Source organism: Simochromis diagramma, unplaced genomic scaffold (genome assembly GCF_900408965.1).
Source record: "Simochromis diagramma unplaced genomic scaffold, fSimDia1.1 OVJJ01000603.1, whole genome shotgun sequence".
Taxonomy (NCBI): Eukaryota; Metazoa; Chordata; class Actinopteri; order Cichliformes; family Cichlidae; genus Simochromis; species Simochromis diagramma.
In genome coordinates, this window is record NW_024387414.1 from 2,122,915 (window position 1) to 2,177,906 (window position 54,992).

The 54,992-nt window shown below is 43.7% G+C and overlaps 5 protein-coding genes across 11 annotated transcripts; 4 read left to right on the forward strand and 1 right to left on the reverse strand.

Annotated features, from left to right (window-relative positions):
* The first annotated feature begins 13,197 nt into the window (after positions 1-13,197).
* On the forward strand, positions 13,198-18,581 carry LOC120721416 (interleukin-17B-like). 2 transcript variants are annotated; one of them, XR_005693162.1, is made up of 3 exons: positions 13,198-13,894; positions 15,406-16,131; positions 16,435-18,581. XR_005693162.1 is itself a non-coding variant. In XM_040011731.1 (3 exons), the coding sequence occupies exons 1-3, from the start codon at positions 13,473-13,475 to the stop codon at positions 17,215-17,217; spliced, it is 651 nt and encodes a 216-aa protein (XP_039867665.1). In that variant the 5' UTR covers positions 13,198-13,472; the 3' UTR covers positions 17,218-18,581. The 2 variants fall into 2 exon arrangements, 1 of the variants encoding a protein (XP_039867665.1); XM_040011731.1 differs by having other exon boundaries at positions 15,406-15,616; positions 17,200-18,581.
* A 2,186-nt stretch (positions 18,582-20,767) lies between these two features.
* On the forward strand, positions 20,768-25,982 carry LOC120721415. Of its 4 annotated transcripts, none has more exons than XM_040011727.1 (4): positions 20,768-21,149; positions 21,694-21,753; positions 21,831-22,029; positions 22,286-25,982. In XM_040011727.1, the coding sequence occupies exon 4, from the start codon at positions 22,338-22,340 to the stop codon at positions 23,550-23,552; it is 1,215 nt and encodes a 404-aa protein (XP_039867661.1). In that variant the 5' UTR covers positions 20,768-21,149; positions 21,694-21,753; positions 21,831-22,029; positions 22,286-22,337; the 3' UTR covers positions 23,553-25,982. The 4 variants fall into 4 exon arrangements, with proteins under 4 accessions (XP_039867661.1, XP_039867664.1, XP_039867660.1 ...); XM_040011726.1 differs by having other exon boundaries at positions 20,778-21,149; positions 21,831-21,924; XM_040011730.1 differs by lacking the exon at positions 21,831-22,029.
* Positions 25,983-26,669: 687 nt separating this feature from the next.
* On the forward strand, positions 26,670-33,200 carry gpn1 (GPN-loop GTPase 1). 2 transcript variants are annotated; one of them, XM_040011585.1, is made up of 13 exons: positions 26,670-26,872; positions 27,308-27,401; positions 27,628-27,734; positions 27,822-27,859; positions 28,811-28,889; positions 28,967-29,061; positions 29,486-29,531; positions 29,624-29,770; positions 29,995-30,077; positions 32,339-32,378; positions 32,455-32,545; positions 32,625-32,726; positions 32,823-33,200. In XM_040011585.1, the coding sequence occupies exons 1-13, from the start codon at positions 26,705-26,707 to the stop codon at positions 32,927-32,929; spliced, it is 1,197 nt and encodes a 398-aa protein (XP_039867519.1). In that variant the 5' UTR covers positions 26,670-26,704; the 3' UTR covers positions 32,930-33,200. The 2 variants fall into 2 exon arrangements, with proteins under 2 accessions (XP_039867519.1, XP_039867520.1); XM_040011586.1 differs by having other exon boundaries at positions 26,671-26,872; positions 32,628-32,726.
* Positions 33,201-39,863: 6,663 nt separating this feature from the next.
* Positions 39,864-48,110, forward strand: LOC120721333 (stathmin-4-like). Of its 2 annotated transcripts, XM_040011588.1 has the most exons (7): positions 39,870-40,312; positions 41,784-41,854; positions 41,936-42,031; positions 42,591-42,796; positions 43,344-43,508; positions 43,625-43,642; positions 46,513-48,110. In XM_040011588.1, exons 2-7 carry the CDS (start codon positions 41,842-41,844, stop codon positions 46,519-46,521), a joined length of 507 nt encoding a protein of 168 aa, XP_039867522.1. In that variant the 5' UTR covers positions 39,870-40,312; positions 41,784-41,841; the 3' UTR covers positions 46,522-48,110. The 2 variants fall into 2 exon arrangements, with proteins under 2 accessions (XP_039867521.1, XP_039867522.1); XM_040011587.1 differs by lacking the exon at positions 46,513-48,110 and having other exon boundaries at positions 39,864-40,312; positions 43,625-43,830.
* Positions 48,111-48,232: 122 nt separating this feature from the next.
* Positions 48,233-50,332, reverse strand: LOC120721334 (interleukin-17F-like). Its single transcript, XM_040011589.1, has 3 exons — positions 49,781-50,332; positions 49,013-49,203; positions 48,233-48,921 (listed from the first exon to the last, which is right to left on the reverse strand). The coding sequence occupies exons 1-3, from the start codon at positions 49,805-49,807 to the stop codon at positions 48,678-48,680; spliced, it is 462 nt and encodes a 153-aa protein (XP_039867523.1). The 5' UTR covers positions 49,808-50,332; the 3' UTR covers positions 48,233-48,677.
* Between the last annotated feature and the right edge of the window lie 4,660 nt (positions 50,333-54,992).

The following is a 54,992-nucleotide window of genomic DNA, read 5'->3' on the forward strand; positions in this document are numbered from 1 at the left end:
TTTATTCCCTGCTCAGCTGTTTTTGAGCCAGTTTCAATTACCGTTCTCACTGAGGTGTTTAGGCAAATGAAACCCTCTGGCTTTCCCGTGGATGTGATCCCTGCATGGCTTTTTAAAGAGGATTTTCCCTCGACTGGAACCTCAGTCCTTGCTATTACAATTAGCAGTATTACTTCCAGTGTGGCTCCTGATGGTTTTAAACATGCAATCGTATTATAAAAAACAACCTGGGCCTAACCCCTCAGTTTGCACATCCTTTCCAAAGTTGCTTTTGTGGGTGGCTGTAGCTCAGGCAGAGCAGGTCATCTAGAAGGTGATCGGAAGGTTAGTGCCCTGGCTTCTCTAGTCTGCATGCCGAGTATGATTGGGCAAGATATTAACCCCAAGTTGCTCTATGAGTATGAATGTTAGTTGGGAAGCACTAAGAAGCTTAGAAGAAAGTGCTTGGGTGAATATGGCATGTTGGATGAAGTGCTTTGAGTACTCTGGGAGAGTAGAAACGTGCTATATAAGAATCAGTCCATTTACCTTTCAAAGTTATTCACATTTTTTTTACCCACTTGAATACATTTTTGGATGCTAATGGTTTTATGGAGGTTTCTCAGTCTGGTTCCAGACACTGAAGCAGCACTTTTATTGGTTTTTAATGACATCCTTACAGCAAATGATTCTGGAAGCTCTGTGATTCTGGTGCTTTTGGATCTTACTGCAGTGCTTGATACTGCGGACCACAGTATTCTTATCTCTCGTTTGGAACACTTGGCTGGCGTTAAAGGTGCAGCACTCACACCTCAGCCACCTTTTTTGTGTTTTTTTATTTTATTTAGTACAGTGCATGTTAATGAACATACATGTAAAAACATTACATGAATGTAAACATACCAGATTATAGCCAGGGGCTAATGTCCATCTGCCGTCCATAAAACATAAAAAATAGACATAATTCATTAAAAAAATCATAATTCATTCATAATAAAAACTCCATCACCAAACTCTCACATACACACCATTCTGTTCCCAAATAAAACATTAAAACTATACAACTTCTACATGATCACACACTTGATCTTAGGAAACATGAGACATCCTTTCACTGCTACGCAGACGACTGCCAAATTTATCTGCCACCTAATAATCACAAGCATGAACATATCTCACCTGTCCTGTCGTCTCTTCAGTGACGTCCTGTTTATCACAGAATTCATTTCAAAGTCCCAATGTCAGCTTATAAATGCCTGGCCTTGTACCGCCGCACCTTCCTGAGGTACTTCAGCCTTATATTCCCTCGGGGGTCCTTAGATCAGCCAACCAGGTGCTTGTGGTTGTCCAGAAAAATCGAGGCTAAAACTTAGAGGAGAACCAACTTCTTTCAACTGTAGCTCAGAAACTTTGGAACAGGTTTCCTTTAAATATCACGCAGGCATCTTCGCTTCCTGTTTCTTAAGTCTCTTTTGAAAACTTGAAAACACACATTTTTTGTCAACAGCGTTTGGACCGCTGGGATTTGTTATGCCTTTTATGCTTTTATGTGAGTGTTTTGATGTGAACGGCTTTATTTCTTATTTCGTGTTTGTACAGCACTTTGGGCTGTTTTTTTGTGGTTTTTTGTTTTTTAAACGTGCTACATAAATAAACTGGATTTGGAGTTAAATTCACAACAAACTTAAAATGTCACAAATGCAACAAAAAATGCAGCACAAAACAGCATGCCACCTTAGCATTTTCTCTGAGGCCTTGTGTTTAGGATCTTTCTGCAAAGTTTCCCGCAGACAGAGTACAGTAAGTAAATGCAGGTCAAAGTCAAACGAACACTGCGGCATCACTATGTATGAAAACAGACCCATTCATCAACAGTGCGCCAAAAATACGGTAGTCTTTTGTTGATGACCTCGTGGTTTCCCTGGAGATGGATTTTCATTCCTATTTTTAATCAGGTGGCTACCCCCGTCTCCATGGAGATTTTCTGGCAGGGCATTAGAAGACAAAAAGAGGGCAGATAAGCAGCAGGATTCCAGCTAGGAAGGAAAAGAAAGGAGGGAGGACGGAAAGGTCCCTTGAAATAACATTTTAATTTCCCTTTAATGTTTTTCAGTTATTGTTTCAGCTGGTTTTGCAAAGTTCGGTTTTGCCCGATTATTAGTGCATTCCAAGGAAGAGGGAGGAAGTTATCAGCATCTGTAAAGGTCTTGGTCTTCTCCCAATGCTGAGGCTGAAATTAATTATTATTAATTATTAAAGTGTCACAACTAAGCATATGCATAAACCCTTAAATACTTTAAATGAGAATAATAGAAATGTTCTTTTACATTATCCACCTGCACTGTGAAGCTCTGTCTCATCAGTTTTGCAGCATTAGCGAGAGTACAGCCCTGAGCACCTCATAGTTCATCCTCCTGCTTCTACCAGCAGTCACGTAATCGATAAACACCAAAGACCCGGTTTCTCTCTTAACCACAAAGGACCAGTAAAGTGCCCGCATCACTGCACCTGCACCACCAATCCCAGAGAACCAAGATGGTGAAGCTCTCGATTTACCGGTCGAGCTACTTCTCTCTTTCCATCAGTTTGGTTTCGTCTGTCCACAAGTCGTTTTTACCGAACTGTCGCGGCTCTTTAAGATGGTGTAACCAGAGGATTGCACCTTGCTGTAAACTCTCTGCATTAGCATCCATCGAGGCGTCTCTTGATTGTAGACCTTCATACTGATCCTCCTGCCTCTTCAACGGTGTTCCTGACTTGGTTTGAAGTTGGTTTTCTAAACCATGGAAATAATTATATCATCATGCACTTGAGTTGTCTTCTGTGTTCTTTCAGGCCTGTTGGTGTTGCCGAATTGCTGAGTGTATTCATTTTCTCATCTCTCTGATTGGTTTATTTGGGGTTTTCAGCCTGATAATGGTAATGATGTCTGCTTAAAACATTCTGGGAAAAAACAGCTGTGATATTGCATCAGTCCACTGGGACTCATAGTAGCAGCCTGTTTTGTATCGGGGCGTGAATGTTTGACTGTTATTTCCTGAACGACCTAACAACTGTTCAGCTGAGTCACTCAGCATTTTCGTCATCTTTAGAAATATCGCGCTTCTGCAGTCAGAGATTTGTAACTCAATAATAACCCTTTTTACAGTTGTGCATGTTTTTACTATTTTTAATCTTCCCTGTAAATGTGATCATAGACGGTGTCATGGAAGTTTTTAAGTAAACTGTAAACACTTGATGAGATTCTTTCTCAGCCGGAAAAGGGTGGAGTGCCCACTCCGGGTCGGGGATGAGTTCCTGCCCCAAGTGGAGGAGTTCAAGTATCTCGGGGTCTTGTTTCGCGAGTGATGGGAGAAGGGAGCCGGAGATCGACAGACGGATTGGGGCTGCGGCTGCAGTAATGCGGACGCTGCACCGGTCAGTCGTGGTGAAGAGGGAGCTGAGTGTAAAAGCGAAGCTCTCAATTTACCGGTCGATCTACGTCCCTACCCTCACCTATGGCCACGAGCTGTGGGTAGTGACCGAAAGAACGAGATCGCGGATACAAGCGGCGGAAATGAGCTTCCTCCGAAGGGTGGCTGGCCTCTCCCTTAGAGATAGGGTGAGAAGTTCGGCCATCCGGGAGGGGCTCAGAGTAGAGCAGCTGCTGCTCCACATCGAAAGGAGCCAGCTGAGGTGGTTCGGGCATCTGGCAAGGATGCCCCCTGGGCGCCTCCTGGGCGAGGTGTTCCAGGCATGTCCCACCGGGAGGAGGCCCCGGGGCAGACCCAGGACACGCTGGAGAGATTATATCTCTCGGCTGGCCTGGGAACGCCTTGGTATTCCCCCGGACAAGCTGGAGGAGGTGGCTGGGGAGAGGGAGGTCTGGACCTCTTTGCTTAGGCTGCTACCCCCGCTTATCGCATGCTGCAGCACGGTGAGAGCGCGCCAGTCAAACGTCATCTCTAAAGATGGGCCGCCACCCTCGTGTCGTATATACGAACTGACAAAACACACAGAGCCAAAGGGAATTCCACAGCACATACAGCAGGTCTGCGCCGTCAGCTCATCCTTAACTCCTCTGGGAAAGGGAATCACGACTATGTTCTTCACTTAGCCGTCACCTAAATGTGGCAGCACGAGGTGGGGAAGAATGGAGAGTCTTCACAATTTGACAAAAACCCGACAACGCCACCCTGGGAATTTCACCCTGGGAATTTCACCCTGGGAATTTCACCCTGGGAATTTTCCGCCCACCCACAAACAGAGCCACTTGAGGCTCTGTTTGTGGGTGGGTGGAGAAAAGGCTTCCTCTGCATCACTCTCACATGCAGCATCTCCTTGTGTAAAGTGCGCAGAATGGTTGAACGATGCACAGCGACTCCATCTGCTGCAACATGATGTTGCAGGTCTTTGGTGCTGGTCTGTGGGTCGACTCTGACTGTTCTCATCGTCGCTTCTGTCTATCCGAGATTTTTCTCGGTCTGCCACTTCGAGCCTTAACTTGAACTGAGCCTGTGGTCTTCCTTTTTCTCAATATGTTCCTAACTGTGGAAACAGACGGCTTAAATCTCTGAGACAGCTTTCTGTGCCCTTCCCCTAAACCATGATGGTGAACAATCTTTGTCTCCAGGTCATTTGAGAGTTGTTTTGAGACCCCCATGTTGCCAGTCTCGGTCGTTGTGTCCTTGGGCAAGACACTTCACCCGTTGCCTACTGGTGGTGGTCAGAGGGCCCGGTGGCGCCAGTATCCGGCAGCCTCGCCTCTGTCAGTGCGCCCCAGGGTGGCTGTGGCTACAATGTAGCTGCCATCACCAGTGTGTGAATGTGTGTGTGAATGTGTGGATGACTGGATGTGTAAAGCGCTTTGGGGTCCTTAGGGACTAGTAAAGCGCTATATAAATACAGGCCATTTACCATTTACTCTTCAGAGAAAATTAAAAGAGGAGGGAAACTTACAATTGACCCCCTTAAATACTCTTTCTCATTATTGGATTCACCTGTGTATGTAGGTCAGGGGTCACTGAGCTTACCGAGCCAATTTGAGTTCCAACAATTAGTTCCGAAGGTTTTGAATCAATAAAATGACAACAGATTTATGCACCTGCCTGATTTTGTTTAAACAATTATTGCACACTTTCTATAAATCCAATAAACTTCATTTCACTTCTGTGTGTCTCCTCTATGATATATTTAACTGACATTTTTTATTGTAACAACCAACGAGTTATACAGGAAAATACTGACTATTAATAAGGTTGCCCAAACTTTTGCATCCCACTGTGCGTATATAACTAAGTGATAAAGTGATCATTACTATTACTAAAGTGATCAATACACAAAATAAAGAAAAATAGTATGGAACATGACATTTGGTTCAGGAAGAGGGGAAAGTTTTGAGAGCGATGTGGGGAGAGAGGGATATCGATAGTGAGATGGTGAGTGGTCTGCTTTTGTTTTATGTTTTAGAACAATGAGCGCTCTGCTAAATGTCACAGTTGAAAAGGCCAGAAACATTCCAGTGAGTGTGTGCAAACGCTGTTTCCTGTTAGAAAACAGGACGAGTGTTGAACCTTTGGCCGACAGGCCTGTAACATGCTTCTCTGTTTTATAGCAGACAAACTATTTTTTGGAGTGGCGCAGATCATTTCTGTGGCACCGGATTGTTCTGTTCATTGTTGATCCTTTACCCCGAGTCCTAAAGTGTATATTTATTTTCTTACTCTTCTGATATTTATTGTTTGTTTACTTGCACTGCTGTAACTGGAGCCTCGTCGTCTCGTCTCTCTATATACTGGACTGTATGTAGCGGAGATGACAATAAAGTTTACTTTGACTTCAGCAGCGAGCAGGCGCACCGAGGACTCTCGCGCTCACTTTTCCCTATAGAAAAAACATCGGTGCAAATTATAAGTCTGTATCATGATGTCTGGTGTTTTCGTGGTTGTTGGTTTGTTTTTATTTTGTTTTATTTTGCGAGTTGGTTATTAGATGCTGCTCCAGCCGGTCAGAGAAGGTCCCCCGCCCCCGGCGCCCTTACTCCCAGCAAATGGGCGATAGCAAACCGCCACTGCTTCAAACAGTACTGACAAATACACATTCAGCAAGGTAAATAACAACCAGTGAATGGGAGCCTCCAGCAGGAAAACTGCTGTTAAAAGTCAAAATCACACGTGTAAAATAAGTAACTCAGTCTGTTTCTGACTGAAGTGTGGAAACGGTTCAGATGTAAAGTCAAGGCATAGCTGGTTGTGTTTAAAGGTTCCAGATCCTAATTCTGTGCAGCTTTTGATGAGCAGCAGTTCAAAGTGAATCATCCCCAGCAGCCCCTCATTTCATCAGCATTTGGAATATCCACCCTCTCTGACATCATGAAGTCTGGATGCTCAGCTCATTCGGCCACTTCAGGTGCTTTAAGCTGCATCTTACTGTACTGTTCTAGCTAAGTTAACAAGCTGCATTCATATAGCCTACTTCAAGACGTGGAAGGAGAGGACCTCAGTTTTGTCACTGTTTAACCTCCTAGGACCTGCGTCCACATATGTGGACATCACATTTTGGGTTATTTAGACCAAAATACTCAATTTTGCTCTACAAGGGCCTGATATCCACTTACGAGGACATTATGCTGCCACTGTTCTATCGAAATTCTAAACAAATATCATATATGGGTCTCATTTTCCTCAGAAAAAAAATCAGGTAAAAAAAACAACAATCTGGTAATTCTTTGTTTTTACATTCATCAGGTCCCAATATGCCCAAACATCAAAGAGAAATTAAAAATGCTGCTGTGGAAGAGTTCGGACCTTAACTAGAGGACGTTATTAGTGGACAGCCTGGTAGAGGTTGTAATGAACCCTGAGGTTTAAAGCTGTAAATCATTAGCATAGAAATGAAAGCAGATGTTTAATCTCCTAATAGTATCACCAAATGGAAGCAGACACGATTACAAGACGACTGGTCCCAGGATGGATCCCAGTGTTCCCCGTAAAGTGAGAACTGAACCAGTGATGAGCTGCAGCCTCAATGCCAACCCAGTGTCTGAGGCGAAGAAGGCAGCAGCTCTGAGGTCCATCAGATTCAGGGCTGCATTATCATCTGAATCTACTGTGAGTGACAGATTATCACTCACCTTCAACGGCACTGTTTCAGCATCGGCTCAGAAGCTTTCAGGCCAAAACATGATGTAACCTTTTCCTTTTTACCAATCAGTCATTTCTCACAGATAATCATTGGATGCTTCTTCAACTGGATGTATGTGAGGAATGGATAGCGCTGAATGACATCTTAGGTCTGTGAGAACATTTCGCCCTGATATCAGAGAGGCACGCATTCCCAACAGTGTTACTCTGAGCTCAGGCACATTTCCCCTCTTCCCAATGGGGGTTTCCTGACAGGGCAGACGGGTGGGGGCTGCAGTGGGAACCCTGTGTGTTTCCCTGTTTCCTGTGCGTAATCAATCTTCCTGCTTTCCAATTCTCACATCTATTTCAGCACCTGGAGCACACTCCCATTGGACGTGGTACTATTATCTTTGGCACAAATGTTTTTCTGATGAGATTCTGACCACGTTGATCAGCCTAAAACCTCAGGATGTAAAATCAGACATGTGCACACCCACAGCGGGTGACTCATTTTTACCATAAATGCTAAAGGTTTGTTTACTTCCTTGGTGACATTTACTGCAGTGCAGTATAAAAACAAGGAGTGCTATTCAAATATGTGGGAGGAGTCCACATTCCTAAAGGTGAACTCAGCAGGATGACTCTGGGATCTAAAATTAGCTGCAGGGGATGGGTCTACCCAGGAACTGATGTCACCTGTGTCTCAAGGTCTAACAGCTATGAGTAAATGAGCCAATAAAAAACAGTTTCACTCTCTTAAATGACCCAGCCTGAAGGAGTCATGCAAATGATGCAATGTACCACAATGGCAGTGCCAAGTTGAATTAAATGTGTGAGCAACAGCGATAGCGCCCTACCTGAAACACAGCGGTGGGGCTAAGCTTCTGCCGTTTTATAAGCGGTGCGATGAGGCCATTGTGCTCCACCCACTTGCAAGGCCCACGAAATATGTAAGTTTTGTGCAAAATTTCTTTTGGTTTAAGCATGTCTAGTTTTTCAAATAAGTGATTAATTTTTGCAAAGAATAACTGTAATAAATGAAAGTGCACACATCTGGCTGCAAATGACAACATCTGCATTTCTGACTGGGGTGGGCACATGTTCATGTGTTCATATTCAAAAAGTCACTTTGTGTTGGACCTGAACCAAAACACCTGTAAGAAAAACTGGAAAAAACATTTATTTTTATTCCTTTCTTCTGCATCTCCGTCTGCAGCTGGTCCAAAATCCTGCTGCACGACTTCTAACCAGAACCTGTAAGAGAGAGCATATAACGCCTATCCTGGCTTCACTCCATTGGCTGCATGAGTTCATTTTCAAATTTTAATGCTTGTTTTTAAATGTTTAAAAGGTCTTGCTCCACCTTATCTCTCTGAGCTTCTTCGTGCTCCATCATTGTCCACTTCTAAAGCCCGTCTCAGAAATCACTTTTACTCCCTGGCTTATGACACAGTCTGACCCGGACCTTTTATGGTTTTTGTCTGATTGAATTTGCTTTTCTTTTTTTTTTTTACATATACTATTTCATTTTGTTATTTGTTATGTCATGTGTACAGCACTTTGTTTTCAGCTGAGATCTGTTTTGAAAGTGCTATATTAATAAATTGCTTGCTTGCTATCTTGTAAAATTACAGCAGCGTGTTCACTGACAGTTCATGACGACCTGGGGGGGCCCTGACGTCAGAACCGGTCCCCCCACAAAGAGAATCCAGTGTGCAGATAGTAAAAACTGCAGCAGCCATTTTTCAGCTGCTGTTCCTGACGCTGATATTGCAGGAGACGTTTCCAGATGTTTAAACCTTCAAGAGGATTTTTTTTCCATGTGAAGAGTCAGGAACGACCTCACGTTTTATTTTTTAATTCCTCATGTGTTTTATCTTTTATTTCACATGTATATTTTACAGGAGAATACGGGTGTTTCATGGCACAGTGCGGACTTGAACCTTGGACCGTTTAATTAGGGTGACCATATTTTGATTTCCAAAAAAGAGGACACTTGGCCCAGTCATGAAGAACTTTAATAATACTGTTTGCTTAAAGAAAACTTTAACATATTTACACGGTACCGTCTCTGTGCAGTTAATGAATGGTGAAATAAAAAATGTTATAAAGGTTTTTACAAATCACCAAGTGCAGAAAAAAGAGGACGGTTGGTCACCCTAGTTTAATACATTTTGCAAACGTTTAACCCTTGAGCATCCCTCAAACTTTACATCCATTGTTTAACCTCTGGACCCAAACGGGTCCCCATCCAACAGGTGATATAGCATTATCATATATGAATACATTTTTGGTAAATGGCCTGTATTTATATAGCGCTTTATTTTTTTCACATCAGATCTTTTAAACAACTTCAGACCTAACCATAGGTATAAAGTTTTTCATTATTTTTTAAGTTTTTATGGCTTTATTGTCATAAGGACCCCTGTTTTTTGGGGGGGAGACCCATAATATGCAATATTTTCCAAAAATTAATTGCAAAGTAAAATATTTGGCATGAAGTTATTACAGCCTTGAATAGGTCAATAATTGATAACAAAATTGATTTGGATGCATTATTATTTTTGGAGCAATAAGAGTTTTTAAAATTTACATCCGCTGTTTACCCTCGGGACCCAAACGGGTCCCCATCCAACAGGTGATATAGCATTATCATATATGAATTCATTTTTCATTTTTTTCCACAACAGATCTTTTAAACAACTTCAGACCTAACCATAGGTATAAAGTTTTTCATTATTTTTTAAATATTTTTTAGGTTTCTGTGGCTTTATTGTCATAAAGACCCCTGTTTTTTTTGGGGGGGGGGACCCATAATATGCAATATTTTCCAAATATTAATTGCAAAATAGATTATTTGCCATGAGGTTATTACAGCCTTGAATAGGTCAATAATTTATAAGAACATTAATTTGGATGCATTATTATTTTTGGAACAACAACTCTTTATTGCAAAAAACAAACTGAACTGACCTGAACAAACTCAACAACAAACCAAACAAAGATGTAATTTACATTTTACAGCATGAACCTCTAGATGGATGGATTTTGCAGACAGGACATATCCTACCATTTGCAGCAGTTACGATAATAATGCGCTGTTTGCACGATGAGCACTGCTTCCAAGCCTCCCCTAAATTGACTGTGCGCTTCGTGTTGTGCGTGCGCGCGTCTGTGCATTTCGTGGCGTCTGTGCAGAAATGACTAGTAAAACCAGGCTGCAAACTATTCTCACAGACTTCAAATGTGCACTTGAATTAGTGATGTGTCAGTCGCGAACGAAATGGCTCTTAGAGCCGGATCTTTGAAGTGAACGACACGAGCCGTGTTTTTTTTCACTCGGCACGCAAGCCTCCTGCTTTGCGCTGGGCAGAGGGGGGGAGGGGCGGTAGTTGCACTTGCAGTAGCACAGGAACAGAGCGGGAGGGAGAGAGAGAGAGCCAGGGACAACATCGTCACATTAGAAAGGTATAGTAATCATACACAACTATTTTCAGTTGCAGATGATAAAGGATTCAGAAAGTTTATTCATGCAGGTCCATATGACAGAGAATGTGCATCTTCTTTTTGTTTTCATATTATAAGTTATATTTAATTGTGTTGTTCTTTGCAGTGTTTTGTGTTGTTTCACTTTAAATTTGTTCAAAAGGAAAAAGCTGAAAATTTAAATAGTTAAAAGTTGAAATGTGAATAGTTGATTTTTGTATTATATGATGTATTTATTACATTTTATGTGGAGTGACTAAATAAAAGTATATTTACGGTGGCGCCTAGAGACAAAGCACGTACAAACTCCAAAACACAACAGAAGTGCTCCAGGATGCTGGGCACAGCGTTGAGCTTTTGTTACCTAGAGGCTACACAAGCCAGCAAGTACCAACGACCGGATTTGGTGTGTGGTAGTAACAGGTAAATGAACTTTTTTTTTTTTATTATTTGAATATATATGAGTGCTTGTGTAGAAATACACAAACAATACACATATGCTTTCAATTGTGTAATTTAGGTGATCTAGGTAGCTCTGGTTTGAAGTTCAGTTAAAGCTAGAAATGTGTTTTGGAGTTTGTAGGTGCTTTGTCTCTAGGGGCCACCGCATATATTTATATATAAACATTAGGGGTGCAACGATACACAAAATTCACGGTTCGATATTTTTTCGATACAAAAAAAAGTTCATGCTTTTTTAATTTGTCATTTATTAAAATTATAAATATATATTTTAACTCAAAAGTACAGTTTTTAAATTTAATGTTGCTGAAACAACAAAGGGATAAAAAAATAAATCTATCTGATGGAGAAATCCCTCATCTTTGGAAAAGAGAGTTTATTACAGAGAAATGGCTCTTTCCAAAATAAAAGCTCTACTATACGCTTCTTCTGGGCTATATTCTCAGCAGCATATTAAACATATCAGGTCCCCATAAGGAGAATCATGTGCTAACGGCTGTCTAAATGACTCGGGTAAAGTTTGTAGCATGCGTGCTTGTTGTTTTTGTCTGCTTCCACTTGTCTTTGCACGAGGATGATGTCGGCGTAAATGTGCAGTCATATTCGTTGTGTTCCCACTAGTGCTGTCAGCGTTAATCTGAAATGACGTTAACGCCACAACACGGCAAATCTACGTTAACAAGCTACCGCGGATCGCCCCATGCGTGGGGCAGGACGGCCAACACGTTAACGAGCTAACTGCGCTAAGGCAGTAGTTCCCACCAATGTAATTGAGCATTGCGTGGCACATCCGACATACTGTTTTACTTTTGTCCATGACGCGCTTACCTTCAGGGTCATACCTCACATGAAAACCAAAATAGTTCCAAACGCCAGATCTGAATGAGGGTGGGGGAGGTTCAATTTGCCATGTTGCAACGAGCTTAGCTTCTGTCTTGCTAGCTTGCGCTGCGCTCAGTGGATCTGCGCTCGACAGTGCAGCCTAGGCGGAGTAGTCGAATGCAGATCCACTGCGCGCTCAACACAGACAGCATCGTCAGAAGAAAAGTTAAATTAAATAAATTAAATAAATTAAAAATTTTGTATTGTTCGATACATATGCGTACCGAACCGAAAGCACTGTATCGAACGGTTCAACATCGATACGAGTATCGTTGCACCCCTAATAAACATATATAAATAAAACCACTTTTTTTTTTACATTAGTAATTCCTTTTGTGCATAATGTAATATTATTGTTAATAATGAATTAATTAAAGCAACAAAACAACCTGAAGAGCCGGTTCGGAGCCGAAAGAGCCGGCTCTCTAAAAAGATCCGGAAATCCCATCACTAACTTGAATCCAATAAGATAGAGAAGGATCTCTCTCTCTCTCTCTCCCTCCGGCTCTGTTCCTGTGCCACTGGGAGTGTAACCGCCCCTTGCTCTTCTGCTCAGCAAACAGGTGGCTGTTTTGCACCCGTCCCCTCGCTGCTCAGAGCAAACACAAGGCTCATGTGCAAAGTGAAGCAGAAAAACAGCGAGAGGGAGAAAGAAAGGGAAAAAACACGGAGCAGGCTCCTGTTGTTCACTTCAAGGAGGCGGCTCTACGGGCCGTTTTGTTTGCGACACACACACACACACATACACACACACACACACACACAGTATATATATATATTCTCAATCACATTCACACCACTCTCTCATATCAGTTCCACTACATCAAGACTATTTTATGGTGGTCAGCTGTTTTATTGCCATGTATTTTGCATAGGAAGATAACCATGTCCTGCATTCAAAACCACTGAAAATGTCTATGGTGGTGCTGTGCCTAATATTGTGCTCATTTGATCCAAAACCTATTTTTCCTTTATTTTGAAGGCAGAGGCTTAGATCCATTAGGTATTCACGAGAAAAGCATTATCACATGCCAGGATTACAGTATATCGAAAATATGTGATTATAATGGGAGTCAATGGGGCCCAAAATGGTACAAGGGTAACCAAAGGTAGTACATATGTTAATCTCCTTTACTATACACCACACCATAGAGGGGATCATTGAACTTTAAAAATAATCCTAAAACACACATCCTGGCCAAGTTTCATGCAACTAGTCTTTAAAATGACTGATATATTGAGATTCAAAAATCCAAAGGGACCCAAACGGTGTAAACATCTGTCGTGTAAACACTGAGATGTACTGTTGAGGATCAGAACGACAGCAGTTGCAGAAAACCTGACAATATTCACGTTTCAGGCGATAAAACCTTTTTCTGTAAAACATAAACATCTGTCTCTACCTTTAAAAAAACAAACCAACAATGAAACGTGTGAAATGTTTAAAAAGAGCTCACGGCGGAGTTTATTAGAGGTACGAGGCTGTCCGCTCGCGGTCACAAACACAGCACACAGCCAGCAGAGGGGCGGGGCCGCACGCGGACTGTTTGTCGTGAGGAAATGTTGAGGAGATCCCCATGGCAACCAGGCAGCCGTAGGAGCTCCGCTACCGTATTTAAAGCAGCTTCAATGGAGCGGCGCCAGTCTCAGCCGTCCGAAGTCAAGATGGCCAATCACGCCAAGCTCTCTCTGACTGTTTCTGCCACTTTGCATTTCTCTCTGCTGATCCTCTACGAGCTCCGCGCCGAGATGGTGGACGCCTGCGAGCACCAGAACCTGACCACCAGCGAGCTCCGCCCGGCCGCCTCCAGGTGTCTCAGCGCCGAGAAGGTGGAGGCCCGCGAGCGAAAGTTTGACGTGAACCTGAAGAAGCTCGGCCTTCAGCGCGACGCCCGCGAGCACCAGGAGCTCACCACCTGCGAACAGGCTGCCCAGCAAATGCACGAGCTCAACGGCCGCGCGCTGTCTCCGTGGCGTTACTAGTAAGTATGGAACCCGCAGAGGGACAAAAACGCTCATTCTCTCACTCATTACTGTTTGAATGAAAGTTTGAATGTTGGGTATTGTCGCAAATTTCTATCATCGATTCGACTGAATTTTGACTGACAGTCAGAAATATTCTAATTCTATATTTTTTTTCAATCTCTGTATAAAAACAAGGCTGACCCTTCATCAGAGCTGTGAGCATCACAACAGATGCGTTTGTCTCAAAGTAACTGAGGCTAAAACAGAAACACATAAAGGAGATTTTCCTGGTCTGGCTTTTTCTAACAGATAACCTTAAAAATATTCTGCAGCCAATCAAAAATGGAAGAAAACCATGAATCAGCTTCTGAACTTGATGCTGCTGAAGTTACAGAGGTTTGATTAGAGACTCAGCTAAGAGTTTTGGCATCATTTTAAAAAGTTTACATTTCTGCACTGAACAGGCTTTCTTGTCAGAGGCTGACAGCACTGAACACACAGGTAGACTGGTGCGTAATAAGCAGCAAATAATGCAGAAAACAGAGATTTGAGATGGGAAACTGTTCTTGAAGGACACTTAGAGAGACAGAGCTGTGCAGGAAGTGAGATCGTATCGTGGTGGAAGCAAAACAGTCAAAGTAAGAGAGAAACAGTGACGATGTTTTACAAATGTGAAGTGTAGCTTGGAACTTTTTTTGCTGCTGGTTCAGTGAATTTTGGTCAGAGACTGACAAAAATAGATTCAGGATTTAATGAATCGATAACGCGTTATTCTGGCTAAAATCGATTTGAATTGGAACATATTTAATAATTCTTTATTTATTTACCAACATGGTATACATCATGCTTTGGTTCAGCAGCAGGTATGGTGGATGTTTTTGACAGTAAGTAAGATTTTATCAGAGTGGCGGCCTGTGGAGGAAGCTGCACAGATGTCTGTTGGCGTGCAGTGCTCTGTAGCACCTACTGGAGGGCAGGAGTGGGAACGGGTTGGGTCCAGGCTGTGATGGTCTGCAGTGGCGTTGCCTGCCTGTTTCCTGATTCTAGATTTGTACAAGCCCTGAATGGAGGACACGTCAGCAGCAGCAGTGACTTTCTGTGCAGTCCTGACTTTCCAGTGTATTCTGTTCTCGTCCTGTGTGGTGGGCAGTGTTGGTCAAGTTACTTGAAAAAAGTAATCAGTAACTAATTACTGATTACTTTTTGCAATAGTAATCCCTTACTTTACTCGTTACTTGAAAAAAGTAATCAGATTACAGTAACGCGTTACTGCCCATCTCTGGTGGTGGCTGATCCAAAGTTTGGATGTGCAGAGAGCAGGCTGGATTATTGTGGAGTAGAAATGGATGGACGGCTGCTGAGCTGGTTCAGGAAGTTCAACCTGGAACCAGCGAGCAGATGAAAGCTACCAGCTTTAATATTAAACGAGCTTTGATTTGAGAAGCCGCGTATTGTCCTGACTGAATCTGCTGTGTGTTCACTGTCTCCTGCACGTGTTGAGGTCTTTTCTGTCTGTCTGTGTCTCCAGCATAGACCGAAACGACAGCAGGTATCCACGTGACATCATCTTTGCCGAGTGCCTTTGTAAGGGATGCATCATCGACGGGCGCGAGGTGAACAGCTACAACTCTGTGGAGGTTCGGGCTCCGATGGTGGTCCTGATGAAGACCAAGTGTAAGGACGCAGACACATATCGAGTCCAGAAGACGCGTATCGAAGTCCCGTTGGGCTGCACTTGTGTAAGGCCCAAAATTACTAAGTGATCTGAGAAACTAAGCTTTACTCACACTGAAGGCCATTTATAGCTGTGCAGCACCTTCACTTACACTATAAGAATATTTATCACAGCTTTCTGCCTGCATGTGAAAATGTTTTCTGTAAGTAGGACCTTCTGTCAGCCAGAGGGAAGATTTTCTGTCCTGAAGCTGCCAGTCCACACCACAATATCTCAGCAACTATCCAGGCCCGTTTTGGCCTGATAGTTGAGAGAAACTAACCGTGATCGGTCATTCTGGAGTCTTAATCATAAACAGCACCAACACTAAAGCACAGACAGACTCAGAGGCTTCACGTCCTCAAAGAGCCTCAGACCTTTGCTGTCGTTTGCTAACAGAAAACTATTACAGCTGCTGCGCTGCTTTGTGGAAATACATATCAAGCTTATTTAATATAGCACTTTATCTCCAACTACCTGTAGCTTTCCTTCGTCATTCGGACGTTACTTGCAAGTGAAAACTGGTGGTGATTTCTTTTTGTTTAACCTCCTAGGACCTGGCGTCCACATATGTGGACATCGCATTTTGGGTCGTCTTGACCAAAATACTCAATTTTGCTCTACAAGGGCCTGATATCCACTAACAAGGACATTATACTGCCACTGTTCTATCGAAATTTAAAATGAATGTCCTCATATGTGGATCTAATTTTTCTCAGAAACAAAAATCAGGTAAAAAAAAACAAAACAAAAACAAAACAGGTAATTCTTTGTTTTTACATCCATCAGGTCCCAATCAGCCCAAATAGCAAAGAGAAATTAAAAATGCATGCCATGACAGAGTTTGGGTCTTAGGAGGGTAAAACTGAGTTGTGATGAAGACGGATCCATCATCCGTCTGAGCATCAGTCTGCTCTGTAGAGTTTAATGAGTGACTTAAATCAGGCAGGACTGCAGTCAGTCAGGTTTTTTGATTATTTCTTGGAATAACTCGTCTGAAAGCAGCTTGTTTCCACCTTTCAGTAAACGTCCAACCAACAGACCAGAAACTCCAAAGAAAGTGAGATTTCTTCCCATGGGTTTTTTTTTTAAATTAAAAAGTCTCTTTTTCCTCACACGGTTAAAACTGTGAGACCTGCAGGTTTAACCTCTGAAGCACAGAGACTTCACCAAAGACACGAGGATGTGCTTTCACACTTTAGTATTTATTTTGTTGTATTTTATTGTATTTTTTGAGTAGTTTGCACATGCAGATTAATGTGAAATACCACTAAAGCAGAGCGCCGCTGTAGCTTCACTTTATGCCAGAGCGGCTGGAAGCTTGCGTGAACAGAAGATGAATAGTTCAACATTTGGGCAAATTTGAGGCCAGGAGACGTTAGCTTAGCTGAGCACGAAGCCTCGAGTTTTAATGCAACGATGAGTCCAAGGAAACATTTTAGTATGTTTCATTTACCAAAGAAGAAGCAGAGAGACAGTCAGCTGATCAACTGTTTCACGGTCAGTAACAGCATCATGTAAATGCACTGAGTTTACTAAGGAAGAGTCCATAATTACTGTCGGGACTTCAAATAAATATGTTTTTAATGTGACTAATGTTGTTGTCAGATGGATGCAGAGCAGTAAAAAGCTGGTGAGGTCTCTGACCTGCAGCAGAGTAAAAGTCAGGATGCTCGAGCTCGGAACAAGTGGCTGAAAATCCTCTAAAGCTGACTTGGTTTGGATCCTGGCAGAAACGCTGTGAGCCTTTACAGAGACGCACCTTTTTCTGCTCAGCTAAGCAAACAGCTTCATGGCTCCACATTTAGCAGAGCGATGTGAGAGCGGTCCGACCCCCTCAAACTGTGAAGGAATCAAATGTTAAACTATGCAAAACAGGACAGTATTGGGCACATGCACAATATGAAGAAGCTGCACATGAATTAGCTTTAAAGAGACTAAAAAGTAATGAACATGTGAAGAGAGGAGAATGAATGTGAAGAAATCTTTTAGTTTCACTATATTTCTTTGAGATGTTGTTCATGTTTTTATTTATTTGTATTTTCATGTGAGGTAATGATGCAGATTTGATCCCTTTGAAGAGATTTTTAAAGCTGTTTTTGTCAAACTGTCAGTTTCTGCTGGATAAAGGCGTAAAGCAGGGGTGTCAGACTCAGTTTGCATTGTGGCCACATACAGCCCACCCTGTGTTAAAAGGCCCGGACCAGTGAAAGTGGCCTTTCTGTCAGCGTAAAGAAGCTTAAGTACATATTTAATCCCTGACATGTGTTCATATGAGACCAAGAAGGGCAGTCTGCACAGTACAGCTCAGTTTTTCTACGTGATAAATAAAAGCAGCTGCAGGAAAGAAAGAAACCTGCCAGCGTGACTCTTTGGGCTTAAATGTTCAGAGAGCTCATTCCTCACACTGTACTTATAAAACACCAAGTTTTTGTTAATTCACAGAAAACTTTTACTGTAGTCTCATTATTGAAAAAAGAACTTTTCTGCCCTCAAACTGATTTTCTGTTATTTTATTTCTGTGTTATAGTATGAATGTGGATGGTGGACGTCTTTATCAGTAAGAAAAGCTGCAAACTTATGGAAATACAGTTCAAAGGGCAAAATTTATGCCTTCCTTCACTTGTTCCACCGGCCGAATTAGAGTCTTTGCTGGGCTACTTTTGGCCCCCCGAGCCTCCTGTTTGACACCCCTGATATAAAGACACCTGTGAACTTTAAAATGTGACTGTATGACTTAATGTGGTCTAGATGTACCGTCAGAGCTTTGTTTTTATTTCTGTAGAGAGTTCAGTGATAATGTGAAAGAGTTTTGTGCTGATGTGAAGTCATGTCTCCCTTCAGTCTGACAGATTCATTTAATTTAAAATTGTGAAAGCCTCCCTGACTCCTGTGCGGCTGCTCGTCTCACCTCAAAACAGTTCAACATATCCTTAAAAGAAAACTTTATTTTACTATTTAACTATCAATAAATGAGTTTCTTTCTATGATTTGTCCAGTCATGTCTTTTCTGTAACTAATCACAAGCATCTACATACAGCAGTTTCTTTTCTCTGTCATGTGGGGGCGCTGTGGTAACAGCATGACCAGCTTTGGACTCTTTAGCTTGAGACACCAGAAGATCTAGCTTCTTAGCCTGTTTAGAAATCCAACACAGAGCGTCACTGAGCTGCCAACGTGACAACGTGTGGCGGCTCGAACGCCTCCTGCTGGAGAACTTACCATCATCGGTCAACTAAACATGCTGCTGCACACCTGACACTCTGGTCCACCTGATGAAAACTGTCAATCAGACTGTGACTAACATTCCCACACCTGATATTACAAAGTTCATATCAAGCTCTTTCCTGTTACCATGGTAATCACATACAGTCAAAGATCCCTAGCTGGTATAAAACTTCCAACTAGCAGAGCTACCATCAGTGGCGACCCGTGAAAGTAGCCTTATTACCATGGCGATTACATGGCATTGCATTGTTATTAGCTGTGTCCAAATTCATAGGCTGCATCCTCCTGAGGACCCGGCCTTCGCGGTCTACGTGGGCGGGTCCTTTGAAGACTGAAAAAGCTGGACAGATTTGCGTCACCGCTGTCTCTGTAGAGTTTAAGAAACTCGGCCGTCTGCTGCTCGCTTCCTCAATATAACAGGACACTGGAGTAAACTCTCCACCGTCTCACACTTCGATTTAATCAGTTTTCTGTTTGACGTTTATTCAGCTGTGTGAAAACTAGAACTTTAATCTCAGCCAAACCGATTTACTCAGGAACAAATCAAACACTGAAAAAATAACATTTTTAAGTTATCTGAGTGACTTTTATATCATGTTTAACTCAGGTGGGTTGAAAACGATGTGCCGGGAGTTCGCCGTTATCGCCCCGGTCAGCTATCGAGCTGGTGGGTAACAGACGTCTCCGAAAATGTCGGAGCACTTTTAGAAATATGTGATGTCTTGATAAATCGAGCAGATATTTGAAGTTTACACAGCTACATTCTCTACGTACAGCAGTTTCTTTTCTCTCTCCAGAAAGAGTAACAAGAGTAATATTAAAATGAAGTAGCTGCCGCCATTGTTGGAAACTGGAATCGGCTGGGCAGCGCTATGAATTATGGGATAGGTTGGGCCACGAAGGATACACCTGACACATCCTTCAAATCTGGGGAAAAGGAGGACGCACTTGTCGGCTGCATTTGGAAGAGTCTTCGAATTTGGACAGCCTTCATCACGTCTCTGTGACGTAATCGGTCTAAAAATGGGGTCTCTGAATTTCCACACCCCACGGAGTCTTTATTTTCACATTATTATCCAACTATTGCTGTTTTATTACTGAACTATAATCTAAAGTGCTACTGAACTAGTTTAGATGAAAGGCACCTGGTAAAATACAGGCAGATGGCCCCGCCCCTCCCTGAGCCTGGTTCTGCTGGAGGTTTCTTCCTGTTAAAAGGGAGTTTTTCCTTCCCACTGTCGCCAAAGTGCTGCTCATAGGGGGTCATATGGTTGTTGGGTTTTTCTCTGTATGTATTATTGTACAGTCTAGCTTACAGTATAAAGCGCTCTGAGGTGACTGTTGTTGTGTATAAATAAAACTGAATTGAATTAAAATACTTTAGAATTTGCAGAAGGAAGTCACAAAAAGTCACTTTAAAAATAACAGGGTGACATATTTGAGTCAGTTAACAGTTCTTCCTGCTTTCATCTCAGCAGCTGCAGCGCAGGACTCGCCCCTCGCTTTAAACTTGGTGGAAGGTGGAAACTTTTTTTTCTACACCCGTCACTAAACAAAGATCACAGACATCACTTGTACTGAAATCCAGTCCCCTATGCAGGTCAAACACAGTTCATATGTTGAGAGGCGCTGGGCAAAGAGGGGAAACGGGACTCTGTGTTTTTTGTGGAGGTCCTGCATGTCTGCACATGTATTCCACGCAGGGGTCAAAGGGTTAAGGATATAAAACAGGACGTAGGCGAACGAAAGCTGAATCTTGGTATGAAACAAAATAATGCACAGAATCCATCTGTAAAGGCAGACACTGCAAACTAGTTTAGACTGGGAATGTTTTGGAGCCTGTGAAAACAGAGAAAAGGCGTTCACTGCCCTTCAGCTGCGCCTGCAGCACAGGGACCATATACCAGTTTGTCACCTCATGGTTTGCAGTTTTTATTTAAAAAATAAAAAACAGATTTCCCATGCGTGAAAGGAACTGCAGATATCCAAAAGTCTGTTCAGCCCATTTCTATATCTGTACTTTCATAGTTTCATGATTCAGCCTCTCAGTTCGAGCTCCGCCCCTGTAACTTTCCAGCAGGCGTCTTCATCAGAGGCTCCGTGCTGCAAACAGACAAATTTCAGGCCAAACCGAACCCACTTTTTAATTCACGCTTGTCCACATCTGCTCCGCTCTGAGGACAAACTTTCTGTTACTGTGTTTTAGAAGAGGAAACGACAGCAGTCGTGTGGATCTACCAGCCTCACGCTGAGATGAGATCAGCCTTTGTCTTCTCTGAACTTCCTCGCTCACTTTACTCGTCAGGACCTCAGAAAGGATAAATGTACAGGTAGGAAGGCAATTTCTATACATTTTTTTGTTTCCAACCAAAGACTTGCATTTATTTGTAGTACAGTTATTAATATTAATTGACCTTTAAGTATTTGTAGGTAAACATAATTACAGATCATATAAACTGAAGCTAATTACTGGGGAACTCTGCCCTGAGTCGTGGGTGGTACGATAAAATATGACCAGTTTCTCTCTGAAACACCTTCCAAAAGAAATGAATGGTGGCTTCAGACTTTTTCACTTACTCGACTAAGAGTACTGGGGTAGTATTTCTTACAGCAGGTTGTAAGTGCCTTTATTTCAGTAAATCTGCATCCTTTACTTCCTCTTTCTCTTCTCTGAATCGCAAACCGCGTCGAATGTTCTGAATTAGTTTCATGCTGCTGTCATCAGACTACTTGTCACTGCCTGAGTTTGTAGTGGACAAGTTTAAGGCTTCAGTTGAGCGTGCTCACAGAAAGCTGTCTGCGTGGGATAAGATATGCTTTGCATGCTTGTGTTCAACAACAGAGCGATAACTTCTCTCTGTCCTGCCTTCACAGCTCCTCGTTGTTAGCCACATGACGTTGGACCCTGCACTGTTATTTCGCCCTTTTCCAAAGGTATTAAAACACTCAAAGACACAATAATCGAAAGTTCCAATAATTTTGTCACTTTGTTCATAATCTGGTCTTTGCAGAGATCTGCTTCTTGGAAAGAAAAGCCACTGGACTTCTTTAAGTTTCATCCGAGAAGCTTCTGCAGCTGTAAAACCAAACGGTGGAGAGTCCCTGGTATTTAAACTCCACTGTTCTCCATAAGAACGTCAGACAGTCGGTGTCATAAGCTCCGCCCTCCGTCTAAAGAGGGTCGTTCACTCCGTCTTCTCTGTCCAAAATGTGAATATTGGCATCCTTGAAAGAGTGACCTTTGACTTTAGATGCAGCACACACATATTAGTCATGATGATGTCATAATATATCAGGCATGATGAAAGTTTTCTGGATGTTAATTGGTCATTTTACACGATGGGGGTTACAGGTTATGATGATGATGATGATGAGACGGCCTTTATTTATCCGTTAACTGTGCCAATCTGAACATCACGAGTGTGTTTCCAAAACTGATCAACATTTATTCTGTTTCTGTGATCAGATAAACACCTGGAGTGTTAATCAGCCTTCACTGCACACCGAGAGCGAGCATCATGGGGTCCAACAGCTCAAAGCGTCTGAGGCAGAAAACATTTGAAGGTCCCAAAAGACCAGAGCAGCGAAAGGAATTTCCTTCTGCTGTGACACTGGTACAACCTCACCCGAGTGAGGAGAAGTTATTCAAGGAGCTGCAACAAGTGGGGCTAAACTATGACTGGCTCCTTCAGGGGCACCAAGGTCCCGAAGCTGAAAAAGTACTACAACCGCCGCCAAATATTCCACAAGTTAAAACGCAAGTGGAAAAAGGCACGCAAACGGACGAGGGAAGTCATCTGAAAGAGTCGCCTGAGGAAAAAGGCACGCAAACGGACAAGGGAAGTCTTCCGAAAGAGTCGCCTGAGGAAAAAGGCACGCAAACGGATGAGGGAAGTCTTCCGAAAGAGTCGCCTGTCGCGACCTGGTCTACGGCAGAAAAGCAGAGCAGCGGCAGAGAATTTGTGGATGGCATAAAGGCCGTATGGACCCCAGGCGAGCTCTACGGTCTGTTAAGAGATGCTCCTGACGCCATCAAAACACCGAGCGACTTCCACAGGTGGCTGCGTTTCACCTGCATGGTGTATCAGCCGTCTCCTGCTGAGCTCAAAAAGTTGCTGAAGTTAGTTTATAACTACAAGTGGGAAAATGTGAAGGAACATTTTGACTTGCCAGGAGTGGATGGCGAGGCCAGGTGGCGACGTACTCGTGATATGACGGCCTGGCTCGACACACAGTGCGCCACCTCGATTAAAAATGCAGCCTGGAATGACCCTGAATTTGTGCCCCCTTGGTTGATTCTTCAGAAACCCGGAGAGTCGGTGACAGATTTCACTGAACGTTTCCACCGACTGTGGAATTCCACTATGAGTGAAGCAAATGCTTTTCTGTTTAATCTTCACCTTGTAGATAAGTTGCAGCCTCACGTGGCGAAGCTTTTGAAGGATCATGTTGAGTGGGAAACTTTTACTTTTTCCAAGATCAAATTTATTTTAGAAAACATGGAGTTAAAGGGCACGTTTACCTCAAAACATCAGCCATCTGTAACTCATCCGGGAGAGTGGAGATCAGATCTGCTGGCACTGCCAGAGCCACCTCGAAGCAGCCAGACTCGCAGGAATAAGAGAAAAGGTCGCTGCTTTTACTGCAGCAAGTTTGGACACTGGGCCAGAGAGTGCAGAGCCCGACGTCAGTACTCATTCGAGTACAGCTCACAATGGATTGTTTTTGAGTGAGTAACTGAGCTTTGTGCTGTTGGAGACTTGTGGAGCATTTTTAATGACATCATGTGACCAATAATATGGCTGCTGTGAGGTCACTGTACTAACAGAGCGTCCAAGGAGGCGGAGCTCCAGTTTGAAACTTTAGTAAACGGATGCAATTTGGCAATCAAACAAGGAGTGCTGGATGATACCTCAGCACACTCCTGATACAAACAAACGACGACTGTGAAAAGAATAATGATGAAGCTTGAAGCTTGTTACAGTTTCAGATATCGAGGAGGGATACAAAACAACGCTGGTCACCAAACACGGCACACACGCTCCCTTCTCCGCCAACAACATGTCAAGGGCCATCTTGTTTTGCACTGCCATCAACGAGGTCGGACCCAATTGTTCCGCGAGCCCCTCCCTGGCGTCCCTGGTCAGGTTAGAGAGCCTCAGCACATTATAATGGACATAGTTTATGCGGTCAACATTTTTATTCGGTGTTATCCATGTGAACATACTTTCAAATCCTGAAGCTATTTGGTCTGCTAATTTATATTCATTGGGAACTCCTATGGAATCAATCCAGGTGGGTGAATTCATCCTAGGGTCGTAGGCATGTGCTCCCTCGGTCCCTCTCTTTGCCAAAATGTGTCTCTTGCGCCTGGCTGCCAATGTGCGTATGTTTCTTTCTGGTATAACCTTTACTCTGCCCCCAATTAGCACAAGTGGAGCTCCTAATCTCACCATTGCGCACGTTCCTACACTTCCCATAGGAACACGAACCAAAAGAGTGTTATGCCCACAGTAATAATACAGCCCACTTCGTGCCCACGTTCCCATCGATGTGTTTGTGTCACTGACATTATTGCTCCTCCGCTGTCACACAATCAGCATCGATCTCCTCCTAACAATACACAAGCAGTTGTTTTATAGCATCGGGGTATTATTACGCACCCTGTTGCGTCAAGCAGATACATGACATGCATAAGTTTCAAAACCACAAATGTTCTGTTAACGACTTCTGACACATTTGAAAAGAACATTTTCTCCGTCTCCAAAATGCAGTTACAAGCTTGCAAACTCTTACCTAGAAATGAGTCTACCTACTATGTGTGTGTGTCTCGACCTCAAATGCCCTCTGTCTCACCTCGCCAACTAAACTCATGACCTCTTACCAGACAGAAGCCACTCTCATATGTGTAACAACCTAACTGAAACTATATACGGAATATATTGAATAAATGCTTTAATCAAATGCCACTACTCAAAGCTTAATAAAAAGGATATAAACGAATAAAAGATAATAATGAATAACATGGCATGTATGTTTTGTAAGCGTGTCCTTCCGTAGCTCTAAGTCACTTACACAATAGATCGTCTGGACCTAGCGCCGGACGAAGCTTCTGACCTTCAATTAACTGACTGAGCTTCAACTCTTTAAGAAGCACAAACTGCAGGGTGTGTATAAAAATAGTTATAACTGCACCTGGAATAAAGGTTAATATGGCGCCTGTATGTTTGAACATCTTAATGCCGTCTTAAAGCTCTCTGTTATACTGTTAATGCAATGTTAATGCTGTAGATTATATTGTAACAGTAAAATAATTTGTTCAATTCCACAAGCTGAAAACAAAGGGTGACATCACAGTGGCTACATCCAGGTTCAGCAGAAGGTAAAGAAGGATTATTTTTAACAGTGACTCATGCAAAGCTGCTCTAGACTGAAATAATAAAAATATGAAATGATCTAAATGGGTCGATCTCAAGTTCCCTTAAGGAAGCACAGGATCATTTCAGGCAGTGTTTTTAGTTTTATTTCAGTCGAGTAAAATATATTTGAAGACCTAGTTTCAGTTTACTGTGATTGTGAGAGCTCACTGCTGTATTTCACGTCCGACTGCGACCTGCAGTGAAACGCTGCAGAACAGATTTTGGAGAGAGTTTCTCATTTAGAAAACAAAAAGTCAAGGACAGAACGCTGGATAGAAGACAGCTGCAGATCACAATGTTCTACAGATAAGAAAAGCAGTGACGGCTCGGTGAGTCTGGATCCTGCTCAGCTGCAGCTCCTGAACGTGCTCGTCGTCAGATTTCTAAATCTTTCATTGTTGTAGTTTTGGTTTAAACTGGAAACTGAATTTCTGCTTTGCACCATAATCAGAAATCTTTTACACTTTTTGATGTTTTAAATTCTTTTGATAGCTGACTCTGACTTTTGATGTTTTCTTTTTTGTCGTATCCTATTATTTCATATTTTTGGTCTCATTATTTCTCCTTCTTAACTTTGATTATTATATTGAATGACTGGTGCCCTTGTCTGAGTTAGACTGTGTTATCGTCTGATTATTATGAGGCTTTTGCTTATGGATGGTGTATTGTACTTTTAATCTGCACTGAAGATTTAATTACATGTATGCTCACATTTTTCATTTGCAATAAAATGACTGAAAAGGCTGGCTGTTTTACCTCGTTCACATTCATTCATGTGGCAAAATTTAAAATCCACACATTTAAAATCTGTTTTTATGCAAATGTTTATTATGTTGAAGTTTTATCCACTGCTGGAGGAGACACGACAGAGGTCTTATTGTGAAAATCATCCACCACACTTCTAGCAATTTTCATTTCACGAAGAATCTACTTCTTTTAGAGTTTTATTCAAGGAAAGTAAAATTTCAGAATATTTCTAGACTATAATGAGAAAAATAAGTATTTATTGGTTTGTAATTTTTTTTTTAAAAAAAAGGAAGTGTTAGTGAGACATGTGAAAATTCCAGTTACGTATATTAAAATTAATTATTTAAAATATTTGCAAAACATAAAACTAGTAAAGCCAATATTCTTTTAAAATACAGAAATATATATAATATAGAAATGATTAATTATTTATATACTGCGTTACTAATAAATTATAAACTACTAAAATTTACTAAAAGTAATATTTCTAATTTTTTAAGACCCGTGAACAGTAGAAATATTTTACTCTCTGCAGTCATGTGTTTTTTATTTATATTAATTTATCTGTAAAATATTCTAATAAAGTTTCCTTGTGTTTTCGTCATGGTTTATTAAACACGCTGCTGCCTTCTGGCTTTCGTTTTGAACACCGCGTTTCCATTTTACGACAGCGGCTGCGTGTGGACGGCAGCCGGTTACTATAATATCCCTCCAGCATCATGGCAGCGGCGGCGGATTGTCCCGGCACTGATGCGGCTTTCCCGGAGACCCGGGGCAGTTCGGCGACGGCAGGTGGCAGCGGGGACCCGGGAGCTGCTGCCGGGGACAAACCCGTGTGTCTCATCGTGCTCGGCATGGCGGGCTCCGGGAAAACCACCTTCGTCCAGGTGAGTCCCGGTCCCTTAGCGGCTAACGCAGCTAGCCGCATGAGTTAGCTTCTTCAGAGAGAGCGAAAGGTAAATAAACGAGCAGCGACAGGTACCGGTGTGTGAGCAGGTTTACATCAGAGGAGGAGGAAGAGCTTTTTTTATTATTTAATTTCAGCTAAAACTCAGGTACCAACCAGCTTTCTGTGGCACACCGAGGAAGCCCCCAAACCGCGCACAAACCCATTAGCATCAAACAAAATCAGTTTGATTTCAGTCAGGTAGGAGAGGCAGCAGGTTAGTTATCCTACAACAGCCTTTAATAAAATAACTTAGAGAAAGCTTCCCTCCTCTTCCTCAGAACATTTCCTCCATATGAACAGTGTTTCCTGTTTGTCTGCCTGTTGTGAAGTGAGCCGCAGTCACGAGTAATCTGAGTACTTTTGTTTCCTGCAGAGGCTGACGGCTCACCTGCATTCCCTCAAAGCTCCTCCATATGTCATCAACCTGGACCCCGCCGTCCACGAGGTCCCTTTCCCTGCAAACATTGGTAAGGATCCATCTGTTTGCTGGACGCTACTCATTCAAACCAAACTGAACTTAAAACTTGTGCGATGCTGGATTTGCAGAAGTGCATTTAATATTTGATTACACATCACAGCGAAAGCAAATAAACCTTCTCGTGTTTTTGTGACTCAAACGGAGCCGGAAAGACTTTTAGCTCCACGTCATCTTCAGCGTCTGTTAGTTTTCTCTGTCTGTCCTCCTGCTTTCAGACATCAGGGACACGGTGAACTACAAGGAGGTGATGAAGCAGTACGGCCTCGGACCCAACGGCGGCATCGTGACGTCACTCAACCTGTTCGCCACCCGTTTTGATCAGGTGACTCACAAATCTCAACATCTCGCGGTACGAATGTCCACACCAGACAAACAGTTCGGATGCTGACTTTGTGTTTGTTTTCTTCAGGTGATGCAGTTCATCGAGAAGAAGCGACAGAATCACCGGTCAGTGTGTAGCTGCTTATTTGCAGCTAAATGCAGCTAAATGTTTTAAGGATTGTGAGGGACGCCAGCAGCATCCTGTGTGTGGTTGTGATGCACAACACTCCAAAATATTAAAGGAACACCTTAAAGCACAGCAGATCTCACTGAGGGTAATAGGTTAGCGGTAATGGAAATTGAAATGATGCGCCTACACAGGGCTAAATTCAAAGACGCCCCAAAATCAAAGTAAAAAAATCGATGCAGGCCCGTTTTGTTCAGATTTCGTTGCAGGAGTTCAGAAATGATTCTCGGGAGTTTGAATCCCCCCACGTGTTTGCATGAATGCCTGACGGCGCCGGGGTGATGTCCTGATGAGAAACGTAACATCGCAGAGGAGTTCTAGTGATTTAGGTCGGGCGATGCGGGGCAGTGCATGGATCAGTTCCTTCATCCTCTAGGGACGGCCTGCATAGTCTCGAGATAAGAGGCTGCACCAGCATAGGCTCCGACAACGCCCCCCGTCTGTGTCTGATTGGTTGGACATTTGCAGTGGTGTCTCAGTGGAGGCCTCTTTGTAGTTCTGGTCGTGCTCATCCTGTTCCTCCTGTTACTAGGAGTGCTGCCCTCCTAGAGTAACAGCCTGTCTCCTGGAATCTCCTCCATGCTCTTGAGACTTTGCTGGGAGACACGGCAAACCTTCAATAGCACTTATGGATGTGCCATCCTGCAGGAGTCGGACTATCTGTGTAAAGATGTGCAGGTCGGGCCTGATGCTGACCGTAGCCAAATGCAAAAATCCTGAAAAACAGTAAAAGGGGAAAAATGTCCTCCAGTAAAACCAGTCCTGTTCAGGGTTGTCTCAGTGTTGTTTCACCTGTTGTTCATTTCATTCACAGCGAAGCAGCTGATCCTGATTAAAGTTTCCTTTAATGTTTTTGAGCAGCGTATGAATGAGCAGGTGTCTCTCTCCAGGTACGTCCTGATTGACACTCCAGGTCAGATCGAAGTCTTCACCTGGTCGGCGTCTGGAACCATCATCACCGAAGCTCTGGTGGGTCTGCTCGTCTGCTTTTATGTCCAAGTTATGAATAAAGACGAGTCGTTTAGAGCGTCTGCGTGCGTTTGTAGGCGTCATCCTTCCCCTGTGTGGTGATCTACGTCATGGACACGTCCCGCAGCGTCAACCCCGTCACCTTCATGTCCAACATGCTGTACGCCTGCAGGTACCGAACACCAACCACATCAGATTCATTTTAATGTTTTCTGTGAGACGTGATGACTCTGAGGTCTGATTTACAGCAGCTGCTCCTCCCGTTAGTCTCTCACCTTGGAGTCGGACTCCAGCTCCACTTTCTAAGACCGCCGCTGGTCACCATAGTTCTGGTAGCAGCAAATGGGCGTGTCCTCCCCCATCTCCAGTCCAAGTCGGTGGAGCTGGAGTCCAGCTGCAGGCTGCAGAGATACTTCAGAAGCCCTCGATCATCCTGCCGTTTGGGATACACGACAGCAGCTAGACTTTCAAAATAAGAGCCAGGGGATTGTGGAGGCCTTGTTCTTACCTGAAATGAGTCACTAAATATACCTGAGCATCCCATCAGGACAGTCAGCAGAGTTTTTGTTTAAGTCCTCTGATTCTTTGTGTTTCAGTATCCTCTACAAGACGAAGCTGCCCTTCATCGTGGTCATGAACAAGGTGAGGACGCTCGGCGTGCTGCCGGCTCATTGCTGAACTCGTTGTTTCTGTGGTTTGATGACGGGGTTTCCTCTCGTGGTTTTCTTTTTCAGACCGACATCATTGACCACAGCTTTGCGGTGGAGTGGATGCAGGACTTTGAGGCTTTCCAGGACGCTTTGAACCAGGAAACCTCGTACGTGAGCAACCTGACGCGCTCCATGAGCCTCGTGCTGGACGAGTTCTACACCAACCTGAGGGTGAGAGGGACCGCCGAAAAACTGGACCCTTAGCAAATCCTTAAACCCCAAAGTTTTAACTTTGTGTGACGCACACAGGGAGAGGCTATGCTGACGGTTTACCTGCTTACAGGGTTTTAAATAGACTGTATGTAAAGGATGGATGTAGCCACACTACCTCATGCACTGATGGGTCAGAGCAAGTTAGAGAAAAGGATAAAGCGATAAAGTCTCTGCACCTGCAGGTGGTGGGCGTGTCTGCGGTGACAGGAAGTGGATTAGACGAGCTGTTTGTGCAGGTGGAGGACGCGGCCAAGGAGTACGAGAGGTGAGTCAGACACACTGGTGATAAGATGCATGATCATTAGCATGAGGAGTTCCCAGTGAGCTGATCTGACTCTATACAGCTGTTTTAAAACATTCAGGCACTTTTTGACCAGAGGGGAAAAACACGAGGTTATCTTTGTTTGCTCAAAGCGTCAGAATAAAACCTCAAACCTGACATGATTTAAGTAGTTAAACAACAACAACACTGAATGAAACTTTTCTAAATATGAACACGTGTAAAATCTTTGTTTGTTTGTTTGTTTTTTTAGCATTTTAGCCACATGTGACCAACTTCTCCTCCAACAGTAGCAAACTTGATTAGGAAACTGGCGGCTAGCAGCTATGTTGGGTCTGTCTAGCACAGGCCCACCGCTGGAACGAGACAATTTAACTACACAGCAAAAGCACTGAACACCAAGTAGGCAAAGTTCTTCATGTTACTCATGCAGAGACCTGCCTGGAGCCAAGTGTCGTTCCACCCACTTGACCTCCGTCAGACTCTCAGCCAGGTTCCCCGTAGCACTCCTTTTATTCACATGAATATACATAGGTTCATTAACATATGACGTCTACATACACACAGAGTACTGTGTGTGTGTGTGCAAGTGCAAGATGTGACCCTGTGAAGACTCCCCAAAGCTGGTGCCAGGAGTCTAGCGGTCCATCTAAACAAAAGGCACTTAGCCTAAAACTGACATAGCCACGTTTATCCTACCATAAAACAATAAGAGCAGGTACGACCTCTCCCACGCTCCCAGGATGTGAATGCCAGAACACTCTGGAATTCACACCAAGCCTTTGCAGACTATTAAGGATCAAACCTCTACCAACATGACATTGATTATACAACTCTAAGCATATATGAGTAGATATTTCTAAGCATAAATGACAATCAGCAGTACAAATCTAACAAGCTACACCTGTATCGCGAGGCCACACCCGTCATATTGAAAACTTTAATAGTAATAATGGATTGCATTTATATAGCGCTTTACAATTCCACTCTCACATTCACACACTGGTGGAGGCAGCTACAGTTGCAGCCACAGCTGCCCTGGGGCAGGCTGACGATGTTGCCATATTGCACCATCGGCCCCTCTGACCATCACCAGTAGGCGGCAGGTGAAGTGTCTTGCCCAAGGACACAACGACCAGGACCGAGAGCCCGGGGATCGAACCGGCGACCTTCCGGTTCCCAACCCCCTGAGCCACTGTCGCCCTTTAAGCTTTAATACAGTTTTAATAGGCGAGTTATAAAAACATTTGGTCCTCATAAAGCTGAGAGGTTTTTAATTTGTATTTTATTTTTTACCTGAAGTGTTTTTTTTGAAGTCCTATAAGTTATGACTCTATTAAAGATGAAGAATAGTAAAGAGATTAAATGTCCTTTGTGTCTGCAATATGAGGACGCTGCGCGTGGTGTCAGCCACTAGAGGGCGCCAAATACCCATAAATAATCCCAGAAAGTTGATTGTGGGAAACGTAGTTTTTACAAGGCCTTTCAAAGGTTTGCTGCAGTTTTGTAAAGTCATGTGACTTTAAAGCCTCCCAGAAACTGTACAGAAAGCCATAAACTTAAATCACACTTTTGTATGAATTAGTTTATTTTGATGGTTTTTTGCATGTTGTGCACAAAAATATTTTGTTTTTCCTGCAGTTTAGGAAAATTAGTGTCAAAAATTAAACTATGAAGACACTCAGAATAAATTCTCTGTAGTTGGAAAGTATGTTGCGCAACTTTTTGCATTTAAAGTTTTGAGGGATAAACCTAGAAATATTTTGTGGGCGACCGTGGTTCAGCGGGTTGGGAAGCTCATCTTGTAACCAGTTCGATCCCCAGCTCTGTCTGTCCTGGTCGTTGTGTCCTTGGGCAAGACACTTCTGCACTGCAGCAGGTAAAAATATAAAGATAAGCTGTAGCGGACTTGGTTCTGTGGTGGGCTTTAAAGGGTTAATCAGTGATTTCCTGACCTGGATGACTGAGCGTGCATCACGAAACCATAAATAATGACTTTGAATTAATGACCACAGGACTCTGTTTGCTGCAGTATCCATATAACCACATAAGCAGTATACAGTCTGTAAAACATGGTGTGGTGGTTAGCAACAGTAACAGTTATTTTATTTAACTCAAAAATAAAAACTAGACTTTTGAGTCGTGGAGCTCGACGCTGAGCGTTGGGTTCTTTTTTTTTTTTTTTTTTTTTTCATGGAGGAAACAAATTGTTGTGACGAACTGAAGTCTTCCTCCTGCTTCCTCAGGGACTACCGACCCGAGTACGAACGACTCCGCAAACAGCTGGTGAGTGCTCTGTTTTGTTTCTCCCTGTTGCTCCGCCCTCACGTCATCCTGTCTGAACCGACTTCCTGTCCTGCAGACCGACGCTCAGAGCAAGAAGCAGCAGGAGCAGCTCGAGCGGCTCCGGAAGGACCTGGGAGCCGTTGACATGAGGAACACGCCGTCCACAGGTAGAGCCGGCGCCATGAAGCTAAACTGTTGTTATGCTACGTTTTTGTAGTTCTAACTGACCGATTGACTTCCTGCCAGCAGATGAAGCCGACATCGCCGGGCCCAGTGACCTCATTATGACACGCGGTAATCCTGACGAGGAGGCGGTGGACAGCGACACAGACGACATCGACCACGCCGGTGAGGAAAGAGTTGGCGTGGATTAAGCTTCCTGATTTTCTTAGAAGCCTGAAATTATTTCATAAACATTCGGACGTATGATGTTTGATTTTTCAGTGACGGAGGAGAGCAAGGAGACCGAAGCCTTCGGAAACTTCCTGAAGGAGAGGATGGAAGTGGTTCAGGTCCGAAACAGGAAGTGTATGATGCCCGAGGATCCCTGACCTCAGAGGTTTCCCTCTGCAGGACACAGACTATTACCTGGAGCAGATCTTCCACTGCTGACGCACCTCGTCACAGGTTCAGACACGACGAAGCGAGGGCTGAACTTCCTGTATGATCAGGTGACCTGATTGGCTGCTCCTTCCCAAAAAGAGAGAGAGAACTATATTTTTATATCTTCTGTTCCATTACTGTTGGCTTTGTTTGTGAAAGTACTGAAAGGATTTATGGCATGTAAAATAAAATGAGCTCTGATATCAGGACTGGGTTTAAGCCTTCGACTCGACCTCGTGATTCCAGAAGCTCCGTCTTTGTTCAGACGTCAGGAAACAAACTCCACGTTTACGGAACAATAACAGGTCACTGAGTGCTGATTGATCGATAGTGATGTAAACCAGCCGAAGTCTGCCGTGTCTCTCTCAGACACTTTCTACACTGGAGTCCGTGAGCTCCTAAACAACGACGCTATAAAGCGTCCAGGTTCTTTGAAATGTTCTCAGAGAACATAGACGATGTTCTTGTGATGGTCACAAATGTCCAGAGAAATAACGGAGAACTGCACTTCCTGAGACGTCCTGTCCTAAACCGACCAGTCGGCACGCATTAGCAGGATGCTAGTGTTTAGTGGGCAAAATGAGCTCTGTGAGAAACTAAAGGACAGACGAGTCAAACTAAGTCCGATGTCGGCTGTTTGTCTTAAATAAATGATGGGATGACATGTGGCTGCAGGATGCTGTGGTTCAGTGTGCCCCATCACACCTCCTGCCCCGTGCTTCGTGGTGGGAACCATGCATGTAGAGACCGTCGTTCACCTTTTCTGTGTGGCACAAAGACACAGTGGGTGAACCAAAGGTCTCAAATTTGGACTCATCAGACCAAAGCACAGATGTGCACTGGTCTCATGTCCACTCCTTGCTCCTGCTTGCTGCTTTTCCTTTGTCCTGACCATAAAGACCTGATTCACAGTCTCCTCTGAACAGCTGATGTAGAGATGTGTCTGATCTGAGCTGCTGTTACCTTGCCATTTCTGAGGCTGGTGACTCGGATGAATTTATCCTCAGCAGCAGAGGTGACTCTTGGTCTTCCTTTCCTCATGGGAGCCAGTTTCCTCGTAGAGCTTGATGATTTTTGGGACTGCACTTGGGGACACATTCAGAGGTTTTCAGGACTGACTGACCTTCAGTTCTTAAAGTGATGATTCCGATGAGCTCTGCGTCAGCTGATGGAGAATCCAAACTGTGCTGATTCAAACAGCATTGAAGACTTCGCCGCGATGACCCGTGGTACCGCTCCAGTGTGAAACCCCATCATTTCCTCCATCAGCGGGTCAGGATTCTGCTTCACGTTTCATTGTGATTTTGTGAAAGTGTCTCAGGGCAAGCAGGCTCATAGAGTCGCCTGCAACGCAAAAACAAACGTTAGTGTCAAAGGTCAAAAGGGCCTTAATCTGTGGTTATCGATGACATCATTCCACAGCAGGACATTTCAACGCTCACCGTTTTGCTTTGCGTCTGGTAAACAGCTGGTAAACACCAGATGTGGATTCTTTTCTGCTGTTTACTGTTCAGAAAGACTTAGATTCTGTTTAATTTATTAAGAGGTGCTGAAAAGTGTGCAAAGGTTTTTCCTCTGGAGGAGACGGCGTGTTCCCAACAAACTGTGCTTGTAAAATAAAGGATGTGAAAGGATGAATGGAGGAAAGAAAACCTCCCACTTGACAGCAGTTCTCTGGTGTTTCTGGAGGTACTGGATTGTGTGTTGTGTATGTGCTTGTCTTCATTCATGTCTGAGCTCTGTGAATGGATTCAGGTCGTCCGCCCGCCGACCATCTGCCACCAAGCTGCCAACACGCCGCTCGCTTCTGTCGCCTACGCGCTCGTTGAAATCCGGCAGCGTGGTCGGACTGAAGAGCGTCTGACTCATCTCTCCACTCACTTCAGCTTTCAAAAGGACAAAGCACGAAGCCGCAGAGAAGACGGCACGCCTGCACGAAACACTGACAGCTTCAAACAAGTTTAGCTTGTGTTCTTTCAGCTCGGCGACGCCGTTCACTCCAACACACAGATATGAGGCGCTCGTGTCCAGAGTGGGGGCCTGAATCTGTCAGGTTTTCATGTAAACCTGGAAAGTTAAGTTAGTTACTCATTTAAAACTTTGTCTAACGTGGATAATCAGCTGACGGCAGGTGTGTCGGTAACTGCGAGTGTTCAGAAGTATGTGGACTGATAATGAGACTGAAGGGGACTCGCTGTGAGGTCACCAAGAGCTAAAAATTCATTTTAAAACTTTAAAAATCACAAACCCTGCTGCAACCAGTTTCATCTTCACCGAGCTTCACCTGCCTGCACAATACAGACTGTATATAAAAGATGGACACTGCCTCTGTTACCCATGGGTTCTGAAGATGCAACGTTAGCAGTTTGGTCAGAGTCATGCTAGCTTGGGGGGGGGGGCTACTGTCACCAGGTGGAAGTAATTTTAGTGTTTCACCCCGTGTGCTCCACATGGATGTTATATCAAACTTTGGGACACAAAAAAAAAATAGATTGTTTTATAAACATATGTTATTTTTCTTTGATTTTATTTATCAGCTGTTTAAACTGGGTCATTTTCAGTTTCATGAAAAATAAAAATACACTGCTGGAGGAAGAGTGGAATCTTGGAGAGCACGCACACATTCACCAAACTGCAACAACACTACATCTAGACTTGAATATGTCATCGTGTGCACAATGCCATCAAAATAACCTGGAGAAGTCTCTGTGTGCAGGAACAAACCTGTGATCTTCAGACCCTCAGACAGCAAAGCATTAAGCACAGGCGTGATTCTGTGATGGAGATCAGTCCATGCACCTCCAGGACTCGCTGCCTGTCACGACCCGTCTGATGAAAAGCTCTGTTATCAGATCGGGTCTTAAGGAGCCAGAGCTGGGAAATCCAGGGCAGCAAGAAGTTAGGGGTGCCAGAGGGGATCGGTAGGGTTCCCGGGGTTAGGAGAATGTCAGGTGAGTGCTGTGTGGAAGGTGATTGGATGATGCAGAGGTCGATGTTCTGCCACGCCTGAAACTGCTCCTGAACTACGACTGAGGTTAAGAAGAGAGGGAGGCTGGAGCAGGCCTGGCAGTGACGTCCACACCTGCAGGTTAAAGGTCAATCATGCAGAGAGGAAGCGCCGTCTTCTCTGCGCGACTGAGGCAACGTGAGAAACCGATCTGAGGTCAGATGGACCCATAGGTGAAATTCTTTGACTCCTCCGGGCTAAAGAGGAGAGGGATGCTCTGAGGAGCCCCATGAGACGTGTGCCACGCTGTTCCTTTATATCATATATATAAGAGAAGACAAACATGTCTGCAGCTGATGTCTCCGTGTGTGTCTCACCTGCAGCAGAGCCCAAAGGCAGAATCTGAGGATTTGATTTTAGTCTGAAAATTCCCTCAAACTGTGAAAAATGACCCGACACAAAGTGAAAGTCACGGCGGTGAACCCAGGTGAGTTTCTGGAAGTCTCGTCCTGCAGCGTTTACTCGCCTCCGCTGATATTCAGCCCACGCTGCTCTCTCTCCTCAGCCTGAAGCTCGCCCCTCCCTCACTCTCCTCCTCCTCTTCCTCAGTGGGCTGCGGTCACGATGCCTCGCCGACACATCGCTCCAGCTCGTTTCATTCAGGGCCGAGCGAGTGTTTCGTGGCACAAAGAAATCATCGGTGCCTGTCGATGAATTTAACACGTTTGTTTAATCTGAATCCTGCAGCATTCCAGCTTTATTCAAAAACACAGCAGCAGCTTAGACCCACGCCCCACAGTTTCAATCGGTCACATGGTGATCATGTGTAAGTGCTGAGGAGTTCTCATGCATTATGAGGCAGAGGCAGAGACTGTATATAAAAGATGGCGTCACCTCATCCCATTGTGAAGTGTTTTGACCGAAATACTTTTAAAAGTGATTGTGAGAAACTGAATGATGCTGATGAGCCTGAATTATTCTTATTTTCTGACTGCAGTGGGGCCAAAATTACTTTCACGTTTTATTCAATAAGGCTTGAAACCAGCGACTCAGATCATCATTTTCTCATAGTCAGACTTGTAGCCAGAGCTGGTCTGTGTTCTCGCCACACTCTTCCACTGGAGATTTCAATTTGGCTGTGGGCATGTGTACTGGCCACCTGTGCAGGTTGTACTTCGCCCAGTGAAGCCTTCAGGGCCCCGCCTCCTCCACACAGTGAACACCCCACTGTACCACAAGCAGCTGCTCAGCAGGGAGTCAGCATCAGTACCTTTGTCCAACCCTCTAAATCTAACCTTACACAAACGTTTTCTCAACGTTACTCTGAGCTCAACCTAACCTGATTAAAACCTTAATCTTACTCTAACGTGACCCTTACCTAATTCTGTTTGTGTAACACTGCAGGTTATGTCCTCACAGCACGAGTAAAAGATGCGCTAATGTGTTTGTCCAGTCTCACCTCAGCTGCATGACTCATCCACTTTACTTTCTTGCTTTTACTCAGTCCCATTATGATGACATCACTCCGAATCCATTTCATTGCAATGACCTCATTGTTGGTGACATCATCTTACGGCCTCAGAGGTGATGTCACCTCTTCCAGTTATTCTGCTGCTGTTCGTCCTCAAAAGCATCCTGCAGAACTGGCCAGAGCCCCGCCTCCTCTGTTCCCATCACATCTATTCTATTCTAATCTATTCTATTCTATTGCACTGCTGCAAACAGCCTCATTTCTGTTCTGCAGCAACACCTTAGTGCTCAAATAAAAGCACAATGTGTTATTGTTTCTGCTGAATCCATAACCCGATTTTACATCTCTCTCTCTCTCACACACACACACACACACACACACACACACACACACACACACACACACACACACACAGAAGGTGTGGCTCTGAGCACTCTCAGCTGATTGGCTGCAGATGACATCATCAGTTGGGATGTGGAGGGTTCTCCTTCTCCTTGTTGCTGCAGCCTCTGGCTCACCTTGTCTCCACACACACACACATACACACACACTGCAGATGCATTACATCATCTGGTTCAGAGTTGGGGGCAGCTCGTGAGAACATTATGTTCTGCTGCAGTGCATCATGGGAGCTGGAGTTCAGTCCTTCAGTGGTCACTCCCAGGTCATTTTCTGTGTTTTATTGAACCACTCTCATGTGACTAAGATTAAGAGATTAGATTAGTAATCTCACCCACAGTTTTTGGGCTCTTTAGTCCTTATTCAGACAGGACAGCGGAGCGCGCTCGGGGGAAGACACAGTAAATGCCCTCAGGAATCAAACTTGGCTTCTGTCGAGCGTTTGGGTCACATGCTCCACCCTGTTCGTGATGCTGGCGTCACTCTTGACTGACGCTGGGTCCGTTTATGCGTTTCTTTTCTGCGTTTGTCTTGGCCCGTCGGGAACCCATGGATATTTTTGGATGCTTGGGAATTCTCAGTGTGACGTTGAGAATTCCCAAGCATCCAAAATCATCCAAAAGCATCTCAATACAAGCAGTGCCCCCTAGTGGTGAAAGTTTAACTTGGCTTCTGCAGCGGGTAGCTGCTAAAATGACCTTTAAAAGCTGACGGTGCAGCTTACGCTCCTGCGCTTCTGCTGCTCGCCTGCTATCCACAAATATTTCCATCTGAAGCAGGTGCTTTCCTGCCGCGTGCCACATGTCTGTGTGAAATATCCTCACGTGCCTCCCCCCAAATTGCACCTTGTTCGGACTTGGCCCAAAGCATGACTGATCGATCAGAACTGTCTGCAGCCTAATTGATGCTGAAAGCGGTTCGAGACGTGGATGTGCGAGCTGTCGTCTCTGGACTCCATCGCTGTGGGTTTGTCCTGCGAGCGGAGAGCGGCAGACTGTTTGGCTGCGAAGCTCGGTGACAGATGGAGGCGTTGAGCTCAAGCACAGATTTGTGTTTGTGTGCCGAGGATGAGTAACGCTTCTTTGTCAGCCGGTAAATTTAGCGCTGACATTTCCTCAGAAGCACGCCGACCCAGCAAACTGGATCAGACCGGATCAAAGCAGAGCCGGCTCACCTTACACTTCATCTCCACATGTTCTCTCGTTAATTCGCCCAGCAGCACATGTATGTGGGAGGATTTTCATCCTGAGGCCTGGAGTGTGCCTTCATGCTTTTTCTGCATAAAGGCTCATCCCTCTGCAGCTCGCTACCAAGGGTCAAAGGTCATGTGATGTTAACAAGCTGCTGAAAAGTTGTTGAAAATAAATCCAGAGTTTGTAATGTTTAGGTGTTTCCAGCATTTTCTGCAGGAAAACCAATATTTGTTCCCAAACTGCATTCAGACTGCAGTCTGTCAAAGTTTGAAGAAAACGTTAGCCACCTGTCCATCAGGGAGGCCACGCCCCTGATAATGCAAAGCCACAGGTGGGCCCCTCAGGGGCCGGTGTCCTGCAGGTTTTAGATCTCACCCTGAGTCAGCGCCCCTGAATCTAATGATTAGTTCATTCCCAGGCCTCTGGAGAACTTCAACACATGTTGAGGAGGTCATTTAGACATTGAAATCAGCTGTGCTGGATCAAGGACACATCTAAAAGCTGCAGGACTCCGGCCCTCGAGGCCTGGAGTTCCTCCACCCTGCTTTAACCCTCAATACAGTTTAAACAGGTGAGTCATAAAAACATCCTTCCCCCCACCGCCGGAGCCTCGTGACCTCAGAAGTACTTCTGACTTGGTAGAGCTGTTTAAGTTAGAATCAAATGACCTTTGACCTTGCAGAACTCTGTAGCCTCATGGTGCATGCAGCACATGCAGATACAGATCTTATTTTAATAAACACAGTGACTGAAGGCTCACCTCTGTCCTGCTCCTGTGGACAGAGGATGTCCCTTTCACATTAAAAGCATTAATATTTTTGCTTGTTTCACGTCTTTTTTTTTTTACATTTTTGCCTCTTAGAAGAAAGATTTTATCTTTTTTAAAACCGCCTGAATGTTTTCTGTGTTGTTGTCGGGACTCGGCCTCTCGGCCTGTGCTGCTGCTTCCATGAAGCCCTTGTTGGTGCTGCACACATGAAATCCCAGGAAAGTTGATCGCTGCTTAATTTCAGTTAATTTTTCATCTTTAACACATTAATGTTTCTTTCAGTAAGTGACAAAGTTTGTCCTCCTGATTCTGATGAAGAGCTTTCAGTTACTGGTCAGGAGGTTTCCTCTGAAATAACCCAACACCACCTCCTCCTCCTCGCCTTCTCCTCCTCTGCCCTGCTGGACCAATCGCGGCCCAGCATCCCTGCTGGCCAATCAGAGGGCTGGTGGGTGATGTCATGTATTGGGCTGCTGTGTGGTGGTGCTGATGCTGCTGAGCTGCAGATCTTCAGTGTGAACAGAGAAGAGCTGGAGCGAGCATCGCTGCAGGGTGAGTGACAGATCCACTCGTTCACCCCACACTGATTATTTCTATTATTATTTTTTTTACATTTTCTGCAGCTCAGAGCAGAAAGATGAGGCGATAAAAGCAGATTTCTCGGCTGTGACTCGGTTTCTTTGTTCCTGCATTTGTTCCTCTGCAGTTTCTCTTCATCTCTTCCTTCTTTCTCGCTCTCATGCATCCTCTCCTGCGTATTTTCTCTCCATTTTCTTCTTCAGTTTTTGTTTCGTTCGGTTTGCTGTTTGAGTTCAGCTCCTTCATCTCTGCAGAAGGCGATGCGCTTTCTGGCAACAATGACATCATCGCTGAGAGCATGCACACACACACACACACTCACAGATGCACGCAGTGACACACACACACACACACACAAAGTTAGGACATTGTGTTTGCGTTTGCATTTAAATTTTGCAACAAATTCATGTTTTTAATCAATTTCTGCAGAAAAAAGCAAATGTAAACATGAATATGCCTCCTCATTTACAAAGTAGAGCTTTGCTGCTTTTCTCCGTTTACTCTCTGAATCTTTTTGCCTTCTTATGTTTAGAATTAGAAATGCATTTTGTGGAGATAAATGTTGGTATTTTCTTCATTTTCTGGGCTGCAGACGTGAAATGATCAAATGCAAATAGCTTAAAAGATGAACTTGTAGTGAAAGATGAATCTTAAGCAGGCTTGGATAACAGCTGGAGTTGACTTTGAAATTCAAATGATTTTCATGCAGTTTGTAATTTGCTGCAGTGACTGTGTAACATCGTGTTTACCAGGCTTTCAGAACAGATCAGAGTTTATCTGCAGGAAAAAGTTCAGATAACATCGTGTTTGCTGTGGTTTCATAACAGATGCAGACAAAACTACAAATACAACCATAGTCTGCTTTTAAATCTTTACATTTCTTAGAACTGGGGAGGTCAGTGTGAATCCGAGACAGATCTGTAGAATCTCTCTGTAAAGCCTTACACGGAAGAAAGTGATGATGTTCCTGCACATGTGATCTGAATGATCTCTGATGAGGGAACAGCAGAAAAAGCTGCTGAGTTTTTGTTTCTGGGGCACACTGAGGGTTTCTCTCTGCAACGGCGGCTTCGCTTCGGAGGCCGAAGCCCGAGCGGCTCCTCGTGTCTCTGCTGCTGATTCATTCGTCACACTGAGTGGATTATTTTAAGCTCCCGAAGCAAATCAGTGGCAGGTGTTGAATCTTCTCGTGTGAATGAGTCACACGAGCCGAGAAAAGCTGCATCGTGAGAAAAATCTGACCTTTAAATCGAATCGATGGCAGAGATATTCTTAGTGTGTGAACCAGAGAAAGCAAAATGACACTGAATCACGGCGGACGAGCGAGCTGCGGATGAAACAGCAAGAGCAAAGATGCGGCTCGTGCAGGGTTTGATGTTTGTGTTGCTGCCTGAGACGCATTGTTGTTCATCGGCTTCCACTGATTAGATGTGTCTCTCTGCAGGAACAGACTCTACCTCACCACAGTGTCTTTGACTGAGAACAGCAGCAGCAGCAGCAGGATGACTCTAGCAGGTAAACGACTTTTCTTTTTGGTTTTATCTCTCAGTTCTGTCTGCAGCTTTTCTTTATATCTTTTCCCTCTGAATGTTCCAGCTTACAGGGAGAAGATGCGAGACCTCCCCCTGGTGTCTCTCTTCTGCTCCTGCATCCTTCCCGAGCCCAGAGAGCCGGCGGCCGACAAGAAGGAAGGTCAGTAGCACAAAGTCACCTTTGTCCCGCAAGACAGGAAGTAATGGTGTCCTGCTAAAAACAGTCAAAATGTCTGCAGTGAAAAAGGACTACAGATTCAGGCTCAACCTGTCTATGAGCTACAGCAGGAAAGACGATGCTGAGGCTGCTTTTAGTTGGTCATACCAGTAAATGAAACCAGAGAATGATATGAAATGTAAATAACACAAAATATTTACCCAAAAAGCTGCAGGCTGAACCTTTCGAGGCTGAGCTTTCTCTGAATGGAAACACGTTTATATTCAGTGTTGAATAAATCATCAAATTTTGCGATGTACAGTTTATCAACCAGCCCAGTAATGAGTCATAAAAATCTGAATCTCATGCACTGGGAGCTCTGGTCAGAGCACCTGTGAAAACCAATGTTTTAAAAGTTGCAGAGCTCAATCGGTCCATGTTCGAGGAAGATGTACAAAACAGTAGTTTAGCGTAAATCCCAACAACGATGTCAGCCAAATGAAACCATAATAACCACGGCTTCTTTTCATCTCACCGCCTCATCCCCTCTCTGCAACTGCAGGCGTGGTGGACTTGAACCTCTGCAACATCCGGGACATGGAGGTGATCGAACTGAGCAAGCGAGCGAGTGGCCAGGCCTTCGAGGTCATTCTGAAGCCACCCACCTTCGACGGCGCCCCCGAGCTCAGGGCCACGACACCGCCTCGCCAGAAACCATCGCTGGCGGAGATCCAGAAGAAACTGGATGCTGCTCAGGAAAGGAGGAAGGTGTGTATGTGTGTCAAAGTAGTAGGTGACCTAAAAGTGTTTAAGGTCATAAATTTGACGTTTTATTTAAAAACATTTAAATATTTTTAATGTGTGTAACATTAATTAATTGATGTTTAACAGTTTTGCTCGTATTGCCTCTTGGACAAATTAAAATGTTGACCTGATTTGGTCTCACTGCGATAAACAAGTTAGTACAGTTCACGCTAAGGAGAACAAACATATATGAAATGCACAATTTATGGAAATTCTTCAAAGAGTTTAAGAGAAATGTCAATAAAAACAGAGATGTGAGGCTCATAGAGTCAGTAGTCAGACAGATTCATCCTCAAGTCACCATGAATGTCTGTGCAGTTTTAAATTGCAGTCCATCCAGATGTTACTACAAAAATTAGGGGCCCTAAAATCGAACTCTGAGGAACGCCACAAGTTCTTTCAAATTGTTCTCCGTGTCTGTTCAGACAAATGCATTTCAAGATTTTTGAGAACCCGGCATCAGTGTAAAGGGATGAAACTCAGTAACAATCCTCCCTCTGACTCGCTCTAGTGTCAGGAGGCGGAGCTGCTGAAGCACCTGGCCGAGAGGAGGGAGCACGAGCGGGAAGTCGCTCAGAAAGCTTTGGCCAAAGAGTGTCAGGAGCATCGCGCCACCGCCAACATGGAGCAGCGGCAGATGCACCTGAACGCCTCACAGGAGAGGCTCCACGAGGAGGTGAGGACCACGGTTTTACACTGCGAGATGTTACCTTCATTTACTGAAAATAAAATCGGAACTCTGGAAATAAATCACTAAAAGGAGCCTGTGTGGTTTCTGTTTGTGTTTTTCAGGACAAGCACAGCGTGGAGGTGAGCACGGGCTGAAAAAAGAGCGAATCTGGGTAGAAACTGTGAGACAAAAGTTTTTATTTTAATCTCTGTTGCTTCTTCTGGGAGAAAAACCAACTACAGAAACACTATAGACGCAAATAACACAGTTTGCAGTAGCAAACATGCAGTCAAACCAAGGCTACGTCCACACGTACACGGGTATTTTTGAAAACGGAGATTTTCCGTTTTCATTTTAAAAAATAATCCAGTCCACACGTAAACGCAAAAATGAAGGAAAAGAACTGCTAAGAACATGCCAAAGCAACAGGTGGCGATATATTCATAACCGTGTAGAAATGTTGGCCAATTAGAAGTCTAGAAGCCTCGGTGGGAAATAGTAAACAAAGCTGGGGCATAGAAGCAGAACTGAGTCGTATGTGTGGAGGGCAGTGTTGCCAACTTAGCGACTTTGTCGCTATATTTAGCGAGTTTTCAGACCCCTTAGCGACTTTTTTTCTAAAAAAAGTCGCTAAAAAAAGACGTGAAACCGTATCGCTTTTACTCTCAACAAGCAGCGGGTGCTGTAACGCAGTCAGTTCTTTTACTCTTATGCTGTTTTGTGGATCACAAGGTTTAAAACTACTTATAAACACACACACAAAGTAACTCCACCAGAGCGCCTATTTCGGGTCACTTTTGCCGGTCCAAGCCCGGGTAAAGGAGCAGGGCTGGAATTGTGACATTAAAAAAACAATAATTGCTAAAAGAAATTTAATTTGTAGTTCTAAATAAACTCTAAATGCATTTAGGACGTTTTTTACTCACTTTATGTCTCTTCCACGATGTTATTTCTCTCTCCAACAACATAGGTTACAATTAGATTAGCATGACCAATTATGCAAATTAGGCGATGACGTCATTTAGCGACTTCTAGCGACTTTTAGGACAGCCAATAGCGATTTTCCTTACTGAGGAGTTGGCAACACTGGTGGAGGGACAGTAACTGTGTGTATATGTAAGCATTTAAACACTGCAGAGAGTACAAGTAACAGTAACAGTATTGTAGAAATTCATTTCACCGAAACAATAACGTGGCGCACAGTGTGACGTCAAAAAAGGCGCACATCTTTGACGTTTTCTCCGTTTTCCTCGTTCACACGTAAATGCAAAAACGGAGTTTTCGAAAATATCCACCCTGGCCGAAGTTTTTAAAAATCTCCGTTTTCAGTGACCAAAAACGCCGTTTACCTGTGGAGGAAAGGTGCAAACGCATAGAAAAATCTGCGTTTTCAAAAATACCCGGGTACGTGTGGACGTAGCCCAAATCACTGACAGTTCACGTTTATAAGCTACCAAAACTGCAGCATGGTGATAAAAATTCTCTTAAAAGATGGAAAAACATGACCAAGATTGGTCTGAGTAAAAACTCTAACAAGGCAAAGGTGAAGTCAAAACATCAAAGTCAAGACTCAAAGATAGAAGTCTGAAAACAACTCGTCAAACTTGAGACTCGTCGAAACACCCGGCACTGTGATACAGACAGACAGTTCACGAGGAAGGAACGTTCTGTAACGAGGAGGAGTAACCTATTAGTTACTGAAATGAGTTAACAGGTAGAGGTTATTTAGTTAGAAATGTCAAAATTCTTCTAATAGCACAGGGTTGGGAAGGAGCTGGGTTTGGGATACTCAGAGAGAAACTGAGGCAACATGAATATCCGATGGTCGTTGTTGGGATATTGTGGTTGAGGTGAAACCTTTCAAAACACAAGCGGTGGCCCTAAAACCATGAATTATTTTACAACAATAACTTTTTAAGACTGAAACAATGATCTCTTAGCCTTATTTCTGATTGCAGTGGGTAACAGTGTGATGCTGTGATCCAATTTTAACATAACGGCCGCCTGAATAAGAGAGACAAGCTTAAAGGAACTTTTGGGGGGTTCTGATAGCATAGAGTTAGCGATGAGTGGGTCCCTGTTATAGCAGTCCATTTAATAGCTACTATTGTAGAGTCTTTACCTTGCCTTGAAGCGACTGCTGTTGTGATTTGATGCTACAAAAATAAAATTGAATAGAAATTGAATAGTTGTTGGATCTCTGAAGAACGGCAGAACAACTTTCAGACAGGTTTCTCATTGTGATTGTCAGAGCTGCCGTTTTTGACCAACCACAGTGAGACTGTGACATTTCATCTCTTAACATCCACCGGGTCATCGATCACTCGTTCAGCGTTTGATTTGGGTTCTGTTTGAGTCACGTGCTAAAAAGCAATGATGTAACCTTTCAAAAAAAGCCTTGTTCAGTTATTTTGGCATGAAAGCTTTTCAATGTGGCATTTCCAGACTGTTCTAAACACTGAATGAGTGTTTGGACAGTAACCAAAGTCAAAGCCTACCCTTAGATTCACATGTAACAGGTTACCTGGAGGATGTGAAGAGGAGAGAGCAAAACTGACAAAATAATTGCAATTTGCAGATATAAAGCAGTTTTACTTTTACTGGATCAAAAGGTTCTAGACCAGCGGTCTCGAACTCCAGGCCTCGAGGGCCGGTGTCCTGCAAGTTTTAGACATCACCCTGGGTCAACACACCTGAATCAAATGATTAGTTCGTTACCAGGCCTCTGGAGAACTTCGAGACATGTTGAGGAGGTCATTTAGCCATTTGAATCAGCTGTGTTAGATCAAGGACACATCGAAAACCTGCAGGACACCGGCCCTCGAGGCCTGGAGTTCGAGACCCCTGGTCTAGACCAAACCAGAAAAAGGTGCCAGAGGTACAGAAATGTGTTTAGTGAGTGCCTGTAGCTCATATCCCTGCAGGTTTTAAGCTTTTTAATATCTTCACCTCCTCCTCTTTTAAATGTGAGTGTTTGTGGTAACAACAACCTCCTGTTCTCCGCTCCCAGGTGTCTTGATGGCCTGATCACAACACAAGCTGAACCTTATTTGGAAGCCATTTTGGAGGGCTGATGAGCTGATATTTGATGTGCCGGGATGCTGGTGCTACTCCGGCGCAGAGACTGACAGGAAGTAGCTCTGAAAAGAGTAAGAGAAGAAGACAATGAGGAGGGCAGAGGGCAAGACCGACTGCACAACAACTCCTCTGTACAACCAGGACTCTCTTTAACAAGACGAACTCTTTATAACGAGACGGACGCTGCAGATTCAGTCGTCATTAGATGGTTTGAAGGGGTTTTACTGTGCTTTGTTTCCATGCCAACGGTGCCAATGTGCTCATGTGTGTGTGAATGTGTGTGCCTATCAACCAAACATGAATTGGGCCCAATATGAACCAGATCCATCCCCTACGACTAAAAGGAAACCTTCCTCTCGGACTGTGAACGTCAAAATTAACTGAAATGAAGGATACGTGGAATCACAGCTGATCTCAATCAAACAGCGCCATCTGCAGGATCGTTTAAATCATTGCATGTGGCTCTTTAGCGACATCTAGTGGCATCTGTAGGTATAAAATAAGCAGCAAGCAGAACCATTTTGACCTTTAGGATCAGAGTCAAGATCACTGAAAGTGAGTCCAAGACGAGTTAGTGTTTCTGAGGTCAATTTAAGACAAACATCAGCAAAAATAGAGCTGAACTTAGTCGTAGAGGTGAGATTACCAACAATGAAATCACCGCTACACAGGAAGTCAAACCACACCCTAAAATCCCCAAACCAAAACAGCGCTGCCCTCCAGGGCAGCTCGTTTCACCCGCTCTTTTCCTACTTTTAAAGGCAGAAGTTCTAGGCGCTGTGCAGGGGTGGAGACATCACATCTTTGCTGTTTCACAGATGATGTGGTTTGGATCGCTCAGACTCGGTGTCTCTGGATATTTGTCATTAGTGAGGGAAGCGTGGCGCAGGAGAGATTGACTCCCAGGTTCTGTTGTGATGATGAGAGAGAGCTGAGCGTCGAGGCGAAGCCGTCAGTCAGTCTACGCTCCTGCACTCACCGATGGCCCCGAGCGGAGTGTGGTGACCGAAAGAGATGAGGGGGTGAGGACCTCAGAGTAGACTCACCCCAAAAAGAGTCAGCTGAGGTGGTTGAGCATCTGACCAGGATGCCTAATGGGCGTTTCCTAGATGACCTGTTTCCTCCTGGGCGTGTCCTACAGGGAGGAGACCGTCTGCGTGTTTGGAAACACCTCAGTGTCCCCCCAGAAGAGCCGGAGCTAGCCGGGAAGAGTGAGCGCAACCAAAAGATTAAGACAAATCCAACCGAAGTGCAGGTTTTTCTGTTTCAAACTCTGCCTTTAGGTTTGTTTCCCACCAGTTACGCATCTCTTTGTCTTTCCTGTGTGAAATGGACGCGACACAACGCTTCTGAGACATCGGTGATGTTTGCTGCACCCTGCTGCATCGAATGAGTGACCGGACCGACGTGTGTACAGTGTTTACAGCTGCTTATCACTGCAACATCATTGTAAAGGATTATGATATGATGATGATAATGTACAGAAATCACATTATATTTTAAATTCAACAATAAAACAGTCACACTTTACTACTTTGTTCAGGTTTTTTATTGAGTCAGATTCTGGATTATAAATACATTAAGAGTCAATAAATATCTACTGAAGAGCACAAAATACTTAAATAAAACAAAATTAAATTACTTTAAACCATAAATAACAGAAAGAATATGAAATAAATCTCTGCTTTTAAATCTCAGCTACAGTGTGCGTTTGGTTGTGTAGTTTCTCCCATTTTCTATTTCTGGAGTAAATGTGAGCTGTTTAATATTAATATTAATAATAATAATAATAATAATCGCTGGAAATATACATAAAACAAAAAGATGGCAGGTTTAACGCTAAGCAGCATTTCACTAAGTCACTGAGATGAAACAGCAGACTGAAGTCAGTCTGTTGGTCATCAGCTCGTCATTCATTTAAATAAACGTACTCTGACAGATATAATTATTTAAATTAGATATTATTAGATTTTTGTCGCTTTTGTCGGATTTTCGTATTTACATGCAGGTAATTCTGTATTTTACATGTATGGACCCCTAATTTCGTTTTCTCTCGACATTCCCGGTCTTCCGTACATGAGCCCGTTTTGCTGGTCCTCATTGCTGGATTCGGACCACAGGCTTGACACAGGTGCAGCCCACCGAGATGAGGCGGGACTCCAGGCGGTAGTGGTAGTCTGCCGACCCTTCTGGCCTGATGCGCCGCAGCAGCAGCACCTGGTGCATGATGGGTCTGGACTCCAGGTTCCGGTCTTCCTGGCCCTGTGAGTTCAGGCAGCCCTGCAGCAGGCAGTGAGCCTCCGACAGGAAGGGAGGGAACAGAGTGTCGTCGGTGGTGACGCTGAGGATGGAGAAAGCAAGGGGACAAAAGATGATTAAAAGAGCTCTGTAAGCCCCGTGATTAAAGGGCCATGCCACAGTTTGTCACTCACTTGTACGTCCATGGCGAGATGGAGGCGTTGTTCAGCAGCCTGGTGTGTCTGTGGGTTTCCAGAGTTTTGGCGTCCAGCTGCAGGGAGACTGTTTCAAGCGTTGCACCATGCTTGTGTGTCCTTCCTGTCTTCGGCATGGCTGCAGCCTCTGTGATCATCATCATCATCATTATTGCCACGACACAGGCGGCCTGAGGAAGAGAAGCCACAAAACGTTTATGGTCCCCATTTTCAGATAACGTCACTGTGATAAACTTTTTCTCAGTTTTCAATGAGATACTGCAAGATACAATTTCAAAATCCAGGGTTATCTATAGATGACACTTTATATTGTAAACCTGCAATATCAGCGATAAAACCGGAGTGACCGGAGACTGTGGTGAGGAAGAACGTCATTTTAGCAGGAAGAGGCATTTGGCAGTAACGGAGAATTATTTTTTTTCATAAAATCAACACACGTTTGTAAAACTTGTTCTTATGATGACGTAACAGAGGATGTTTTTTTGTCGTTTTTTAAGTGAATAAAATGTAAAATAAAAGAAGAATAAGGGACCAGTTGTTGTTTTTGTGGCACTGTTGCATTACATGAGTGCCGAATGCAAGTTTCTTGTGTTAATTTATCAGTAACCCCCTGAGATTGTGAAAAATAATCATGACAAACCATTTCAACATTTGCAAGTTGTATAACTACGTAACCATTTAATTTGGAGCTTCGATAAAGCTTTTAGTGGCGTCTCTAACAGCTAACACAGGCGAGCGTTTTCTTACCGTCACTTTGTTTGTCGCTGAAAACATGCTGTCGGGCTTCTCTGTTCGTTCTTCGGTCGGATGTTCTGGTTGTTTCGTTTTTGGGGTTTTTTCAGGTCGAGAAGATATTGGGTGTTTTTTTTTAACCCTGGGGCTCTGCTGGAGGTTCAGACTCTGCTGGAGGTTCAGGCTCTGCTGGAGGTTCAGGCTCTGCTGGAGGTTCAGGCTCTGCTGGCTCTTGTCAGAAAGCGGAGGGTCAGGCTATGGTGTCGTCTTCCTTCTTGTTTCGTGGTGTTCTGTGTGACTGCAACTGGGAGCTGCTCAGATTTTTATGGTGAATGACACCTCCTCTCATGATGTCACCTTCTTTTCTCTCTCCCTCTTCTTTGATCTTCATCTCTAAACCACACAGAATACATGACGAGGCTTGAACGTCGACCCACTTTCGCGTTCGATCTCGAGGTTAAAGTTTTTGGCACACAAAGAAAATTTGATGCAGATTTTTTTAGGTCAGCTCATCCTCTGGCGTCTCAGGTCTTCACCTTAGCACACGATATGATAATTCTTCATACAATTAAAGTGCATCTGTTTAAACGCTTCAAGACAGCTGAAATTTCGGTGCTCTGTGCTAAAGGCCTGAATCGCCCACACAGTTCTCTACGCCACAATTGTTTAATGTAGTAAATAATCCTTTATTATTTACAGTGAAAGAGCCCAAAGCAACACATGTTACTGTCTAAATACTGTACATGTACATTCAGTGGCATTATTCCTCCTGATATGTCGTCAGCATCTGATTCCTTCAGGAAATATTTTACATTTATCTCTAAACTGAGTTTCAGATCGTCCATCTGCAGTCGGCTTATCAGCCATCATCTGCGGTCGCCAGTCTTTACTATCAAAGAGCCCAGAAAGATCTTCATTTCGTGTTTTATATAATGTGGTAACAAGCAAAATCCAGCCCTTCAACAGTCCTTATCATGATTGTAGATGATGTTATCACACGTGACTCCTTTGAAGTGGCTTTTTTCGATTATTTGGTTCTTTACATTTGTATATTTGTTACAATACGGCGTCTGTGTTGTGTTTGTGACATCGTGGAGCTAAATTTACAGAGAATGTTCTTGTTTTCATTATCAACAAAGAAGCTCGGTTAACACTTTGCAGGCCAGTCTGAGTCCTACTCGTGTTTATGCAAAGGAATCAAATTAAAATAATCAGTGAAAAGATCAAAGTCTCGAGCTGCAGCTTGAGGCTTCACAGCTGTCTGCTTTATACAGAAATACCAACTTGTTTTAGTTTTTGCTCTTCATTTTTGTTTCATTGTCAGTTTTAAAATTTCATGTTGTGTCAGAAATCTGAGTTCATAAAGAACCTGAAGATGATTCCTTTCTGTGTTCTTTGAGGCCCAACGTCAGGATCTGCAGATCTTCTAAGATGCTAGTTTCCTTCAAACTCCAAAGCTTGTTTCTGCCGCAGCACCCAGTGTGGTCTTCTGCTGCTTCAGCATTGACATGTCGTGCTTTCAGAGACCCTCCTATGCATATCTCAGTTTTAAGGAGTGATTATCAGAGTTGCTGTTGCCTTCCCTTTGGCTCAAAGCAGGGTGGCTATTCTCCTCCAGCATCAACAAGCATGTTCACTCAGAGAACTGCTGCTCGCTGGATATTTGCCCTTTTCTGGACCACTCTCTGCAAATTGTAGAGAAGCTTGTGCAGGAAAATTCCAGCAGTCTCTGAAATACTCAGATCATAAACAAAAGAGAAGTGGACGGAGAGCAAAACCCTGTGGAACACCACTTTTAATGTCTCGGAAGGATGATTTTTAAATATTAACAAAACCGAAACTTTGAAGGATTTCATGTCAGTTTACAAACTCAACATGTCTTTGTTTCTTTAAATCAAACGTATCAAATCAAGCGAGAAGAGGTTAATTGTTAAATCTGAGTGTTAATCCAGTCTGACACACTTTGTTACATCACAGCCTCCATAATGTTCCAGTATGACTGATGCAACAGTCCAGTGTGACATCACCTCATCCTGAGACCCCGTGAATCGTCTTCCCGCCTCACCTCCGCCGGAGTTTTGAGATGTGTGTTTTGTTGCGTTGCCAGAGCTGCAGCATCAGCCATGATCACAGGATGCGAGCGCGCTTCAATCTCTGACCTGATTTGCAGTCGTGTTGTGACTCAGGCTGGTCTAAAGTGCAGCATCATCACTGTTTTCTTCTGTTTTCTTGCAGCCTACAGTATGTGACCTGGTTTGATTGAAAGCTTGATGTTTATCAGTAATTTTCTGCTTTCTGCATCACTTCACAGCCTCGGGATGCTCATTATCATCTTAACTTTGTTCTACATCTGTCAATGAAATGTTCACATGCCATTTAAGGTAAGAAAAGGGTCACCGCATTCGAAACTCGTATTTAAAAATCAACCTCATACCTCTTTCGTTTTTATTTTACCCGCAAAATGTAATTACTGTAAAAGAACATGGCTGGAGTAAATAGAAATAACACAACATGAATAAAATTAAAAATGAAGCTATAAACTACATGCTACTACCATGCAACGCTATCTGGATTTAATATTATCTGTTTGCACCATTTAGACAGGCCTTATTCCTCTGGGGGAGGTGCTCTTTGTAACAATTACAGCTGATGCTGGGAAATCAGGAGCACACCATTATAAATATATAATGTACGTACATGCATCAATTTATCTGAAGGTGCATGTCTGTCATGCACTGCCTTTAAAAGTGCATGGAACAAACATTATGTGTTCAGGCTGTAACACATCGCACTTGACTTTGGCAGTTTCTGCTCTTGCACATTTCTTTAAGTCTCACAGCAGCTGTTTCACCAGTATGAACATTATGTCTCGAAAGCTGTGTGGGAAATTTCATGAAAAAGATCTCAGCATAGATAGCATAGCTTCCCTGCACGATGCAGACTAACGTTTGCGATCTGTCACTTGTGGATTTGGCCTGAATCAGAGAAACTTGTGCTCTGGCTTCATGTTTCAGCTGTTGCATGGATTCAAACTTATAACAGAAATAAACTCTCATGCTAATGAAGTGCACCGGCTTCTCTTCGCACTCATCAAAGGCGTAGGCGACTCAGCCTCCATCTGCTCTGAAATCGTCTGCCTTCAATATCAACTTTCCGTCACCAAACAACACGTAGGAGGCCAAAATTCATTAGGACCCTCAAGTGACGTCCGTGGGTCGGATTTAAATCACATTTAAATCAGATTTAAATCTGATTTGTCGCGTCACATCTTTTCTGCCACTGCGGTGTCCGTGTCGAGTGCCTCGTATGGAAACGTGTGATAAAAAACAATTTGCACATCAACTAGCATCCGTCCCCTCTTTCTTTCAGCTTTTATGTGTATGCGTTGAGCAGCATAGTATAGCGCCCCACTATGTTGGAGCTGGTTTATGCTCACCACTACCATTGTTTTCCTTAAATGGAGTTCAGGTTTCAATGTGTTAGATTTCACAAAAACGTGTAAATATTTCCACAGGCAACAATTTTTTTTCTGTCTTCATGAACACAGAAGATATTCAACTGATTGAGCTGATCTGTGTGAGTAAGCCTAGAGGTTTCTTCCTGTTAAAAGTTCTTCATCCCCACCTTCACCAAGTGCTGCTAACAGTGCTGGGGAGTAACAGAATACATGTACCGCCGTTACGTATTTAAAATACAAAATATGAGTAACTGTATTCTGTTACAGTTACCTTTTATAAAGGGAGAATGGACCGCCATACCCGTGATGTGTCTGTGAGTGAGGAGGGAGAAAAAGGAAAAGTACGAGCTGTCACCGAGCAGAAACGGGAGCTGGAAGCATGTAAATATAATAATAACCACTGCAGCCAAGAAGAGAGCCTGACGAGCCCAGCTGTAAGTAAGCTGTTAAGACTCGACTGTACACCGTGTTCGTGTTTTCCTCTGAAACAACAAGCTCTGTTGCAGCAGTCTTTCAACGCCTCTCTCTGTCTCTCACTAGCAAAGTGACCCAGACAACAAAGTAAAGCTAGTTTTCGGCTACGAGCCCGACACGAACCCGACGTATTAGCCAGAGGTCCCTTTACTACGGTTCGGAGCCGCGGACCTGTTTTATATACGCGCAGAATAGTTTTCTATACGAGATCACTGCAAAAAGTGCAGCCTTACCTAATGTCCACCTACTGTTACTCATTTATATTAAGATTTAAACATCTAGCTGGTGTTGGTGTGGAGAGTAACCTTCAGTAAAAGTAATAAATCACACAGCAATAGTACATTCATGTAGCTGTAAAAAGCTTAATAATATATTAAGTAATCCAAAGTATTCAGAATACATTACTGTCATTGAGTAATGTAATGGAATACGTTACAAAATACATTTTGGGGCATGTAATCTGTAATCTGTAGTGACTACAGATTACAGTGTAGTGGAATACACTGGCTGCTAATATGGGACCACTGGATTCTAAAATGTTTGATCTCATTGGGCTTCAGAACTCCTTGAATTTTAATCTCAAACAAGATTTTGGCTGTTCATGAATAAATGAGCGTGACTGAGTGATAGTGAAATGCTGCACCGATAGAACTCAAAGCAAAAAGCAAATCAGGTGCTCCCTCCATCAGCTGCATGCCTAATGAGCCAGCCCAGTTTATTGTGGTCTTGGTCAGTTTACTCAGTGTTTTTGAGTTTTTTACTCTTTCATGTTTCATGTATTGAAATATTCAGTATTTCTATTGTTTCGTGTATTTTTCTCCTCTTCGTGTATTTAGTCTGGGTCTGGGTCTTGGTCCTGCGTGGTTCTGGCATTTAATTCCTCTTTCAGTGTTGTGTTAAGTCTCCTGTATGAAGTTCATGCCTGTGAGTCTTAATCATCTTGTGTCCTGCTTTGAAAGTTAGCGATCCTCACGTTTTGCTTTTAGCTTTGCTTTCGTTGTCTCATCTTCTGTGATTTAGTTCAGCTACGCCTTTTTCTCTCCAGTTGTCTCCACTTCCCCAAACTGCTTTCCTGTGCCTTTATTCAATTCATTTCAATCTACTACAGCTCGTGGCTCAGGGGGTTGGGAAGCGCATCTGTAACCTGAAGGACGCCAGTTTGAACCCCGGGCTCTCTGTCTGTCCTGGTCGTTGTGTCCTTGGGCAAGACACTTCACCTACCGCCTACTAGTGCTGGCCAGAGGGGCCGATGGTGCGATATGGCAGCCTCACTTCTGTCAGTCTGCCCCAGGGCAG

What these genes read in the sequence shown, in the direction of transcription:
- LOC120721416 (XM_040011731.1), top strand. Translation starts at nt 13,473, where the DNA reads ATGTTGAGGAGATCCCCATGGCAACCAGGCAGCCGTAGGAGCTCCGCT. An exon ending in CTGTCTCCGTGGCGTTACTA is followed by an intron (nt 13,895 to 15,405) that starts GTAAGTATGGAA and finishes CTGTGTCTCCAG; the next exon opens with CATAGACCGAAACGACAGCA.
- LOC120721415 (XM_040011727.1), top strand. Translation starts at nt 22,338, where the DNA reads ATGGGGTCCAACAGCTCAAAGCGTCTGAGGCAGAAAACATTTGAAGGT.
- gpn1 (XM_040011585.1), top strand. Translation starts at nt 26,705, where the DNA reads ATGGCAGCGGCGGCGGATTGTCCCGGCACTGATGCGGCTTTCCCGGAG. An exon ending in GGAAAACCACCTTCGTCCAG is followed by an intron (nt 26,873 to 27,307) that starts GTGAGTCCCGGT and finishes TGTTTCCTGCAG; the next exon opens with AGGCTGACGGCTCACCTGCA. An exon ending in AGACGACATCGACCACGCCG is followed by an intron (nt 32,727 to 32,822) that starts GTGAGGAAAGAG and finishes TTGATTTTTCAG; the next exon opens with TGACGGAGGAGAGCAAGGAG.
- LOC120721333 (XM_040011587.1), top strand. An exon ending in GGCGGCCGACAAGAAGGAAG is followed by an intron (nt 42,032 to 42,590) that starts GTCAGTAGCACA and finishes CTGCAACTGCAG; the next exon opens with GCGTGGTGGACTTGAACCTC. An exon ending in AGGAGAGGCTCCACGAGGAG is followed by an intron (nt 43,509 to 43,624) that starts GTGAGGACCACG and finishes TGTGTTTTTCAG; the next exon opens with GACAAGCACAGCGTGGAGGT.
- LOC120721334 (XM_040011589.1), bottom strand. Translation starts at nt 49,807, where the DNA reads ATGTTTTCAGCGACAAACAAAGTGACG. An exon ending in CAGCGACAAACAAAGTGACG is followed by an intron (nt 49,204 to 49,780) that starts GTAAGAAAACGC and finishes TCTCTTCCTCAG; the next exon opens with GCCGCCTGTGTCGTGGCAAT. An exon ending in ATCTCGCCATGGACGTACAA is followed by an intron (nt 48,922 to 49,012) that starts GTGAGTGACAAA and finishes CTCCATCCTCAG; the next exon opens with CGTCACCACCGACGACACTC.